Source organism: Antechinus flavipes, chromosome 3 (assembly GCF_016432865.1).
Source record: "Antechinus flavipes isolate AdamAnt ecotype Samford, QLD, Australia chromosome 3, AdamAnt_v2, whole genome shotgun sequence".
NCBI lineage: Eukaryota > Metazoa > Chordata > Mammalia > Dasyuromorphia > Dasyuridae > Antechinus > Antechinus flavipes.
The window spans coordinates 226,380,849-226,452,937 of NC_067400.1; the positions used below are offsets into that span (position 1 = coordinate 226,380,849).

At 34.2% G+C, this 72,089-nt stretch overlaps 1 protein-coding gene across 1 annotated transcript; it reads left to right on the top strand.

The window, feature by feature from the left end:
- Positions 1 to 20,524: 20,524 nt before the first annotated feature.
- CRLF2 (cytokine receptor like factor 2) lies at positions 20,525 to 46,617 on the top strand. Its single transcript, XM_051990567.1, has 7 exons — positions 20,525 to 20,595; positions 28,890 to 29,053; positions 29,985 to 30,118; positions 34,720 to 34,882; positions 38,670 to 38,781; positions 43,009 to 43,093; positions 45,139 to 46,617. Exons 1-7 carry the CDS (start codon positions 20,525 to 20,527, stop codon positions 45,406 to 45,408), a joined length of 999 nt encoding a protein of 332 aa, XP_051846527.1. The 3' UTR covers positions 45,409 to 46,617.
- The last annotated feature ends 25,472 nt before the right edge of the window (positions 46,618 to 72,089 follow it).

Sequence of the window (72,089 nt, forward strand, 5' to 3'; positions counted from 1 at the left end):
TTTTCCATCAGTCTAGTAAATTCATGATTAGTCACTGCATTAATCAGCATTCTAAAATCTTTCCAAAAAGCCTTTCTTTATATTATGTAAGTTATTCTCTTCTTTCTTCTCAAGTCATTTTACTTCACTTCATATCAGGATCCCCAAATTTCTGTGATTCTGTCATATTCATTATTTCTTATAGTATGGTAATATTCCATTGCTTTCATGTACAGAATTTGTTTAACCAAGTCCCCAGTTATTGAAAATTCCCTATATTTTCAGTCACTTATTTATTATTTTTACATAGCAAAAAAGTAGAAATAAAGTGGGTATATTTAACTTATGAACCCTTCATTTATACTTTAAATAGAAAGAAAAATTATTTAGGGGTTGGAGTTTCATTTTTCCAGGCCTGAAGCAACTGACAGGAAAGATGTCAGTAAGAGTGAATCCAAATGCTGGAGTATCATGTGATTTGTGAGAATTTCTGCCTAAAAAAGAAGTCAGTTTTAATTTTGAATTCTGGAGAAGAAAATACTCAGTAGCAAGTAGACAAATGATAAGAAAGCAGTTTTAACTTCTCTCGTGGGTTCTAATGGAAAACAAGTATGATTCATTTTAGAGGAGTTCAAATGTTCAAAGGAAAAAGTGCATTAAAAGAAAAAAAAAACCTTACATATATCAAAGCAAAAAGATGACAAAGAAAGTGAAAGAATAGAGAGAGTAGAGGAGTCAGAACAGTGTGAGTGTGTATGTGTGTGTGTGTGTGTGTGTGTGTAAACAATTCACAGCAAATTTATTTTCACTTACAAATACTACTACTTATTACCTTGGTGATCTGAGGTAAGGGGCTTGATCTTTTTGAGCCTCGGTACCCTAATTCATAAAATAAGAATATTGGACTATATGGCCTCTGAAGTCCCTTTCAGCTTTAGGTCTATAATCCTATAATCCTTTGGGATTCTTCACATTCTCTTTAAAACCTTTGCTTTAAAGAAGACTAACAAATAGGAAATGGTGAAAGCTAGGTGGTACAATTGCATCAGGAAGACTGTGCTTCCTGAGTTCAAATCTGACCTCATACTCTTACTAGCTGTGTGATCCTAGGCAAGTCACTTAACTTTGTTTGTCTCAATTTTCTCATCTATAAAATGAGATTGAGAAGAAATGGTAAACTATTACAGTATCCTTACCAAGAAAACCCCAATGGGGTCACAAAGAGTTGGACATAACTGAAAAAAAATTAGGAAAAATACAGTGTTACTAAAATTTATACCATTAGTAGGAAAATAACAAAAGATCAAAATAACATTCGTCTGTGGCAAACTTTTTTAAACCAAAGCTGAAATGCCTTTTTGTATCAATCACAGGAGTAGGTCTTTTTGATGCTTGAAAACATGGAATGTTTCCAATTGTCTCAAAGAGAAAGGGACTTTTGTTAAAATTTGGGAGGTATGTTGAGTGTGAGGGAAAAGTATCTGTTGAAAGTCATGAAAAGGATGTATTTTAAAGTAAAGAAGATTCTGAACTTATTTTCAGGGAGACCTGGATTCAACTCTCACCATTAGATACATAGTAGCTCAATGATCTTAGACAAGCTACTTAACTTTGAACATCACTTCTTTTGTTACTAGATAAACTGCTTAACTTTGAGTGTCAGTTTCTTTTAACCTCAGTTTCTCCATCTGTCAAATGAGGATCTTGGACTCAATAACTATTAAACTCCCTTCCAGTTTTAATTCCAGTGATCTATGAAAGTCATGTCTATGGAGTCTAGAATGATTGTGAGAAAAATGTCCAATAGCCTTAAAGTTTTTTAGGGAGATGGCATCATGAACAAGGAGCTCTGGTTTCTCTTTCTTCATTAAAGAATCCATTAAGGAATGTGGGGAACACTTTGGGAAACTATGACAACTGAACCTTTCCTCATGGTTTGAGAACTCTCTCCCTATCTTCTTTTCCTGCTTGTATTCTCCATGATGTCCATAACTAAACACTGATGTGGAGGTGGAGATTGCCTCCACAGAGTAAAAGTATATACATAGAAATAGGAGAATCCTAAAATAATTTAGGTAAATAAATCCATATTTGTGGATTGAAGGCTCAGAGGACTAGAACTTTAAGGGAAATTAAAAGTGATCTAATCCAACCCTTTCCTTTTAAACACGTAGAAACAAGGTTTAAGCAATTTGTCCACAGTCACAGAGGTGGTATATAGTAAAGTTAGGATTTGAATACATGTCCTCTTGGTCACAAATTCAGTGTTCTTTCCACAGTTTTATGACTAGGAAAGGGCATAATCTAATTTAGAGGCAGAGAGATTGGATCAAAGGCTGAAAAGTCCTAAGCTATATTCCAAAGGGTTGGAGATCCAATGATAGCAGAGAGGGGGAAGGAAAAAGTTGATGTTCAAAGGACCATACGATCAGTCAACAAGCATTTATTAAGTATCAACTACTGTGTTAAGTGCTAGAGACAGAAAGAAAAGCAGAAAATAGTCCCTATGCTCAAGGAACTCACGGTTCAATGTATCCTAGATTTAGAACTAGAAGAGACCATAGAACAGAAGTAAAGAAACAAATCTTTATTAAACATTTGTTTGTATTGTATCCCTAATACTTAGCACAGTACCTGACAAAATAAATTATTTAATAAATATGTATTTATTGCTTGATAAGGTATCAGACTTGGCAGATATCTAAATGATTAGCAGGAATCTAAATGGTTATATAGCAAGATCAGCTCAGAGAATTACTTCTTCTGAAAGTTAGTTTAGTGTCAAATACTTTATAGTCTGCAGTTTTTTGTGGCTTGCCTTTGTGATCTGATCTGGGACTTTTGGGGCAGCTAGGTGGAGAAGAGAATAGAATGCTGGATCTAGAGTCAGGAAGAACTATCTTCCTGAGTTCAAATCTGAGATCAGATTTAGTAGCTAGAAAAGGAAATGACAAACTATTCCTGTTTCCTTGTCAAGAAAACCTCAAATGGGGTCACAAAGAGTCATAAATGACTGAAACAAGTAAAAACAACTACATAGACTCTCCATCCCCAAACCTGACCCAGCAATACAATTATTATTATCCAAGTCTGGATAATGGTAGCTCGAGAAGGAAATAGCACACTACTCCTGTTTCTTTGCCAAGAAAACTCCAAATGGGGTCACAAAAAGTTATAAACAACTGAAACTAGTAAAAACAACAACATAGACCCAACAATACAATTATTATTACCCAGACTTGGGATGTTATTGGTGTAAAGATCTTATAGTGGGGGGAAAAATCTCCCCCCTTAATGCAGATTAATGAGTACTAAGGCAGCTAGGTGGTACAGTAGATAAAGTGTAGAATTTAAGAGTCAGGAGAGAATTCTACCTCAGATGCTTGATAGTAGTGTGACTAGAGGCCACTGTCTCTGTCTGCCTCAGTTTCCTCATTTGTAAAATGCAGATAATATTTCTGAAGGTTATTATAAAGACAAAATGAGATGATATTTGTATAATGTTTGGCAAACCTTAAAATATTGTATTGTGTTGGCTATTATTTTTTATAGTTCTAAAGGTACTTAGGGATACTGAGAAGACTATGGCTATGTGTGGTGTTCTTTTTCTTCTTTAAAATATATATGTGAGTTCTCTCTGGGGGAGAGGTGCAGGTTTCTCGGGGGAGGTTTTCTTGGAGGCAGCCTTAGTGTCAGTTCAGATCAATAATTATCCCAAATGCAGCCAGCTGGTAAAAATACAAACGTTTATTTTCTCCTTCCAAAGTAGCCTGGTTAGTTGAGGCCTCTCTCTCTGCTTGGTTCCAAGAGCTCCCTCCGAATGTCTCCAAATCCAAAAGTTTGTCCTTCAGCCTCTGCCTCTGCTTTCTTCAGCCTCCAGAGCCAGCACCAAGTTGAGTCTGTCTTGTCTCTGAGAGAGCCTTCTCAATCTTCACTGAACTCTCCATTCCTAGCTTCTTCCTCTGAAAACTCTTCTTCCGCCACCAGCCAGCCAAGTGGAAAATATTCTAATGAATCACTCTTCACTGGCTTATATATGACTCTTCTGAGAGAATGGGATTATGGGTTTTCTCCCATAGTGCTCTCTGGCCCTAAGAGCTTCAAGGGAGGTGTGAATTCAGATATCTCATACTAAACCCTGAAATTTCCCAAATGTGTGAACTCCAATGAGTAAAGGTACAAACACAAGCATTGTATCAATTAGTACTACTTAGTACCTTGCTTCAGGTTCTAGCCCAAAACATCTCCTTGTAAAATCAGATCAATAATCTATCAACTCTAATGAGTTAGCAGTTTGTAAAGATTCCAACAGTTATGCAGCTACTTTATGTCAAAGACAGGACTTGACCCTATGTCATACTCCATTCAATATGCCAAAGATTGAAATTTTTTTGCAATTGAAAAAAATGAATGATAGTTTGACTTTATTTAATTAATGGTTAAAAAAAACACAGTATACTTTTAATATTGTAATAATTACAAAATAATTTGATCTTATAATAAAAATAAGTGTAATGGTAATATTTTGATAATATAATACTCCAATATTCAAATACTATAAATATAAAAAGGCACAACAAAAATACAAGAAATCAATATTTATTTCTCATTAGAAATTCATTATTAGATACAATAACAACCAAACAGAAAGCAATAAACCCAAATTTATAATTTCATTGTTGTTTGCTGATGATTTGTTTCTAGTCATATCAACTCTTTGTTACCTGATTTGGGAGTTTTCTTGGCAAAGATACTTGGGTGGTTTACCATTTCCTTCTCCAGCTTGTTTTACAGTTGAGGAAACTGAGGCAAGCAGGGTTAAGTGACTTGCTCAGGATCACATAGTTGATAAATGTCTGAGTACAGATTTGATCTCAGGTCTTCCTGATTCTGTGCCTGGACCTTATAAAAAAAATCAAACAATTTTTTCTTAATTAAAAGAAGGAAATAAAGTCAGATTTATAAAAAGGATTATGTGTATATGTACATGTGTATGTGGGTGTGTGTATGTGTGTATTTAGTTTCTGTGTCTGGTCTCTTCAATGATAGATTCATTGACTATAGATTCCTGCTCCATCTAACAGATGGCACAGAAGATAGAGCGCTGGGCACAGTGTCAGAAAAAGCCTGATCTCACCAAATCACTCAGATATTAACTATGTGTGATCCTGAGCAGTCATTCTGTCAACCTCAATTTTTCTCAGCTTTAAAAATAGGGATAATAATACATGACAAGATCATCTGGCTACAAAGGAAACATCTACCTCACAAGGTTATTTTGAGGATTAAATGAGATAATATTTGTAAAACACTTAGTGAGTGCCTGGTATGTATAGGGGCTTATTTCTTTCCCTGCCCTATTCTTCTTTCCCCTCCACACCATTAATTTCCTTTTAAAGTGGCAATACATTGGTTAGACTTTTAGTCTAAATGACACAGATTCATTTTCCAGATCATAGCTTCCATGAATATGTTTGAACCTCTCATGGGTCAAATATTAGGGTAGTGAATATTTCAGTCTTTTTTGTTGATTCTGACCATTTCCAAATATCACTTTTCCAAAAACATATTGTGATTGCTAAGTTCTTAGGTATAGCTGCTAGGTCTAGCTGAAGAGACTCCTATAGATCAGGAACCTCATTGGCCTCTGACATTTTTTAACTAATTTGTTTAAAATACATTTGTGTGATAGAGTGATGACTCTAATGGATGAAATGGCAGCCAATGTTGAAGGAACATTTCATTTGCCAAAAAATCATCCTATACACCCCATAGTCCCCAAAGCTTGTCCCCAGAGCCAGCTTTTCTGCTTGCATTCAAAACAAAGCAAATTAATCTGGCTTTATGGATAAAAGGCTCTAAGAACAAAAAAGGTAGATACCTGACATGCTACCCTGGTAGAAGGTTTCTTCATTAGGAATTTCCACCACCAATTAAATCATTGATATAGATAATAATAATATTATTTTGTTTGGGGATTGTCTAGATTTGTGACATATGTGATATTTAATGACTATATGCCTTTCTTCCCCAGTCTATTGCTATTGTCTAAAATTCTCTCTCTCTCTCTCTCTCTCTCTCTCTCTCTCTCTCTTTTTGGTTTGTTTTTAGGTTTTTTTGGTGAGGAAATTGATGTTAGATGACTTCCCCAGAGTTACATGACTAAGTGTCAAGTGCCTGAGACCAAATGTGAACTCAAATTTTCCTGACTCCAGGATTAGTGCTCTATCTACTGTGCCACCTATCTGCCTCTACTCTGTCTTCAAAACATAAACAATCTTGTAGTAATTTAAAAATCCAATTACACAATTAGTGACATCCATTAGTCATCTTTTTCTGGATAGGAAGGGAGACCAATGAATATTGGGAACTTGGGAGGAACAAAATATGGAAGAGGGTCAAAGTTTGGGAGGCTAGTAGGAAAAGGCTACATCATAGAAAAGTTTTGTCTAGGTTAGTCCTGAGCTTCTCAAAGAGCCATTCTAAAACTGAATTTTAGGTTAAATTCCCTATAGCCCTGTTTCCAAGATATACCTTCAGTTTTTTCCTTCTCAGCCATGGTACTTGAAACAACTGTAGGTAATTGGATGTCACAGAGGCTAGAGTGCCAGGCCTGGACTCAGGAAGTCTTGAATCCAAATCTAGCTTCAGACATGTATTAGCTGTGTGACCCTGAGCAAGTCATTTAATCTGTTTGCCTCAATTTTCTCATCAGTAAATTGGGGATAATAATAGTACCTACTTTTCATGGTTGTTTTAAGGATCAAATGAGATAATTGTAAAGTAAATTCAATTCATTCAATGTAACAACCACTTATTAAGTACCTACTATAAATGGATAGATGCTAATGGATGCTAGAACAAAAAACCCGAAATTCTCTCTGTGCTTAAGGGAATTTCATTTTACTGGAAAGAATAAAATATTATATGTATTATAAACAACACACATACATACACACATACACACATATATATAAAGCCAAAAATATATACACACATTATATCCATATCCATATGCACATACATATGTAATCATGTACAAATATGTTTATATACATCTGCATATATCTATCTCTGTCTTTATCTTTGTCTCATACCTCTATGAATATATCTCTATATATGCATAGTTTCTCTACCAATTTCTATATCTCCTATTTCAATCTATCTACATATATATCTATATATGTACTTTTGTATTTCTCTATTTCTTTCTATCTCTATCTTTAAGGATATGTAGCTATCTCTATTTCTCTCTTTCTATGTGTGTAGCTCTTTCTCTGTGTGTGTGTGTCTCTGTCTCTGTCTTTTCCTCTTCCCCCTCCCCTTCTCTTGCCCTCTCTCTCCTTTCTCTATATGTTTTACCTCTTTAACTGGGTCTGATGAATGTGGAGAATAAATCAATAGTCACCAAAATGTGTACATAACTGCTGGATTGAGGAAAAGTTATTCAGAGTTAATTGAGATCCTTTTCCATACTGAGTAGTTATTACTTGATGAACAACTGGACAATCTCAGAAGTAATTTTGTGTTGTGTCTGAAGGAATGATAAATAACCATATAACTTTGTAGATATATCCCTCCTTCCCAGCCTCTCTGGTAATAAGCAATAAAATGATCCAAATATACTTATATCTCTTGTTACTAACTCTCTTCACGTCAAAGGAAGATTTAGGCTCTACATTAGATCTTTCCTTGTTACGTGCCCTCTTCCTTATAACCATGAAGACTGGATCGCAATACAGCTAAAATTTTGTTTAATGAAAATAATTCTAAAGAACTGGTTTCATTCTATTGTTGAACAATTTGTAAATATTTCCATAATAACAGCAAATGTTTTAACAGGATTTGGCTTCTACATTGGCCTGAGGTCACAGCACATTGTTATTGTTTAGAACTAAATTAACTGAAGCCTTTGAAAAAAAATTATTGTGAATTTTGCAGTTACTGAGTTCAGGCAGACCAGTCCAAAAGTAAGGGCCTACTGATAAATACAGGATGTTTGGAGTTTGAACAGTCAACAGAATTTCAAGTTTGGAAGGGACTTCAGAGATTATAATCCAAACTATATCTTTTACAACATTTCCATCAAAGAAGTGATTCAGTCTTCACCTGAAGATCCTATAGTGAAAGGGCTAGTGGATCCAATGCATATAGCAATAAGTATGAAGTCAAGAAGATAAGTTCAAATTCTTCCTCGGATGTTTGCTAGCTCTATGATTGTGGAGAAGTCTCATAACCTTTCTAAAGCTTAGTTTTCTCATTTGTATAATTGGGATAATAATAATAATACTTCATGAGGTTGTTTGGAAGATCAAATTAGATAATAAGTTTAAGGCACTTTGAAAATTTTGAAGCACTATTCAAATACTAGTTAGCTATTTTTATTAGTAGTACTAAGTAGGACAGCTCATTCTATTTTTGTATAGTATCAATTGCTAAAAAATTTTTTTCCACTTAACATCTGGAGACTAAATTTACTTTAAATATAGGTATTGAAACCTGTAATTGTGATGGCTTTATCTAAAGATTATTTAGATGTGATGAGCATATAATGGGGGCCTTCCCCACCACCACCTTATCACTCCTCCAACTCCACGTCCTTCACATACCCAAGGATGTTCAATTGCCATTTTTTTATTCTAAGGCTTCAAACCTCAGAGCCCCAAGGCAACAAGTTATGCTTCATGGGGTTAAGAGAGGGAGAAAAGAGCCTAATTACATAGAAATCACATTTTACTGGTGTAAATAATTGAAGGACCTTCTAAAAAGTCATTTATACCTTCAGGGCAGGGAGGAAGTGAAATAGCTTAGTAACCATGCCATCTTAATTTAATAATCTTAATGTGAGCTGTTTTTGCCTTAATAAATGTTTTCAAATCTTGGCTTCAATATTCTTTTTCTTCCTGTCTTTTCCCGGAAATTTCTGATGTTGTGCAACGTACAAGACAAAAATCATAGCACATTTTGGTTTGACATTTTGAATAAAAATGACGCATAAAAAGAAAGTAGTACAGACTAACTATGTGTTGTCTATTTGTGGGGAGAAAAGAATGATAATGTCATTCAGAATTATGATGCTCTTTATTTTGGCTCATTTTGAGCTCAAAGTTAATTCATTGTTAATTCATGTGTTAGAAATGTAGAAATGTGGAAAAGATTTATAATCACTTACATGGAAATTTTTGCGAATTTATTATCAACTACATTCAAGTTCAATAAACATTTTTGTAATATCTACTCTTTACCCAGGCACTGTGCTAAGCACTGAAGATACAGTTACTACAAAGAAATACAGTCCTCATTCTCAAGCAGCTTATAGTCTAAAGTAGGAGACAATATACATTGATGTCCTCAGGAATAAAAGTTCTTTTTTTTTTTTTTAATTTAGTTGGTCAAAATACCCGAATAATCGACTTGTCAATAAACATTTAAGTGCAAAAAATGACTTTCCCACTATAAGACTCAGTTTCCTCAATTGCAAAATGAGGGATTTAGACTAGATGACCCCTGTGATCCTTTCTAGCTCTAAATCCCATGATTCTTATGTTTAGTGCTTTATATTGACAAAATACTTTTATATTCCCTATGATATTGTTTCATTTCAATTGTGTCCAACTCTTGGTGACCCTATTTGGAGTTTTCTTGGCAAAGATACTAGAATGGTTTGACATTTTTTTCTGCAGCTCATTTTACAGATAAGGAAACTGAGGCAAACAGGAATAAGTCACAGAGAACTATCTGAGGTCAGATTTGAATTCCCAAAGAGGTGTCTTCCTGGCTATAAACACAGAGCTTTTCCCACGGTGCCATCTAGCTTCCCAAATCCTTTATATCCTCATAAAAAAAAATATCTGAGACATGGAAAAATGATTTGCCCAAAAGTTATCTAGTTAGTGACTAACACAAGTCTAGAACCCTACTTTTCTGACCTGGGTGCAATGTGTTCCCTGTTAGAGCACCAGCTAGCAAAATTATCATATGAATAGTTGCTATTTTTTTAAAAGAGATGTTATTTATATTGTATAATGATCAACTTTGAATGATTTAGTTATTCTGAGCAATACAGTAATCCAAGACAATTCCAAAGCACTTACGATAAAAATGCTATCCACTAATAGAGAAAAAAAAAACTGATGAAGTCTGAATGCAGATTAAAACATATTTTAAAAAAGAAAACTTCATCTGTTTATTTTTGCAACATGGCTAATATGAAAATATGTTTTGTATGACTGCACATATATAATACAGATCTAATTATTTGATGTTTCAGAGAAGGAAAAAGGGAGAAAGGGAAGGAGAGGATTTGGAACTCAAAATTATAAAAAAAATTAAAATATTTTTACACATAATTTGAAAGAAAACATTTTTTAAAATTTCACAAAAAGATACTGCTTTTCAGTGTCTCTACTAGGTCTATATCCCAAAGAGATCATAAATGAGGGAAAAGTACCACATGTCCAAAAATGTTTGTGGCAACCCTTTTTGTAGTGGAAAGGAACTGGAAACTGAGTGGATACCCATCAGTTGGGAAATGGCTGAATAAGTTATGGTATATGAATGTAATGGAATATTATTATTCTATAAAAAATAATCAGCAGGCTGATGTCAAAAAAATCTGAAACTATAAACTGATGCTGACTGAAGTGAACAGAACAAGGAAAACCATACATAGTAACAAGATGACTATGTAAGGATCAACTGTGATGGACTTGACTCTTCTCAACAATATGGTGATTCAAGGCAATTCCAAAAGACTTTTGATGGAAAATGCCATCCTCATCCAGAGAGAACTCTGAATATGGATTGAAGCATAGTATTTTCATTTTTTGTTTGTTTTTTCTTTCTCATGATTTTTTTCCCCTTTGGTCTGATTTTTCTTCCACAACATGATAAATATGGATATATGTTTAGAAGAATTGAATGTTTAATCTATATCAAATTGTTTGTTATCTTGGGGTGGGGGAGAAGAGAAGAAAAAGAGAAAAAAATGGAACATAAAGTTTTGCAAAGGTGAATGGTGAAAAATATTTTTGCAAGTATTTGGAAAGATAAAATGCTATTTAAAAAAGATGCTGCTTATCTTTCAGCATCTGAAGAGGTTGCTGTAAATAAAGTAAATAAGGATGGTGTGAAAGACACAATACAATTTCCTTTGCTTTTCTATTTCCCAAAGCCAATGCTGACTACAGCATTCTAGTTATTTTAGTCAATCTAGTGAAGAATGGGTTGAGGCAGTGTTGATTTGGATAGTCAGTTTTATTTCTTCAATGCTTTCTTATATAGTTCTTTGTTGCTATTCATATCAAAGCTTTACTGATAATGTTCTGTATTTCTTGTTTTCTAAATCAACAGAAAAAGAGAACTCATTCTATTGTAGTTACCTAGCTACTATGACATATTTACAAAATTGTTCATTCCCTGCTAGGAGGCTCCACATTTTCTGACCATGTCTGTGATGACTGCGTATTTAAAATCAGCCGGAGTCAGGAATTCAGGTTAAGGGAAAAATCTTCAATCTTTAATCTCAGGAGAGAGAATTCTCAGTACAGGTGAAGAAGGATTGCGATAGCAATATGGGCAGCTGCCACAGAAAGCCAGCTAGCAGAGGGGGATTGGAGGTAAAGGGCCATGGCGATAGCAATACGAGCAGCTATGTTAAGACACCAGCCAGCAGTCTCTCTTTCCACTTCCCTTTCCACTCCCTTGCCTCCACCCACCAAAATCATCATTTCTTATACAAGACATCAGGACTTGCACAAAGAATGGGTGGGGGCCATTCTTTCTCCAAGCATATATATTAATAGAGTATGGTCCAATTACTATTTAGCCTCATATGCTTGGGACCTCAGTGCATCAACTCAAGCCTCAGCCCATTACATCTCCCACTTTCTTTTGTTTTAGAACACAGGTGGTCATGCCATCCCTGACTCCTCAGGGAGGCCAGAGCCCCCAAGGGGAGGTGATCACGACCCCCTGACTTCTCAGGAAGGGAGGTGAAAGAACTAAAAAGGAGATAATCACGCCCTCCCTGACATCTCAGGAAGGGAGATGAAAAGCACCAAAGGGAAGTGGGGGTTGCTAGCAGGTTTCTGGGCTGAAGGGTCTTATTATGCACAAACTCATCAGCATGGGAGGTATTACACAAGCACATAGCAATAACGCAGAGGCTATTAGTGATGACTCTCCCCACAGTACAGTCTTGATGTGGTATAACAAACATGAATTGTACACACAAGTAACAGTATAACAAACAATATAAATCAACATAGTGTTGTAAAAGATTGCCAGAAGTCCTAGAAGGAGAGTATGTAAACAGCAGTCACACATATGCCTTCTTCAGCAGCCAAGAGATAGTCCAAAACCAATCTATTGTCCATTGTTTCACATATCAGGGAATCTAATGATCCCCCCAAGTTTTTGAAGTCCTGCAAAAGTCTTTTTATGTGTTAGGGGAATCCAATGATCCCAGCAGATTTTGAAGTCTTATCATTTCTCAGAAAATCCAATGATTCCTGAGGCTTTCAAGTTTTATGTCTCAAAGAATCCAATGATTCCTGAGGGTTTTCAAGTCCTACAACAATCTTATGTCTCAGAGAATCCAATGATTCCTGAGGGTTTTCAAGTCCTACAACAATCTTATGTTTCAGAGAATCCAATGATTCCCGAGGGTTTTCAAGTCTTACAACAATCTTATCATGTCTCAGAGAATCCAATGATTCTTGAGGATTTTGAAGTCCAACAGTCTTCTATGTCCATGAGTCAAATGCCATAACTGCCATGCTCTTTCAAAGGTGAGCACAATCAGCAATATCAGGTGGTTCTACCCGATATTTCTTGGGTCTTCTCCTTTGTTTCAAGGGTCTGCTCCATCTCTCTGCGATGGACAAGGTGAACACGGCTTGTTGGCACCCATCTGATTCCTTCTCCACCTGTAGAGATACAAGCAAACCCTCTCCCCCAAGCAGTTAGCCTATCTGGTCCCTTCCATTCATCACTTTCTGGATCTCTCCACATCACCTGGCGATTATCTAAAGATAGTGGAGCTGCTCGCACTGGACACTGCCCTTCCAGTGGGTTATAAAACCTGTCTGCCAAAGCCAGTGCATCTTTGTCAAAAATCAAGAAGTTAATAGTATAAAGGGTTAGATTTAGTAGTTCTCTATGGTTACCTGTGGCTCTCCCTTTCTTTTGATTTTGGAGCAACATCTTAATGTCTCTGTTTCTCCTCTTTACTATTGCCTGTCCTTGAGATTTAAAGGGTATGCCAGTGGTGTGTAAAATCTTATACTGTGCACAAAAGTGTGCAAAATGTTTGGAGGTATATGTAGCACCATTGTCTGTTTTTATTGCTTGTGGCACACCCATAATTGCAAATGCTTGGATGAGGAATTCAGTGACCACTTGGGCTGTCTCTTTTGCTGATGGTATTGCAAAAGTGAATCCTGTAAAGGTATCTACTACAACTTGGATAAAAGATAGACAATCAAAAGACTTAAAATGGGTCATATCCTTTTGCCAGATTCCATTGGGTTTCAAACCATGAAGGTTCTTTCCTGGAGGCAATGTAGGAGCATGGAAAGGAAGGCAAGCTGTACAGCTTTTTACTATGCTCTAGTTTCCTCTTTTGTTATCCCAAATTGTAAATGTAAAGCTAAAGCATCCTGATGGTATTTAGAATGGGATTCCTGAAATAAAGGAGTACTGGCTAACATAGTTAAAAGGCTATCTGCCTTTGAATTTCCATCAAAAATAGGACCTATAAGTCCACTATGTGAGTGGACATGCAAGATATAAATCTTTCCTGGATGCTTTCTCACGTGCTCCTGAAGTTCCTTAAAGAGCTGATATATATTAGAAGCTGCAAATTTTATTTGGGCTGTGGCAAACCCTGTGAAATTATTATCATTATCCTCATTCTTACATATAAGTAAATTGAAGCTTCAACTTTCTGAAGAATAAGGAAAATGAGTTTAAGGTATGCCTTACATATAAGATAGCAAGAAACAGTATTCCAATACATTTCTTCCTCACTTCAAGTAAGTCCTGGAATACCAAATGACTAGCTTCAAAATTGTAACAATCAGATATTTTTGGTTTCTAATTCTAGAAAATTAACAGAGATATCTTTATAACAATGCCCACTTCAAGAGTTTATCCTGATAGGATAGAAATGTCCTGAGGTGATAATCTTTTAGATTTTCTAGATCTTTTTTTTTTTTTTTTTTTTGCTAACAATCATTTATCATTTCTGAACTAATTAGTATTATGTCATCAGAGTGGCACAGTGATAGATTCAGAAGGCATAGGTTCAAATCCTGATTGTTTCTTACTATATAATTGACTATAGACAAATCAATACAACTTTCTAGATTTCATATGTACTATGAGAAGGTTACTACTGAGGTTCCCTTCAGCTCTCTTATTAAAAAAAATAAAATAATTTATCAAACAGGATTTTAAATGGCAAAGTGAGTTCCACATACTTTTTGTATTTATAATTAAAAATTAATTTTTATAAAATATGAATATAAGCATGTTAAGTTCTATAGCTATACTTTATGTTCTCATTTTAAAATCCATTTTATAGGCATATTGTTCTCATATTTATCATTTTAAATAATATCATATTATTGTATTACACTAATTATCTCATAGCGTGGTTAGCTCTTCATGAATTGTTGGGCAATTAGATTGTTCCTAGTTCTTAATATAAGTATAAAACTATAGGGGAATTTTTTTTAGTAGATCTTATTTGCATTTCCTTTTCTTTCTGACAGTGTTATTAAAAAACTTGACTTATATAATGAAGTGAAAAGCCTTATCAGGATAGATGCAAATCTCTCTCCACTCTCAAGTATCAAATACTTTATAAGACTAAATAGCTATTTATTTCCTGTAGTCATTTCCTTTGTATGTCTTTAGTTTCTTTACAAGGTGGTGAACTCCTGATGTAAGCATTAGTAATAAGCCCTTTACTACTTGGGTTATCTTTGACACTATTGCTCATATTCTTCTCTGTGTCTCTAAGGATGGGAAGAATCCTTTGGGCTTGTGTAGTAGTCATTCTGCTCGGAGATCTGGTAACTACTAGAGAACTAGAGACAAGTAAGTTAAATCTTTTGAACATAAATGTCCATATACATTTTCTCTCATTTTTTTGCAAGTGTAATACTCCCTTACCTAATTTTTTCCTTGAAACAGACTTGTCTAGGGCTATGTGTCCTTATAAATTAATTCCAGTAATGTGGAAATTGTATTAAAATTATTTCTTGTTTGAATTCAGGGGATCAGAACTTAATGAAATTTTGTCATCATTGCTATTTTTGTTTTGACAGCACAGAAGAATCCAAGTTAAGAATGTGGAGACATTAATTAATCTTCCTTTTTACCTTCAAAGATATTTAGTTGGTTTAAAAAAATTAGTCATTTCACAATGAAATTTTTTTAAAAAGGTGGGAAAAAAAGCAATGAGACACTATGATGTAAATAAAGTGATGGCCACTGAGAAACTAAGATTTCACTGAATGTAAGAGAGGTTGTGCACACAGGAACACCTGGGAATGATTAGAATCCTTATCTTACTGTCTTTCCAACCTGGTTTCTGTGGAGACTTCAGAAAATTGTTGCCAGACTATGTCATATTATGAACTCTGTTCAAAGGACAAGTAGGAGATGCCAGATGGGAAAATTTCTAATATAACTGAAAAACACAGCGGATTTCAAATCATACAATTAATATTTCATACTCCAGCTCAACATGTTGGCAGTGGATTTCCATGTTATGTAAATGAAAGCAGGTATCATTCTTTTTTGTCCCTTAACACTCTGAATTCTCCCAGTGTTTCAACTCTTACTTTCTAATTCTGTGCCAATCTTCTATCCACAGGAATTTGTAAAAGCCTTTAAAGATATTACTTTACTCATGGTTTAGTGGTTGCAAGTTGGATTGCCACATAGAGTGCTCTGGAACACTAATAAGGTATCATATGGGGCTTCTACACAGGAAATGATAAAAATTCAACTTTGCAATTGAGTTCCAGTCTATACCCCCATGATTTACAGCTCCAGTTGTAATCTGAGCTAATCTGTCTACACATGCTCCAATTAATTCAATTCTCTACCAATATTAGAAGGTAGGGGAATGATGAATTAAGTTGTAACTTGAATTGCTAGTATACATGGAAGTAAATTCAAGACTCTTCTTTGAAAATCTAGACTTTCCTTTCTATCATCAGCCAACTTGAAACCTGATTAGGAAATAGATGCCTAACGTAATTAAATACATATGAATGAAGGAGGGAAATTTATGAAATAATAACATATGCTTCAGTTTCTTGACATTCTGTAGTATGTATTTCTTTCTGATTTTGTTGTTTAGTTCTTTCAGTAATGTCTGATTTTTGTGACCCCATTTGAGCTTTTCTTGGCAAAGATACTGGAGGTTTTTTTTTTTTTTGCCATTTTTTTTTCCAGCTCATTTTACTGAGAAAGCTGAGACAAATAGAATTAAATAACTTGCCTGGGCTCACACAACTATATGCGTGAGACTGAATTTGAACTCAGGACTTCTTAACTCCAGACCTGATGCTCTCTCAATTGTGCCACTTAACTGTCCCACTCTTTTTTCTTACCTCTTCAGAAAATAAGTTGAGATATTTTTCTTTCATATTGTAGAGTTTGCTTTTTTCTAACTGTGGTATAAAAATTCACTAATTCTGAAGTCTTAGGAAACTTGAGTTCAAATCCTATCTTTGATGTTGAGCACTTGAGGAACCTTGAACAAACACTTGACTTTCACTGGCTTCAGTTTTCTCAATTGTACAATGAAGAGACTGGATAGATAGTTTCCACTATCCCTTCTAGTTCCAAATCTTTCTCATCCAGGAGTTCTCTGTATCACATTGAAAAAAAGTGTAGTCCCTATCTACTTTTCTAATACTTAATTCATTTTGTTAGCAATTCATCCACTAATGAAAATCACAAAATGTAGGATCATCTCCATTTTGTAAATGGGGAAATGGATTTAGAACAAATGAGGAATGTGTCCAAGGGCATGCAATGGTGGTGGTAGAGTCAGGCTTTAATTTCTATTTCATTGTTCTTCCCACCCACAAAAGATAGCAATGCTCTCAGTCTATAGAGCTGCCTCTTTGTGGTGGAGGTAATTGATTCCAGGATGAAGTCATTGATACTTTAGAACCTGGATGGAATCTTGAATTTGAAACACCCTCTTTTTACTGATTCAGAGCATAACACTGCAGTTCAGCAAGAAAACAAACTAACAAAAGCTGAATAAAATCAGAACACTTTTGTCATTTGTTACCTATGTGATCAAGAAAAATTCTTTTAACTCCTTTGGACCTTAATTACCTCATCTCTAAAATGGAGAAGTTGGACTAGATGGCTTCTAAGATCTCTTTCCTGATATCAGTCTATAAAATTATTGTTCAAAGAGAGAATTAGATATTCTACCAGAATTAGATATCATCCAGTCTAGTTGATTATTTCTTCTGAAACTCTTTAGAGCTCAGAAGGAACATTTTACTTTTGTAATGAGACATCAGTCTTTTCAGTTTTAGTTATGAAAATAAACTGATATACTGATGATATATGAAAATGTATGGACTATTCTTTTTGAGAGAGTTATGTTGTACATTTGTTCTCTTCTAACAATATAGTTTTGTTTGTTTGTTTGTTTTGCTTTTAGCATTTACTCAAAATTTACTTTCTTTGAGGGATGTTAATTCACATTATTATATTCATTTGTAAGTAATTTTGAAACCTATGTTTGAACTTGGAAAATCAAAATTTTATTTACTTTTATTTCATTTTGATACATAACATGTGTAAGATATCTGGACTGATAGTGACATTTGTGGTTGCTTATGAATTTTCATCATAACTAGGGACTTGAAATATTAAGTGTTTTTTTTTTTCTGGCTGACAAAAGTTGTTCCAGAGAATTTTGCTTACTTGCAGCACTATTTGAAATAAACATAATGTTCCATTATACAATACCTTGTGAATTTCTATCCTTGAGGAAAATGAACTTAAAGTTTTTTAAATGCTGATTTTCTCTTCCCATCTTAAGAAAACATCAAATAATATGTTTTTTAATTCTTTGCTTATCACATACTCAGATGGAGATAAGGCTTGATACATCCTGTTCTGTCATTGACATATTAATGCCTTGCCATGTGTTATATGGAGTAAACCTGGGATTTCCCTAGTAGAGAGGACCCTTTGAAGAAGGAAACTGCCTCTACTGTCTTAGCAAGTTGTCTAGAGTCACACAATAACCAGTGTATGACAGAGATAGACTAGTCAACTTGCATCTGAGGACAGTTCCCTGTCTATACATCAAACTGCCTTTCTACTTTTCCAGGACCCATTAAATTCAAATAAAGAGGATAAGACTTAAATTTATGTTAGAGGTCCCAGAAGAATTGAGATCTAGGGCCCACTTTATACCAGAAGAAATTATTTCTTTTTGTTTAAAAATAAATTATTTTGCTTACTGTAGAGAGAAAAGGGAAGAAGAAAGAAGGGAAGAAGGGAATGATGGAATTTAGAACTCATAATTTTAAAAACGTTAACAATTGTTAACCTCTAATTGGAGAAAACAAACATATATTTTTAACAAAATCAATTATTATTATAAGAATTTATTATTTCCCCAATAAAGGAATTAAAAAAGTTAAAAGGAAAAACTTCATAATAAGTAGATATAATCCAACAGAATAAATTTCCATATTGACTATATCTCAAAATATATCTCATTCTATATTTTATGTGTATTATCTTGCTGGTAGGCGATAGGTGGAATATTTTATCTCTAGTCCTCTAGACTTATGTTTTATCACTGCATTGGTCAGAATTCTAAAATCTTTCTCTACAATATTATCCTGGTATAAATTGTTCAATTGTTTTTATTCATTTTTTTGTTTGGTTATTTTTTATCATAGCTGACTCTTTGTGATGCATTTTTTTTGGGGGGGCAAAGATACTTGAGTGGTGTGCTATTTTCTTTCATTTTCCAAATGAAGAAACTGAGGAAAGCAGGATTAAGTGACTTGTCCACATTCACATAGCTGGTAAATATCATGAGACCAGAGTGAGTCTTCCTGACTCCAAACCTGACACTCTATCTACTATGCCACCTTAAATTTACTATGCATCAGTTCAAACAGATCTTCCCAGTTTCCTCAGAACTGTCCATTTCATAATTTCTTGTGATATTAAATAATATTATTCTGTATTAATAATACCATAATTTATTTAGCCATTCCCCAATAGAAAAATAATCTCTTAGTTACTATTTATTTTATTGCTATGAAATGAGCTATTATGAATACTATTTTGTCCATACCAGGTCTTTTACCCCTTTTTTTGTTCTCTTTGGGGGCATAGGTCTAGTAGTGGTACAAATATGTCAAAGGGTATGTACAGTTTTGTAATTTGTTAGAACCATAGTTCTAAATTGTTTTCCAAAATGGTTGGACTAATTTACAACTCCATTAGCTGTGCACCCACCCAGTGTGCTGGTTCTCCTATATGTCATTTTCCAGGGAAATAGGAATCTTCATACAAGAAAGGAAAAAGGAACTCAACATGATGCTCTCATGAAAACAAGAGTAATTAGGATTGCATAATCAACATCAAATGCTGCTGTTTTTGTTCAGTTGTTTGAGTCATGTCTGACTCTTTGTGACCCTCTTTGAGGTTTTCTTGGTAGACATATTAGAGCTATTTATTGTTTCTTTCTTCAAGTCATTTTAAATAAGGAAGCTGAGGAAAACAGGGATAAGTGACTTGCTTAGAGTCCCACAGTTAGTAACTGTCTAAAGCAGGGCTGAACTCATGAAGATAAGTCTTCCTGACTTCAGGCCTGGCAGTCTATCCATTGTATCACCTAGCTGCTCTGAGGGAAAATGTTGTTCAACATCCAGCAGAAGAGGGTTAAATTTATTTGATTGAATAGACAAATGACTATTGATATGACTTACATAATATAACACTTCCTGTTTATATCTACTCTCCTTGCTTTATAAGGATCATAGATTTTAGAGTGGTAGGGGCCTTTAAAGACTACCTTTTCCACCTTTTCTAAACCTAACCTCTCAACTTATTTTATAGATAATGTAACTGAATCTAGAAAATAAAAGTGATTTGTGAAGATCATATAGGTGTAAGTGGCAGAGTTAGAATACAAATCTAAGTCTTCTGAATGTCCCTTATATGTTTCTATTAATTATTCCCTACTACATTAAGCACACATCCACATTAACCTCTCCCCACCCCACCAACACACACACACACAAACTACATTCTATTAAATTAAACTTTGCAGGCAGAAAAATAGAGAAAAAGATATAAAGTTCAGGTCCCCACAATCAGGTTCAGGAATATTTTTGATCTCTGCTGTTAATAATCTCACATGATTTACAAATATAACATATTTTATTAATTAACACTAATTACTTATTAATATAATTAACATTTTATTAAATATTTAAAAATAACATCTTAAGAAAGAAGCTCTGCAATGTCATTGGGATCTGAAAGTGAAGATATTGATGTCTCTGATACCATCATGTCTCAGGAGGAGGCAGTGAGGTGATGCAATAAATATAGCACTGAACTTGGAGTCAAATCTGGACTCAGAAATTTAGTAGCTGTGTGATCCTGGGTAAGGCATTTAACTTCTGTCTCAGTTTCTTCATCTGTAAAATAAAAATAACTACTTCTGGTGGTTGTTGAGAAAATAAAATGAGATGACATTTATAAAGAGCTTCACAAATCTCAATGTGATATACACATACTAGCTATTATTATTTGGACCAGTTAAGCCAAAAGATGTTTACTCTCACACAGTCTGTAAATTGCTCATATTTCTATGAATTAGCAAAGGAGTAGTCCATCAATGCTTTCCTGTTACATCTGTCACTAATGATATAATAGAGAAGTCTATTTCTTTGCAACAATAGTAACCTACAGGAATCCCAAACTACCTTTCAAGAAGGTAGGATGGCATCATTGAATCATTTGCTGAATCAGGCATCCTACTGTATTGAGGCAGGAGATGCATGGCAAAGTAGGAAGAATGCTAACTCTACAACCTGCCTTTAATGTGCTATCCAAGTGACTGTGGGCAAGCCACTTAATTGCCCTAACCCTCAGATTCTTGATCTATAAAATGAGGGTTTGGAAAAACCCTTTGAAGTATTTCCCCATTTCTAAAGCTACAATTCTATGACTTTTGTGTCTCATCTAACAATTTCATCTGTTAAGAATCAACAGGTATCATGCCAGAGAGAAATTTAGAATGCTGCCTAAAAGCTATCTACAAAGAGCTTCTTGTCCAGCATATAGTTGCTAAATGTCTTTTTTATTTATCTGAAAGATGTTTCTCTCATCTTTCCTTTCCAGACTCATCATCCTTTCCAGAAATTTAGATCTGTTCATTCTCCCCAAAACATTCCATAAACATTCTTTCCACAGTCTATTTACATAAGAGGAGATATCCCTGTGAGATTTCCATAAAAATCAAATGTCTGAAGAATTAGAAATAATCTTTTACGCTTATTGAGATTTTATAGTGTGTCTCTGCTTAGCATCAACAGTTTTAAATCATAGTCTCCTTGTCTTTCTGTATGCAAGCAAGCTATCCCCATTCTTTCCCCTGCTCCAGTCACTTTTTTTCTTTATGAATTTTCTTTAAAAAAATAGAGTTTTATGGATACCTTTTGGTTTTTACTTTACATTCATTTTGGACTGGACTTTACATTCATTTGGATTTATATCTTTTTCTACCAGGCTAGTCTTCTCTTGTAAAAAATGGCAGTTTAGAAGAACAAATTTACATAGCATCTCTTTCTTACAGAGTATCTAACATCCTGTATCTATAGTTCTCCACATCTTCAATTTAATGAGAGAAGCATTTCATCTCGTCTTAGGACAGGATTGATTATTCTTGTAAGACATTCAGTTTAAATTTATTCAGATAAGAGATTTTCATGATGCTATTTTTGGTGATTACAGTACTCCCTAGTTAGGAATTATAGTTGGTAACTGCTGAAAATTTTCAAAAGATGCCAAATAGTTGTAAATTTGACTTAAAGATTTTTTGATAATCATTTTTTCTAGAGAATTAGATTATATATAGTTCCATGATTTGGCATATAGCCCATAGACTTCTATATTGAATCATTCTATAGTGAGACATTTGTAGAGTGTACAAATTTAAACATCTCCAAAATGCTATAGGGGTCATTCTAATTTTTTAAAAAAAGTTTTGTATAATGTTCATTGTTCTGATAAAAAGATCTCTCAAGTATGTAAAAGCAAACAATTAAAAGAATACCCAGTATTTTACATTTCACTAATTTAACCAGAGTCAAGAGATGTTGTAGATATTAATGTCTTATCCTGTAACCATACCCTCTTAGAATTTCTAGTCGTCATGATGCCTGGAAACAGAGAGTTCTTACCAGAGAATGAGAATCAAATGGAGGCAAATGAACCCTGGAATGCCTTAGACAGTAAATAAAGTTTTATGCTCTGCCAAAGTTCATAAGTTCCTAGCTTTCTTTACCTAGATGATTCTGAGTTTCTTTTTGTTTATTTGTTCCAAAAGCAGAACAACTCCAAAATACATTCTAATATGTCTCAAGAGTAGAGATTTCCTACTCAAGTGTTACTGTAATTATTTCATAGTATATTACAGACACAGAATTGTCATTATTTCATGGTATACCACAGACACAGAATTTTCTTACGCCTTTTCAGGCCAAAATTAAAATTCACTCATTTTCCTTTCTTTATATTAAAATGTGCCATTTCTTTATATTAAAATGTATTTGTTGTTGGATCATTTTTCAGTTACATCTTTTTTTCCATGACTCCATTTGGGATTTCCTTGGTAGATATGCCATGGCAATTCCTTTTTCCAGTTCATTTTACAGATAAGAAACTGAGACAAAATGTGACTTTCCCAGGGTCATATAGCTAGTAAGTATCTGAGGTCAGATTTGAACTCAGGAAGATGGGACTTCTCAACTACAGGCTCAACACTATCTACTGTGATGCTTAGCTGCCCATTTTTTGTATATGATATCTATATATTTTTTCTTTGAAGGGGGAAAGGTATTGTAAAATTTCACAGAAAATATTCACTGAATATTACAAACTTCCCAAAGTTCAAAATGTGTACTCTAAGAAATTCACCAAATAGGCAACCCTAGGCATCTGTGTCTAAGTCTCGATCCTGAAACTACTGATTTCAGAAAACATCCTCTATGACTCTCTCCCTACCAACTTTATTAATTCCAGAATAAAGTTTCCTTTAAATCAAATCAACAACAATTTATTGAGAATCTGCTTGAGGTAGGCCACTGTGCTAATTTTGGGGGGAGATATTAAGGCTAAGACACAGTCTCTACCTTAAGTCTAAACTATAAGGAAAAATATGATTAATGCTGAAAAGAGTGCTGCAGATATTACTACTCTATGAATTCAGAAGAGAGGGAAGGACATTTTAAGTATAGCTATGAAAAGTTTCATGAAGAGATAAGTAGTCATGGAAAATAGATTAGTTTTGGAATCATGGTTATATACCCATAGTATACAGATTTAGAGGTTGAAGAGAACTTGAAAGAACATTTACCTCCTTATTTACAGATATGAAAACTGAGGCCCACAGTCACTGGTCAATTCAATTGTGGACCATGGGATTATTATTGATACCTTTATTCTGATGGCAACTTTTGTCAGAATTTTCTGCCAGCAACAAAACTACCAATTTTCTTTCAAAGAATTGGAATGTTTTTAAAATAATGCCAAGGGGATAAGAAACAAAGCTCTAACCTGAATATAATACTGTTCTAAAAGCTACATTACAATAACTTATCACACTGGAAATTAGTTCTTACTGTTCAGAGCAGAGTGAACAACAATGTCCTTATGCCAGAGTTAAGGGGAATAGGGACATTGAAACTACTGGGATAGAAAAAGGAAGGGATGGAGCTCTTCAACACAAACAGGAGACCAAGGAAACTTCTGGGAAGCCAGAAGTCCCCTCTTAGCTGTATTTCTCACATCTGTCTTTTTTCCATTCATCCTGCTTCATTCTTAATTCAGGCCCTCATCCCCTGTCAGTTTCAGGGCAGCTAGCTGGAGCAATGGATAGAGCACAAGCCCTGAAATCAGGAGGACCTGAGTTCAAATCTGATCTCAGACACTTAACACTTCCTAGCTGTGTGACCCTGGACAAATCATTTAATTCCAATTGCCCCAGGGGAAAAAAAGACAGTCTTCCTGCTTCAACTTTCACTCTTTTCTAATTCATTAATCAACCAATCAAGGAAATGAATTTTTTTTAAAAAAGCATTTATTAAGGATCTATTACTTGCTAGACACAGTGCTAAGCAACCCAGGGTCACACAGCTAGTAACTGTGTGAGGCCAGATTTGAACTGAGGAAGATGTCTTGGCATTCTATCCATTGTACCACCTAGGTGCTCTAGCTCCCATCATTTTATATGTAAGGAAATAGGGATCTTTCCAGAAGTGATAAATGACTTACTCAAGATCACATAAGTTAATAATCATCAGGATTTGAAACCAGGATCTCTAATGACAGAATCAGACTGCTTTTTATTACCCCATCCAACATGGAAGATTTCCAGTACCAGTCCATGGGGGGAATTTGTAAGGAAGTTTGTAAGGGAGAGCTGTCTCATTCACATGAAGATGAGGAAACTGAGGTCTGCAGAAGTGAAATGAATTGCCCAAATTCATACCCAAGTTATCTGATTCTAAATCCAGTGTTCTTTTCATCATACCATGGAATCATTTGAGGTTCTATTTTGTAAATGCTCCTGCTACCACAACTAGATTGAGAGAACAGAGCAGGATAGAAGGAAAAAAGGGAAGATTAAAAAAAAAAAGGGACCATAAGGGGAAGTGAATTTTTAAAAAAGGCTAAAGTCATGAAAGTGAGAGCATGAGAAACAGTAGTAACAGAACAGGAGTGAGGGAGTGAAAAAATTACTGTTAGCAAAGGAAGGTCTTTTGTGATATCAGAGATGGGGCTCATTTGAGGAATTGGTATGAGCAGCAAGAGTTAGGGCAATTTTTGGTTAAAAGATAAGAATCTGCCTTATTTTATTTTATTTTTTTTGGATTTCAACCATATTTCCCCTGCCCTACTCCTCTTTATTCTGAATCTCTGAGGCACATGCAATTGGTATTTAGGGAGGACTAGCACTTCTGGTGTGAGGAGTTGTCAAGACTTTTTCAGGGATGCTCATCTCTCACTTGTGGCTTCAAGAAACTATAGTATGTGTAGTGGTCACAGCTTGGTAAATTGTTTCAGTGGATGGGTAAATCATGTTGAGGGTAAATGAGAGGCCTCAAACATGTCAGTGAGTTAGAAGAGGGTCAAACCCCTAGCATATAAAGACTTCTTTCAGGAAAATAGCTGGATGAGAACAATTTGCTCCAACAACCATGAAGGCAGCTGAACCAGGGGTTGTGGGAGATTCAGAGCTTGGCCAGATATGGAAGATTCCAAGATCATCCATTCTGTCTTGGTCCATCACCAGTCATCTTGCCTTATGTCTTACCCCTAAATTTCTATCACTTTGGAAGCAAAAATGAGGTTGATAACTTTGTGCAACTCTGTCTCACTTAAATTCAACACATGTGTAAATCATCACCCATGATGTCATTGGTCTTCTTTGAAAATAAAACATGAACAATAACAACCAGTTGAAAACATTCCCAGAAAATATTCTTCAAATTAATTGAGAAAGCTGAGTCCTGTTTTTAGAGGCCGATACAATAAGCACAAAACAAAAGTAATTATAGCAAGATTGGATTCCCCAATCTTTTTTTTTTTTTTCAGTTTGGACATATTAATCTGACATTAATCATCACTTCCTTCTGTAGTCTGATACTATCCTAGCCAGGTGATACAATAGATAGAACCTAGACTTGGAGTCACAACATTTGAATTTAAATTTTTCCCAAAATATGTTTTAGTTATTTAGTATATTCTCTATTTCTCTCCTTCCTTTCCTCTCTCTGTCTCTTTCTGTCTCTTTCTCTCTCTCTCTCTTCTCTCTCTCTCTCTCTCTCTCTCTCTCTCTCTCTCTCTCTCTCTCTCTCTCTCCTCTCTCTCTCTCTCCTCTCTCTCTCTCTCTCTCTCTTCCTCTCTCTCTCTCTCCCTCTCTCTCTCTCTCTCTTTTTTCCTCTCTCTCTCTCTCTTTCCCTCTCTCTCTTTGTCTCTCTGTGTCTCTATCTCTCTGTGTTTCTGTATCACTGTCTCTGTCTCTCTGTCTCTCTTTCTCTCTCTGTGAGTGTCTCTCTATCTGTGTGTCTGTCTGTCTCTCCCTGTCTTTGTGTCTGTCTCTGTCTCACTGTTTTTTTTTCTGTGAATCTCTGTCTCTCTCTGTCTCTCTGTCTCTCTGTGTCTCTCTTCCCCTTTTCCCCTCCATTCCCCTATTCTCCCCTCCTCTTCCTTCTCCTCTCCTTTCTTTTTTTCTTCTTTCTTTTTCTCTTTTCTCCTCCCCTCTCTACCTCTTTATACATAAAACATATATATATATTTTCTCACATTAGAAGTAAGTTCCTTGAGAGCACAGACTATTTGATTTTTGTCCTTGTATCCAGCACTGAACACAGTGTCTGGTATATAGTAGGCATTTAATAAATAATTATTGATTGATTAAAGTCAAGGATTAAAAACTATCTAGCTATGACTTTTGTTTACTACTCTATTTTCTCCGTAGGTCATAATGTGAGTATAGAGATCATCAACTTCAATTTTGAAAGAATACATGTTAAATGGAATGTCAGTGAATATTTGGCTAAGAAGAATTTAACCTTCCTTTATGGGTAAGTATTTTTTTAAATTTTTATTTCTTTATGGGTAAGTATTTTTGAAGAAATTACTCAATACAATGAAAAATGAATCACATATGCTCTTCTGAAAAATCTTCATATGGGGAGCAAGGAGCATGTTGGAGGAAGATGCCATTCTATTTACATCTTTGTATTTCAGATTTCAGTTGCATCCTAAGTTTACACTACAACCACATTTCTTTAAACTTTTTGATAAGTCACAAGCTTAACCACTTAGGTTCTTATGTAATTATTCTCCAATATACTTATTCACATCATGGAGAATGGTGGGTTTAGAGATTAGATCAGCTGATTTTATGGTACCCTTTTAGGGAATTTCTGACACTTTTTTCTTCTGCTTGAAAAGATCAAGGATAGATACTATACCTGTGATTCCAATAGTAGAGGGAATTTCCTAGTATAATAGCAGATAGATAAATGGTTCAATGGAGAGAGTGTTGGGTTTGGAATCAGGAAGACCTGAATTCAAATCTGCCCTCATATATTCACTAGCTGTGTTACTTCAAGCAAGTCACTTAACTTTTATTTGCCTCAATTCACTGGGGAAGCAAATGGCAAACTATTCCAGTATCTTTGCCAAGAAAACTTTATGGACAATATTAATGTGCTATGCTCCATAGACTCATGAAGAGTAGGACATGACCAAGCAACAACAAAGTCTGCCTTTGACTCACACTACTAAAGAGTTTTCCAGAGCACTGAGAAGTTGTTACTTTCCCAGAGTCATATATCCATTATATATGTTTGAGGCAAAACTTGAATTCAGGATCTCTTGATCAAAAACTCAATTCTTTATTCACTACATCATTATGCCTTCCTGGTTGTAACATAGTCTTCATGATGAAGTCGTTTCTTCACTCCAAAAAATCATGTGGTAATAGTGGAATGTGGTTTAAGGTAGATAAAAGGCTTTATAAGTTATGAGATAGAGATGTTAAATTCCTAGCTGCAAGTGGGCTATAAAACTACCAAGTGTTTGTTGCAGTTTAAAAATGTAATTGGGAAATGTTTAACAGAATGCATACAAATATAATAAATGGAGATTATATTAATTGATAATTTTCTTAGTCAATAGGACATATATCTCAATTTATATTTGAGTTTGACACCATTTTATGCGAGTATTCAAATGAAAGATGTTCTCATTGTCATTATTTCTTTTTCTCCTCTCTTCCCTCTCTCCCTTTCTTCTTTCCTCTCTCTCTTTCTTCCTTCCTTCCTTCCTTCCTTCCTTCCTTCCTTCCTTCCTTCCTTCCTTCCTTCCTTCCTTCCTTCTTTCCTTCCTTCCTTCCTTTTTTCTTTCCTTCCCTTCTCTTTCTTCTTCCTCCTCCTCCTCCTCTTCTTTCTCCTTCACCTCTTCCTTCTTCTTCAGCAAAACCAGAAAAATAATTTATATCATAACATTAATATCTTAATAACAACAACAATGTAAAAATAGACTTTGAAATCTATAAGAATGATGATTTAAGAGAAATCTTGCTATAATTCTATCTTCTTACTAACTGATGAGATCTCTAAAAATGCTATACTGATACCTTAGTGCAGTATGAAGGTGATGCTGAATTATTAAAGGTTATTCTAATGAAGTGAGAATCCTTGCATATGCTGCCATTTTGGAAAATTCTAGCCATGGTTCAGAGGTTTAGCTAAAACTGGGAACAACTCATTACTGGAAAGCTGCACATTTGGCAATGAATGTTTTGGTCACGACTGCTGATAAAACAAGGAAAAACCTACAATTATCCTTCATATAAGGTAGTTTTAAAACTTTTTTGTAGTTATGATGGAGTGGTGGAAAAAATGGTAGACTACATTACTAAGAGTGGTACAGGTTTTATATGATCCATGAACATTAAAATTGCATTGAAAATTTCAAGGCTTCTGACTTTTAAAAATATATATGTAATATGATTAATTAATAATAATAAATCAATATATATTAATATATAAAGTGATAGTAACACTAACTTTTTTCTTCAATTGTAGGTTGGACAAAGCTTCAGCCTCACAACAATGTCCTCACTACACACTCGATCAAGGTTATACTGCTGGATGTCTTTTTAAGGCTAGCAGTAAAAGACTGAATGTTTTACTCAAAAGAGAAAAAGATAACGTTTATGAACGAAGAAATATAAGACTTAGCCATTTTTGTAAGTACCAAGTTCAGTTGATATTTTTGCTTTATCAGTTACTAAAATTTAGTGGATTCCCGTTTTCTAACATATCCAAAGCAGGAAATGAATCCCCCACTAAGAGGTGAAGATGAATTTGCAATGGTAGACATCAGTGCTCTTGCTATCTATCATGACCTTTTGCTGTTGTTATCAGTTTGAATACAAATGGATAGACAATGGAGAGCAGCAGACAGACAGAGAAAAAGAGAGGCAGAGACAAAAAAGAGACAGAGTCAGAGGAAGAGAGAGACACACACACAGACACACAGACACACACATACACACACACACACACACACACACAGACAGAGAGAGAGGGGGAGAGAGAAGGCCTGGCCTCCACCCACTGGCTGCAGGGAAAGGGAGCAAATCTTGTTTATTTAAGTGTCTTCAAATATGACTAAGCATTTATTATAATTTAACATAGTTCAGATTTGTTAATCTTCTGGAAATCTTTCTCTTATCTTTAGGGAAAGAGACTGGATTTCCTTGATATAGAAAATGTCCAGATGAGGACATTCTTTTTTTCCATTGAAGTTCAGCATGTTCTCAACAACTTAACACTATAATTAGAGTTGCCACTCTAGAGCACTGAAGGGCATTATTAAACCATTATGTGTTAGAGGCATATTTAAACTCAGGTCTTCCTGACTTCAAAACTTGTTTTCTCTTTACCATACTATGTGCCTGCCTGTAATCTTTTTTATATAAAATATTTTATGGTGTACCAGCATAGTTTAAAAGAATAATTTTAAATAAGTTTTAAAAGACTGCGAGTCTTAAAATCTAATCTAAAAGATTGATATGAGAAGGAAAAGCAGGCAAGGAAAACTCAGCAACTTAATAGAACTGAAATATTTTTCTCTGAATAACTTAAAATTCTGGTAAAATATATTTCCTCTTTCAGTAAAACCCAGCTCTCCAACCAATATGAGCTTCACATGGAGAGAAGATTCAGTTACAATAACATGTTTTGATTCACCCATTCCTGGTCTCCTCTATGAAATTCAACACAAAAGCATCTTTGATCAAAATTGGCAGGTATGTACATGAAGCATGTTTTAGCTTTATCTGATTTTCTAATCTTAGAAGGCAAGAGATCTTAGATTCATGACATGGAATCCTAGTTAGAGAATTATAAAGTAAAATAGCCTTTCTAAATATTTGTTATTGTTGTTGTTGTTGTTGTTGTTTTTTTGCTTTACCTACATCTTACTAAATTTCTTTACTCTAGGTGGTTCTCATTAACAATTGAATGATAATAATCACTTAATAAGTAATTTTTGAACACCTGCTATATACATGGGGGAGTGGGTAGATTGCTGAATCTGTAATCAATAAGACGAGTTTAAATCTCATCACAGGCACTGACTACCTTTGTGATCCCAGGCAAGTCACATAAACTCCATCAAAATCATTTTTCTCATCTTACAAGAATAAGAGAGAATAATTTATCAGGGTTACTGTGAAGATCAAATGAGTTAAAAGTAATGATCTTTTCAAACCTTGTAACAATATATAAATATCAACTATTACTATTATTGTTGTTATTAATAATAATAATGACATCATGCATTATGAGACATGTACAAAGTCTAAGACATATTCCATTTTCTCCAAAATTTATATGGAGAGAAGATTCAGAATCACAGAATCTGAGAGTTGAAAGGATTGTCAGTGACAGTCCAGTCCAACTAATAGAGGGAAAGAATCTCCACTACAACTTACTTAAGAAGTGGCCATTTAATTTTTGAATAAAGATTTCCAAGGAGAAAAAATCTGACCATCTCTTGAAGCAGGCCATTATAATTTTGGAGAGCTCTAATTATAGCAAGTTATTTCTCCCAGACATCAAGCCTAAATTAGACTGTGCAACTCATATTCACTTTTCCCTAGTCTACCCTTTCATTCCTCTCTCTCATGATAGCTCTTCAGATATTTAAAGACAGTTATCATGTTCCTCTCTGAGTTTTCTCTTCTTCAGAGTAATTATCTTCAGTTCTCTCAACTAAAACTCATGTGACATAGAATTAGGGGCTCTTCACCGTCCTGGTTGTTCTCCTCTGGACATATAGATTAAAATCAAACCATAAAAGACAACATGTAATAAAATGCTAGATTCTGTGAGACTTATAAGGACCAAATAGTAAAGAGGAAGGTTGGATCAGTGAGAGCTGAGGTAGTCAGAGAATCCTGTATGGAGGAAGGGAGACACAATCTGGGTTTTGAAGGATGGAGGGGATTTGGATTAAGGAAGGAAGGCACAAAAATGGATGATAGCACCAAGGCAAAATGAATATAGGATATTCATGGGAAAGTAAAATATTAGCATTATTTCTTTTTGCTACTTAATGTTTCTGTTTCTACAATTCCCTCAACATATATATGTATATATGTATGTGTATATATGTATATATACATATCAGTCTGCCTGTACAGTTAAAGGTAAAGGAAAAATGGAGCAATGGGATATTCCTAAAACATTTCTGATATTTTGGAATGAAATCTACCCATTTCATTGGGAAGCTTACTTAGTGGTAACAAAGTGCCCTATTTGTATTTATATAATTAGGCTTAAGTTTGTTACTTCATTACTTTTCTACTCTGCCTTATTTTGCCGCACATGATGTCTGTTCATTCCAGAAACAAACATGAAACACTGAGAATTTTTTTTAGTGCTTAAAAATCAATCAGTCAATCTAAAAGCACTTATTTTTAATCTGTTACTATATGCCTATAAGGAGAGAAGTAGCCAGGGGAAGAACCAATTTAATTTATAAACTCATATGTAAAATTTTATTAAAGAGAATGGTGAGTAATATTGCCAAATAAAAAGGCAAGAAGTAGTAGAGATGTGGAAATGACACATAAATTAAGGCAAGAGACCAAACTGAGCAAGATCATAGTCATGGCACTTAACAAACATTAAACCAACAATAATTTAATAAATTATTTAAATTACAAGAATTTATTTAGCATTACTATGTACCACTTTTAGGTATTAAAACTAAGTTCTAGGTAAAGAAGGAAAGGCAAAAATAAAGTCTTTAGCCTCAAGGAGCTCACATTTAATTGGGAATACAACATGCAAATAAATAAATGAAAAAGTTATAGGGTAGATGAAAGCTAACCTTAAAGAGATAAATCTCTTATAATTGTAGGAACTAGGAGAGGCCTCTTCAAGAAGATGACGTTTTAGCTGAGTCTTAAAAAAGCCCATTAGTGTAATGAGTGGCAAGTATCAATTGGTATAAGTGTACTGTTTTCAACACAAGAAAAAATGATGTTTTTTGCTGAATTAAAAGTGAACTATATTCTGGTAACTAGAGGGATACATTTTATTTTCAATTTATCTATTAAAGTTTCATATTTATTCCTTTTTGAGATAGTGATAATGAAGTATGACTTAGAATACTAAGATTGAAAGGGCCATCAATACACAGCCAATTTTCAATCCAGTAAATGATCTGATATATAGTAAATCAAAGTACTAATTGAAGAAGGTACCTAGAATAATAATCAGAAAATATGAACTTGATTCTAAATTCTCATACTTACTATCTATGTTGCACTGGACAAATTGTTTTTCCTCTCTGGCCCTCATGTTCCAAATTTGTAAAATGAAGCATTGATAAAAACTAGACGGGAACTTAGAAGTCATCCACTTCATCTCTGGACATCTAAATGGCGTAGTGAATTGAGTGCATAGCCTGGAGTCAGGAAGACTTATTTTCCTGAGTTCAAATCTGACCTTAGATATTTACTAATTGTGTGACACTAGGAAAATAATTTAACTCTGTTTATCTCAATTTCCTCATCTGTAAAATGAGCTGGAGAAGGAAAATAATAAACCATTCTAACATTTTTGTCAAGAAAACCCCAAATAAGGATACGAAGAATTGGACATGACTGAAACAACTGAAAAACAATTGATCTCTTTCATTTTACAGATTAGGAAATAAAATGTACAGAGATGAAGTGACTTTTTCAAGAGTACAGCAATATTGTTACATAATTTAAAAAATTAGTTCTAGCTTCCTGATTTTTTTGTTCTGGTGTTCACCTCAGACAAAAGAGTAGGAGAGGTAGGGAAAATAAGTAAATAACAAGGGATGTGTAAATAGTGGAAGGGACAATCAAGTAGCACAATGGATGGAGTACCGCAGAGTGCTACTTCCTCATAGAGGAAAACCTGACTCCAAATCTGGCTTCAGACTCAACAGCTGTGTGACCCTGGAAAGTCACTTAATCTTGTTTGTCCCAGTTTCCTCATCTCTAAAATGAACTAAAAGAAAAAAAAAATGGCAACCTATTCTAATACCTTAGTCAAGAAAATCCTAAATGGAGAATGGAGAATCAATATTGAATTTAAGAAAAATGAAGAGAAATTAGCAATAAATGACAATAAATAAATTGGATCAGACCTATAATTTTATTTGTGTAAGGAATAGTTAGTAAGAAAATTTTATCTACCTACAAAAATCAATATATACTTTGCAACTTCTAATTTCAATGAGTTGCTTGGAGATATAGGGAAGTTAAATTATTTGCCCAGTATTACACAGCCAGTATGATTCAAAGACAGTACATAAAACAGTATCTTTATGATTCTAAAGGCAGTCCTCTATTCACTGGCTACTTCTTACTAAATAATTTTGGAAAAAAAATATAAATCTACATTTTTTTATTGAAGTAAAACCATGTCTGCTTCTTACTAAATAATTCTGAAAAAAATTTGAAATATAAATCTACATTTTTATTGAAGTAAAGCAGAGGGATCAAACAGCTGGTTCACAATACCAAGTGCAACTTGAACCAGATTAAAATGTAATTAGGAAATATTTAACAAATGCATAAAAATACAAGTTAAAAAGTCCTCGTCCTTATATATAGTTCAGTAGCCTCTATTTCTGTGTGATTTTGGTATCATTGGGAAGTTAAGTGATTCAGTTTATATAGCATTGGACATGGAATTATTTCATGAGCTCAAATTTGGCCTTAGATACTTTCTAGCTGTGACCTTTGATAAGCCACTTCACCTTGTTTGCCTTAGTTTCCTTATCTATAAGATGAGCTTGAGAAGGAAATGACAAACCACTCTAGTATCATTGCCAAGAAATCCCAAATGGAGTCATGAAGAGTCGGACAAGACTGAAAATAATAACAATAGCCACTGGTGTGCACAAATGCTAAAGAAGCTCATTTTATCAATCAATAGAAATTGACGATTGCTTTACAATTTATAAAACATAAGTCTTTCCTGGGAGACAGAGAACTTAAATAATTTGTCCAGGATCACATAGAGAAATCATAGCACTTCACCAAAAGTTATTTCATTTTTAAATATCACTTTACAAAAACATTTTATCCCCTTTTATTGGTAGTTGTCCATTATATTTTTTATTGGTAAGTTGTCCATTATAAAAGACATATGTGTTTGGAATTTGGTCTTCTGGAGTTCTACCTTGCTATTGCTCTAGAAAATGAATGGAAAGGGATAAGTAGATTAAAAAAAAATCAAACAAAGCAGTTGCATGAATTGAATCATGATTGAGGAGAGAGTGTATCATCACTTTGATACTTTTTCTTGGTAAAGAATATAATTAAGTAATCAACATAAATATAAATATATTTGTTTCCAGCCCAACACGAATGAACTATGTAATGTTACAATAAGCGGCTTGGATTCTGAGAAGTGTTACTTCTTCCGGGCCAGAGTGATAACAAAAATGGCTATTTATGGCAGTAAGGCATACCCTAGTACTTGGTCCCCTATAACACATTGGAGAAGGAGCAAATTGGAAGGTAATGCCAAATATAAGGCTATATAACTATTTTAAATGATTAATTTCAAGGGGGAAGTGTGTGATGTGTTATTCTCTGTGGGTATAGTGGTCTTACCAAGGTGAGGTCTGGATAACATAAAACTTATTTTAGATTACCAATAAAGTTAATATTCTAGCTTCTTTTCCCACCTTCTTCTTCATAATATAAAGTGTTCATAAAGAGATTTCTCTTAGTTTTCACTTTCCTAGGTAGCCTTCTTCATCACTTTACAAAGAATTAATTATATTAGAAGCAGGCAGGTGGTTTATTGGATAGAGTGCTAAATCCAGTTGAGACATGTATTGAGGGAGGGTGAGGCTCTGGGAAACAAGTGAGGCAGAATATAAGCACTAGACATTGGGAAGAAGACTATTAAAAGAAGTAAAGATCACAAAGAAGGTATTAAGGAGAGCATTAAAGATAAGCTTCACCCAGTTTCTCATTGAGCAACTCATGTAATATGCTGGTGCTAAGAATGATCAGCATGATGCTACTTGTCAAGAGGAATATCTGAAGAATCTCATCATTTATTTTTTAAATCTTTCTTGCATTTGGCTTCTTTAAGGGATATTTTCTCTTACACCTGAAAACATCTCTGGCTTTACAATACTAATATTCAGATCATTGAATAGCATTATCTCTGTGATTGCATCTGATATGAAATGTTGTATAATTTTAAAATACGAAAAACAACGATAGCTTGTATTTAAATAGCACCTTAAAGTTTGCTTTCAATCAAGTACATTACTATTCGAATTAACTCACTTATTTGATCTTTTACTACTCAATGTCATTTACTCCTCTTTGCTGTTAATGAGAAGAAAATGCTTATTAAATTCCATCTTCCTCTTGTATAATGTTATAAGTTAAAGTAATGTCCTAAATTGGGTTGTCCTTGATTATTGTGATTTCCCACTTTGTAGGAGAATTAAGGGTTTACTGACTAAGATATTTTCTGGTTTCCTTTGCCTCCTCATTACCACAGTTGCTTTATGTCAATTAAGTTTCTATAAAAATTATTGAAAATTAAAATCTAAGTATTTTTCTCTATCCTTTCCCTAATTTTTGATCTTGAAAGAACACTTGAAGAAGCAAGACTGAAACTCTTGTACCTGTTCACAGTATCTTTGTCTCCCTTTTATCTTTTCCTGTACTTTGATGTTGATTTTTAAGCTTTTGCTTCAATTAGTTGATAGTCTGACAGAATGAAGTTGACTGATGGACTCCAATATCAGTAATGAGTAGCTTACTGTCTCATTCTTTTCTTTGTATCCTCAGCACTTAGCAAAATGCCTAGCACATCTTAAACATTTAATAAAAGTGTGTTGATCAAATGATCATTAAGATTTTGTCATGTTCAATTTGGGGGTATATTGTTGTTTGATTTACCATATCCTATATCTCTGATTATTCTCTTATTAAAAGAAAGTGTTCATAACATTCAGGTGTGAGACTGCTCAATAGTCCATGAGCCTTTAGCTTCTCCAATTTTGCCATTCTAAACTCTATTTTACCCAGATATTTTTATCATTATTTCCTATGCCTACTTTTTTTTGAAGCCATAAATTATCACTATATATGTTGGCTTGGAGGATTTTTTGTTTTTTCACAGATTACTTTCTCATTTGCAAAACATGTTAGTATGTGTAATTATCTTCAAAATGATCTTTTTGTTTATATACTTACAAGTATCAGGGAGGCTTGTAGATGAAGATGACTAAGGGAACCATGGAATATTTTTCTAGTTAGTTTTGGGGGGTTTTATAAAAATAACTGCACCAACTCATTTATTATTCTTCCTTTCAGAGACTCTGTGACCCACAGTTTATTTATCTCCAAATTATTTTTATAAAATCACAGATTTAGAACTTGAAGGGCTTTGGAGGCATCAAGTCCAATCATCTCATTTTATAATTCAGGAACTTAGGACCCATCATTTATATATGCTCAAGTTCCATTGGTAGAATCATAGGTTTATACATTGAAGAGACTTCAGGGGCATCTAGTCTAATTCTTTCATGTTATAATTTTAGGAAAGCAGAGGCCATGAAATTCTAGTGACTTGCCCATAAGCAATAAACATCAGAAATTGTTTTTGAACTAGGTCCTCTTTCTCCAGAGTCAGTACTCTTTCTACTATACCACATTGTTTGCTCATTTATTTTATAGTGAGAATGTCGTTATTGGTATATTTTAATTCTTTTAGGAAATCATAGCATATCAACTCATAGTTCAAGAGGTAAAAATCTAATGTTTGAATATCAATAATTAAATCCATATTTCAAATGGTCTAAAAATGGCCTGATTCTTAATATCCCAAATAGCCATTTTTAAAAGTTTTCTTTAGTTTCATGTATTACTATGGCTAAAGGATTCATCCCATGGTGGCCAGCCTATTGGCAATGGGCTTCTATGTACTTGATCTGTCATTAGAATGATACTTGAAAGTCTTCCCAAATAGTAAAACCTATTTCTTGCTTTTTATGTGATATGGTTTTCCTAATCCCTCCATCATCTTCATAATTTTTGGAGGCTTCAGGAATTAATGTGGATTAAGTGTCTGGAAGTCACTTCACAATTCTTTGAAGATTGCATTTAATTGAACTTTCCTTTCACTCCCAATTATATATTCTAGACACTAAATATCATGCTCTTGTACATTCTTTCCTTGTAGTATTAGAGTGAAGTTGAATAAATATGCAGCAAGGTTCTCCCCATTGAAGATGATATTAGTAAATAAGACAGATTTTCATCTTTTTTGCTCCAGTTGACATTAATTATAACTTTATGCTTATTTGATAAACAGTCTACTCGTTAATAGGAATTTCTTTCAAAAGTACATGGGAATGTTCAGCATTTCTTTTAACCCATGCTTAAAATAGTTTGATATAACAGAAACTGGACTTTGAAGCAAAAGATCTGGATTTTAGATTTGTTTGCCAATGAATTGGTATGTGACCTTGAACAAGTTTATTTAAATTCTCTGAAACTCAGTTTTATTCTCTACAAAATGGAGGAAGCTATCTATCTTGTTTCCATCCAAGATCATTGTGAGAATCAAATGATGACTTTCTAAATTGTTTTGTGAATTGAAAAGAGCTAGATATTTGTAAAGTGGCATTATGTATACAGTGCTGAACTTAAGAGTCAGGGAGAGTAGAGTTTCAATAATATTTACTAGTTATATGACCCTAGATTGATTATTTAACTTCTTTCAGCCTGAGTATCTTTACCTGTAAAGTATTGTTGTGACAACCAAAGGAGATATGTAAAGAGCTTTGCCAGTCTTAAAGAAGTATATAAAACCTGGCTATAATAATAGTAATTTTATATTATAATTATTATGCTTATATATTATATTATTATTATATTTATGTTAATGTCCATCCAAGGCTTTTTGACTAAGAAACATCTTGCTAGGAAATATGACCCAAAGGGTCCCCACAAAAGGTAAATGTATTTCTAGTTTTGCTAAAAGCCTCTATTACAGAATGCCTCCATTGGTTCTTATTTGTCTCTTTGACTGACTATTATCTTCATGCTTGGCAGTTTTAGTTTGTGATTACCTGATCTTTTTGACATCCTTTTCTGAATGAAAGGTTATATAATTTAATATGGGAACTACATAATGACTTGCCTTTTTTGTTACATATCTGTTCAACTTATTATTATTATCAGAATCCAGTTATTATCTTTTAGAATTTGTGAAGAAAAAAATGAACTTAACTGGAAATATGCAGCAACAGTTATCTTGTTTTTTTTACAGATTCATGCACAGAGGCAGTCAAAAAACTTTCCCCCAAATATATCTACATAATTACTAGTCTGGTTATCCTCCTAATGATATTTCTTCTTTTATTTTTGAAAAAATCATCAAGGTAAGCATAAACTTGCATACTCTCAAGAGATAAATGTGTCATGGACATTTTAAAATGTGTCATTTAAACTCCTTGAAGACAGGGTCAAGATCTTTGTATTTCCCCTATTACTGAGCCCAATGCCTTGTATGCAGAAAGCTTTGAATAAATGCTTTTTGAACAAATGGTGAAGTAAGCAAATTCTTAAGTAAGCAAGAAGTCTGTGATTGTTCAATGACTACTCAATTACTTCAACAAATGAAATGAATAAATAATTGGTTAGAAAGAAAGACAAATAAATATATTGAAGGTAAATAATCTACCACATAAAAACTCAAAATTAATTCAACATATGCTATGTTAATTCTTTTAAAAATAATATTTATTTTTATTATTTATATTTATAACATCTATACTGTATCATTGTTTATTATTTAAAACAATTTTTAACCTTCATCTTAAAAAATAAAATCCCTCCCTTTTTGTTTTCCTCCCCCTTCCCTAAGATGGTAAGCAGTCTGACATAAGTTATACATGTGCAAGCCAGATATTAATTCTGAAAGAAATTTTGAGAGGCTGGCAAATAGAATGGGTATTGGTAGGATTATTGAAAGCTATTAAGTTGATTGTAAAACATTTAAAAGTAATAACTCACATTTATAGAGTATTTTATGGCAACAAAAAGTAGATAGCATATATCATCTAAGAAGTCTGTAACTGATAGGTGCTTAGTGCAAGTACTATTAATTTTCATTTTATAGATGAAGAAACTGAAGGAAAAAAACCAAAATGCTTATATGTCATGATGAGAGTTAGACAGATGATTGAAAAAAAAACTCATTGAAATTGAAGTGAAAAAATTTCCCAAAAAGCTTTGCCAAAAGTTTTCAAATGGTAATTTGGGATTTCTGTAAAGTTGATCAAACTTAAATTATAAAATTTGGCTAAAACAAAATAAAATGGTTATTAGTATGCACAATTTATGTTTTCCAAATACCATGTTGAAGACATTTTAAAATCTTGAATAAAAAACAAAACCTCAACTCTTTCCCCCATACACAAACTGATTTAAAGCTGAAGTGCCCGAAAATTTAGACTGACAATGGACAGATGGACTGTTTATATGTAGTTCCTTGAACTATGGTGGGATTGTCTATCTTCAAATGACTTTATGGTTATAAATTGGCTGGGCACATTACATTGAATTCTTGCAAAGGGGCCCATTTCAATTTTGTCTTTAGTAGAAGAGGAGCTCAAACTGAAACAATCAACATCAGTCTCTCAAAGGAAATGAAGTAATCTGATAAGCATATTAAGGGCATAAAGACAAGACAATCTGTTCGATCTAGATGACTGTTTGGTATTTTAATATAGAACAGATCTAGTTCACAAAGAAAAGCCTTAGAAAATACCCTCTAGATGGAAAAATACACTTTTACTCTTTTTCAGGGGAATCCCTTGCTCAAAGTTCAGAGAAATCAATTAGGTCAAAACAATTATTATTAAATTAATAATATTAACATTTTCTATACTTCTATGAAACATGACAGCTTTTTATAAAGTATTTCTAAATTATGCTCAGAATCCAAAATTAATCATCAGAAATAAGTTGTAAAGGGCAGAAAAACATATAAAAATATAGCTAATATGAAGTTGAAACCTGAAAGATCCAAGATAGTAATTACTTTACATTAATGAAGTCAATTTGTTGAAGTCAACTATTTCCATTGGTGTGAAAAGAATCAAGAGGATCATTTGCTGAGGCACTGTCAGAGTACAATAAAAGATAATAGAGAATAAGAATAATTATTACAGAGATTGTTAGTGAACATCTATAAATGAAAATGTTGATCTCAAAAAAACACCATAGCTTTATCAAGAATTAGTTGTGATAGTCTAAGCTTATTGCATTTTTTCAATAGTTACTAACCTGGTAGGTGGGGAAAATAGTGTGAATTTAGTTTTATTCAGAATTACAAAACATTTGATAAAATCTTTTGTGCTACTTTTGTGGAAAAGATGAAGATGTGAGTCAGATGATAGTACTATTCTATGGTTCACAACATGTAGAATATATGGATCTCCCAGTAAAGTATCCTAGGGGTCTGTTATTGGCTCTGTGGAATTTGACATTTTTATGAATGCCTTGGATAAAAGCATAAATATTATGCTTATCAAATGTGCACGTGATACAAAGCAGATGAATGGCCAACATACTGGATGGCAAAGTTAAAGTTAAAGAAGATCTTGTTAGGCTAGGATATTAAGTTGAATAAAATAAGATACAATTTGTTAAGAATAAATATAATATCTTAAATTTGAGTTATAGAACCTTAATTTTACAAGTACAAGATGGAAGTATGTGGCTGAATCCCAGCTCATAAAAAAATTATAATCAACAATATGATGTTGAAACAGAAAAAATTAGTGAAATCTGAGATCATTATATCTTAAGAGTTTCTAGGATTAGGAAAGCAAAATTTCAACTTTGCCATTGTCAGAACACATGTGGAGCACTGACTTCGAGCTGTAGTCCCTATTTTGAGAGTGACATTGATAAACTAGAGAGCATTTTAAGAAGGCTTCTTGGAAAGTAAAGGGCTTTTAGTTCATCCTGGATAAGAATCACTTGAAGAACTTAGGGAAATATTGTGAGTTCCTTGAAAACAGGGATTGTTGTTTACCTTTCTTTGTATCCTCAGCACTTAGCACAATCCTAGCACATAGTAATTGCCTAACGAGTGCTTATTGACTAAGTGACTGTTTATCCCAAAGAACAGAAGACCTATCAGGGATATGAAATTGCCATATTTAAATATGTAAATAACTGTCACTTGAAAGAGGGATAAAATTTGTTCTGTTTGGCCTTAGAGGAAAAAAGTAGGGATGATGGGAAGAAGTTGACAAAATGCAAAGTTGAGTTCAAGAAGAACTTTTTAAAAAAATAATGACTAGAGTCATCTAGTAGTGGAATAGGCTACCACAGGAGGCAGTTGTCTCACCACCATTGGAGATCTTGGAATACAATTTAATTCTATAGGAATATAGAAATAGTATGAACCAGATATTATGCCACATGCCATATGAAGACAGAATCAAAATATTTCCTGACCACAAGGGGCTTGTATTTTATTTGGGGAAAACAACATATACAAATTATTATGAAATATACATATTTGCAAACCTATACATATATGTGGATATATCAAAGAAGCATCCTGTAAAACAGTGGTCCTTAAAGTGTAGTCCAAAGAATTGTTGGGGTCTCTGAAACCCTTTCAGAGGGTCTCCAAATTCAAAATTATTTTTTTTATTTCTAATATAGTAAATAGCTATAAATATAGCCCATGTGAACAAAAACTCTTTGAACAGATCCTCAATAGTTTTTTTTTTTTTTAACAACATGAAGATACTGAGAACAAAAGTTTGAGAACCACTGCTGTAGAAGGTGGCATCTGCTCTGTGCTTTGAAGAAAATAAAAGATTCTTTTCTATAAAAGGGAAGATTTACATTACTTGGAGCAGGCGGGGTGTAATATTGTCTGTAAAAAGACTTGGAGGTGAGAGATAGTATACCGTACATTGTATAGGTCAATTTGTCTGAAACAAAATTTTTGAGGGGGGATAATGTCTTCCTAGGTTGAGAACCTAGATTAGAGCTAAATGGTGAAAGCCATTAAATGCTACCTATCCAGTACATTGTAGAAGGAACTGTTATTAGTAGTAATAGTAGTATTGGACTAAATTGGACAAGATGACCACAAGAGAAGCTAGGTGGCACAGTGAGTAGAGCAATGTACTTAGAATCAGGAAGGCTCATCTTCAAGTGTTCAAATTCAGCTTCAGGCACTTATTATTAGTTGTATGACCTTGGGCAAGACACTTAATCCCACTGACCTCAGTTTTCTCATTTATAAAATTAGCTGCAGAGGCAAATGGCAAACCATTCCAATATCTTTGTTGAGAAAATCCCAAATAGGGTTATAAAGAATTGGACATTACTGAAATGCCTGAACAACAGCAAAAAAAAAGAAAAAAAAGTGGCCAAAAATGTTCCTTTCAACTCTGAGGTTCAGTGATGCTATAAAATAACTTTATAAAGTCATTTATAAAACATTCTAGGGATTTACGAAGAGCTCTCTTCTAAGGCATAGTTAGTCTAGTTATCATCATGACCATTTTAATTGATTTACTCGTGGTCATTCTGGAGTTTAACTTACCTAAAGAGACTTTTTCTTTTAATTTCAGAATTAAGAAATTAATCATGCCTGTTGTACCTGATCCCAAATATTCTTTTCCTGGTCTATTTGATTTTCACAGGGGAAACTTTGAGGTAATTATTAGTATTTTTTGATGCATTTTGTTTGTTTTTTTAAAATCATTGCTACTAAATCAGTTTTTACTTGTAGTCAAATATAAGATCAGGTAGAATCATCTCTTTAAAAATGAAATATTATCCTCTTTCCAGAGACTCATGAGCAATGCATGATTAAAAAGCAGGAACTTTGTCTCTATTTCTTAAATATTTTGTTCTTAGGCTCTTCATTAGGTCTAAAAGCATCTTTCATTTTTCACCTTCTATGGTTATGACCAAGGAAAAGGATGTGCACTTAACTCATGTCATGGTAATGCAAAGAACATATTTTCCTTATAACCTAATATGCCCAATGGCAAGAATATTCTTTTGCTATTTAATCTAATTATGTTTTTCTGTAATTTAAACAAATTTCCTCTCCTCTTTTGAGGTGAAGAATACCTTAACCAGTTTTCTTTTAAAGTAAACATGCATATCAAAATACATTTATTTAACTATCCAAATCCAAACTCCTGAATACAAATTTGAGGGCAATCAAAGGAAATTGGACAGGGAAGCAGAGAAGAGCAGGGCCAAGGGCGGATCTATCCCTTTTGAAATCTCAAAATATCCAGAAAAAAAGTAGAAGGCAGAAGATATTGAAGAGCAAGGAAAGGGGCAATTAGGAACACTCACCTCCAGTGAGCAACTTTTCTCTGTTTAATGTTTACGATATAACCTAAAAAAATGACCCTCCCTTTAAATGTTTTAATAAAAACAATACTTCAGTTGAAGACAGGAAACTATCTTCACAGTTTTGCTGTTTATTAATAGCTAACACTAATATAACACTTTAAAGGTTAGATACAAATATCTCTTTATCTTCACAACAACCCTGGGAGATAGGTGCCGTCATTATTTTCATTTTACAGAAAAAGAAACTGAGTTAGATAATGCTTAAGTAGTTTACTCAGAGTCACAGAATGTCTGAGACTAGATTTGATCTCAAGCAATCAAGGGGTTGCAATGGATAGAGTATGAGACCTAGAGTCCGGAAAACTTGAGTTCTAATATAGAACTCAAATAGATATTGATGCAGACAGTAGTTCAGACTCACATAACTAGAGTGATCCTGGGCAAATCATTTAACCTTTTCCTAGTATTAGCTACTTCACAGGGTTGTTGAATCAAATGAGATAATCATTTTAAAGTCCTTAGAACAGTTCCTGGTATATATTGCTATACAAATATTAGTTATGATGATTAGGTCCATTGCTCTATCTACTGTGCTATCTAGCTGCCTTATTGCTTGCATGATTAGACAAGCCATACTTAGGCTTATAGGGTCTCAGTTTCCTCCATTGTTAAATGAGATAGACTCAATGACTTTCAAGATCCTTTCTACCTCTACACCTATGATCCAAATGTGTTTTGTTTTGCAATTCCAATGGAAAGTAATAGGAGAATAAGACTTAGCCTGGGAGGAGTTTAGAAATCATTTTTCCACTTATTTTCTAGATAAGAGAACTCATTCCCAGAGAAATTACATGATTTACCCAAGGTCACATGGGTTGTAAGTGACAGAGTCAGAATTTGATCTGCTGTTCTCTGTCTCCAATATGGCTCCATTTTGTCTCCCCAAATTTATATCTGATAGAAAATCACAGAAATGACTGACTACAGATTTAATGAATCTTATAACCATATTTTAGAGAGGAAAAAAAATTTCCAGTTCAATTTTAACTTGAATTTTCTCTTGTTCTTGCTTAACATTAGAACATTTATCTGAAAGATGAAATATTTGATATTGCATTTTATTTATTTATTTTTATTTTTAATAGTATTTTATTTTTCCAGATATACACAAAGATAGTTTTCAACATTCATCTTTTCAAAACTTTGTGTTCCAAATTTTTCTCCCTCTCTTTTCTCTTCCCCCTCCCCAAGACAGTAAACAATGTCATATAGGTTAAAAATGTATAGATATTGCATTTTTAGGTATCTGGATCAAAAAAATGTGTATTCAGGACAGGTAAGGGTTTTAGTAGCAACCGAGTTCTAATTTATATATTTCACTTTTATAGGAGTGGATCCAGGATTCTGAAAACGTGACTAGCCCAACTAAAGTAGAACATTTGGAGCAGGAGTGCGTTGTGGAGGAGGGGCTTATTGAAGAATTTGCTAATAAAGAGACCAAAGACAAAGAGGGGAAAGCCTTTCAGGAAGATCCACAAGTGACTGAAGATAATCTGAGCTCTACTCAAATCTCTTGTGTCCTACCTCAAGGCAGTGACACTGTTTGTTTGGGTGATCTTAAATTTGTTATGAGTGATAATATGTATGTTATATTATGAAGCTGCATGGTGCCCACAAATAGGAGATGGGGTCTGGGCCAAGATCAACCTAGTAAGTTTCTGGAATAGATGGCAATAATGATGATAATAGCTAACATCTGTACAGTACTTTAAAGTTTACAAAACACTCTGCAAATAAGGAATCCCTTACTCACAACAACCTTTAGAGAGAAGGCTATTATTATCCTTGTTTTACATTTGGGAAACTGATGCAGACAGTGATTAAATCACTTGTTCAGGTTCACACAATTTAGTGTCTGAGTATGGGTTCTAATTCAGGATATCTTCCTGGATTCTAGTCTGGCTCTCTATCCACTATACCAAGTAGTTGGCTATGAACACAGATGGAGAAAAAAGATTAATTCCAGGACCTCCCATACTGACAAGTATGTCATGAATTTAACAGCTCTTCAGTGAGAAATCTTAGACTAAATTGTATTCATTTTTGTTTTAATTACAGCCTCTCTGTACATGTATATACAGCAACTCATCATCCTTAATGTCTAAACTTTACAACTCATAAACGTAGGCACATTTCAATTTGAGTGCTTATTAAGCCACAGCTTTATTTTATTTAGAATACTTAGAATAATTAATTTGAAATGTTTATCATATTTTTTTCCCTAATTCTTCATTTGTTCTGTGTATGCTTTTCATTTAACTTGCAATGAGAGAAACACCAGTACAGATGGTCATAAAGAAACATATGTAAAAGGGTTTTCAAATATCTAGGATGAGATAGCATAGTATAGGAGAAAAAAACATTGGGAAGAGAGTTAGACAATAAAGTTCTAGTACTCTTTCTGAGACTATTTTCAACTTTTCTTAGTTACAAAATTCTGAGTCTGTACTAGAAAATCTTTAAATTTCCTTTGAGCTCTAAGTTATAGAAACGTGGTGAAGTCACCTCCAGCTCCCAAATGAGCTTGCAATTTTAAATGATGAAGAGATGCCTGAATTGATTTTGGTTATAACACTGTGGACTACACAGAAAAAAATATGACAAAACATGGCAAACTTCAAGATCTTTATTGGAATAGGATTTTTAAAACTTGACACAATTGACTGAGTCATTGTATTGAAATGCTAGACTGTTTTAGCAAAAATTTAACATTTCCTTGTGAAGAAAAACCCCTAAACAAATCCCTTTTTGTAAGAACTCGTTGCAATGTTTGTAATATGCTTTGCCTTAAAAAATATTCAGCACAATCTGTCTCTTGATGTGCCTCTCCTTGATTTTGTTTTATTGTATTTTCATTTATTAAATAAAGGGGAGTGTGTGTGTGTGTGTGTGTGTGTGTGTGTGGTGTGTGTGTGTGTGTGTGTGTGTGTGTGTGTTAGAAGTTACCATGAATGTTATCTTTCGTTTTAAGTGCTTGATTTCCGTGTTGATAGTGAAGGGGATTTTTATACTGAAAGTTCTTCTAGGGTTTGAGGACCATCAGGTTTTTTAGATGATTGAGATTGTAAATTCAGTAGGTGGAAACTAGGTTGAATTGTACATTCTCAAAGCATTTAAATGAAGATACTGTAAAATTTTCATATTTCTGTCTGCAGTTTGCTGAAGGGGGTTCGAAACAATGATAGGAGGAAAACACCATACTATTTTCTGAGGCCATCAAAAAGTCTCAGAAAGTTTCTGATAAGGATTGAAAATAGCTAGGAATGATGGGATGAGCCAAGGTATAATAAAAAGTCTACAAACTAGCTCATGTGCCCCAATATGTGGCCACCTTCTGGAATGAGTGTTGGGATCACCTGCCTTAGTACACTCCTGTTCCTGAACCAAGTCAGATGAGAAAATTTCAAGTTGGAGACCAGACAGAAGAGGACAAAGGTGGTAGGAAATGATTAAAAAAAAAGGTTCAAATTATCTTGGCATCAGTTTTCACGAGGGTTTGTGTTGCTGATGCTTAAGAGGTAAGAGCTGAATGCTATAGCCAACTTATCTCCTAGACTACCTTATAAATAAGGGTCAGTTACAGATGCTCTTTTCATATGAGACTAAACATGGACATTTTATTTCAATAAAATGATGAGCTTTAGAATATGTGCTTCTTCAAGTCAGGAACTATCCCAGCTGTTATTGTCAACTATGGGCATTCCATGATCATTGCTACTCAATAATGATGTATGGATACAAAATAGTTGTTCCTTGTTAAGGAAATTTTTTTAAAGCTGATAAGAAAATAGTCTACAGGTATCTTACAGGTTGCTATTTGACTGTACATGTGACTAGCAACAAATTATTTTGGCTTTGAGGACTATAAGAACTAAAGAATGAGAAAATAGCAGAATCTGTATATTATACCTCTCAGCCCAATTTTTCCTTTTTTTTTCTTTTTTATACTCTATCATTTTATTATATCTATCAGTTATAAGTGTATCAGAAGAAAATGTGATGATGCAATAGTCTTCACCCCTTTCACTCTATCTCCTTGGTTTTTGAACATGTAATCAGTATATAATTGTTACAATAATTTATTAATTCTAAAGCTTTTGTCCTTTTAGGCCCAAGTGAATCTCTACTCAGTGGTTTTAAGGAGTTAATACTAAATGGGAAATTAGGAGAACGGTCGCAACTCATGGTTTCCTTATAGGGAAATTACTAATATTTAGATAGAGATTTGATTTGGATTTAATTTCAATTTATCTCTAGGTAACACTTAACCTCTTCTTGGTTGAAACAAAATTCAGCTTATTAGAAATGTTTGAGCAAAGAAATGAGCAAGTTATGTTATAGTTTCTGTTAATAGATACCAAGAAGTGAAACTGGAAAGAGCAGACTTTTTCTTGGAACTTCCCTTAGTCCTTAAAGAGGTACACATTGCTTGTTGACTTAAATTTGAGTCTTCTGCTTTGAGTTGCCTGTAGGATTGATGGCTCAATTTCTTTTTTCTCTAGAACAACACTGTCTTACTTTTTATTTCTCACTTTTTGGTGGCAGTGCAGAATGTTTTTTTTTTTTTTTTTGTAAAAACTTAAACTTGCAAAAGGGGAGGGAAAAGGACCAGACTTTTAATGACCCTGTCATGTTTCTGGAGTCCCAAAGTCTTCATTCCTCACCCATGTAAGCAGTCCGCATCATAAAACTTGCTCCCTCCTATACAATCTCCCTCCTTACTCCTTACCTACAGTCCCTACTCTTATGACTCCAGGATCCCCAATTCTTAGTCCCTTGAATACAAGAAGTGGGCCTCTTTTCCTCCTCCTACTCCAACCCCCAATTGATAGCTGTTCCCTCAAAACTTTGCCCATTGAGAGAGAAAGGTGATAAATGATCAATGAGAAGACCACTAGGATGCATGTCCTTTTTTTCATGTCTGATTTTTCTTAGGTCAAAGAAAAATGGCCACTACTTTGAGGACCAAGCCATAGCTCTCCAATTTGATTTAAAGTGGGAAAACATGAATATTATTATTTCCTCTTGTTACATTATAGAAGAAAAAGAATTTGTAATCTAGTCCAGAAATTTGGGGATGAATTGGCCAAGAACTCCAAACTAGCAGGTATCACCCCTGGGGCAACTGCAACTATTAAGCAGACCCAGACTGAGACTTTCTGGAAGGAAGCCCAGACTGAGATAAGAAAGACCGTATGTTAACCTGCCTAACTAAGGGTATGAAAAAGAAAACTATGAGAGGATTAAGGATATTACTCAGGATTCCAAGGAGAACTATGCTGTCTTTCAGGGTATGATAATTGAGACAGTCAAGAAATATACCATGAGGGGCCTTGATTCTGGGCATGCATTTTATTAGCCAATGCCCTAGATATTTGGAGGAAGCTAAAGAAGTTAACCACAGGCCTATAGACCATTCAGGCCCAGTTCTTAGAAATGACTTTTGGTGTATTCAACAGTAGGGACAGATTGAGAGCAAAGAAAAAATACTGTGGGGTAGGACAAGAACAGAGAAGAGGGTTAAATGTTAACACCCTGTCCAGTGCCTAAAAGGGCCCTGCCTGGACAAATCACAAATCCTGCTTCTGGTGCTATAAAAAAGGCCCTTGGTCTTGAAAGTTTTCTTAGAAGGCCTCCCTGGGACCAAGAGGGACACTTGAAGAAAGACTGCCCTCAGGGATGTCAAGCTGCATCTTTCCAATTCTTAACACTCTAGTTTCCTTGGGACTGGGAGTGACAGGGCCCAGACTTGGCCAGGTTTCCCCTTCTCCATCACCATGGCCAAACCCTGAGTAACTATGGGGCTGTTAGGTAAGACTTAATTTTCTTATTGATATAGAAGCCACCTATTCTGTCCAGTCCCAGAACTCCAGCTCCACTCATTCCTCAATACCATCTCATTGTGGAAATTGGAAAAAAAAGCCCAGAAAATTCCCCGAGATATTTCCTCTGTCCCAAGGACCTATTGTGTTATCAAACTTTTCTTCTGGTCTCCTCCTGCCTGGTTCCTTTGCTGGGATATGATCTAATGGTAAAAAATGAGAACCCACTTCTCATTCCTAACTCCTAACTCTAGTCACCAGGCACATCAATATTCTACCTGAATATGGGAAGAAGTGAACTACTCAGTCTGGAATCAGGGAAGCCATGGGCAGGCCACTGGTCCCCATCTGCCTCTAAAATTCTAATGTGTCTCCCTACCAACATCAATATCTGATTAATCCCTAGGCTTGGGAAAGATAACAACTCTTAAATGAGAAGTTCCTTAAATATAAGCTTCTTCTGATTCCATGCCAGTTTCCTTGCAACATTCCTATTCTCCCTATCAAAAAGTCAAATGGAGAATATTACATTGTATAGGATTTGAGGGCTGTTAATGGTGCTCTCATCCAAATCCATTCCATAGTACCCATCCTTATACCATCCTTACTGAAATTTAGGGGATCACCCAATGGTTTTCCATGCTGGATCATGAGGATGCTTTCTTTTGCATAGTCCTCATAAAGAATCCCAATTCATCTTTGCTTTTGAATGAAAACCCACCAAGTAACATGGATAGTCCTTCCTTAGGGATTTCAAAAAATCTATTTGGCACAAATAGCAAGGTCCTGAGGGATACTGAAGGATCTACAATTTAGAGAGAGCCTTTCTCTAGAGACCTCTTTAGCAACTATAATAACCTTCAATTTTCTGACCTCCTGAGGTTATCAGATTGATGAGGTTCTGAGTAACTGGGTAGGGTAAGCAGAGAAGTATTGTTAAGATTATAGTACTCCCTGAGACAAGAAGGATACTGATGGGGATCAGCTCAGCCTTACAGTCCTACCCTGTGGAGGTTTTAGGTAATCCCATTTTACTATTCCAATCAGAAAGCTAAATTATGATGTCAAATCTCTAATGTTAATTATTTTTCCTATAAATCTGCCCATAGCCTATGTCATTTTTGCTGAATTCCTTTTGATGCTAGCCTGCAGTGTTCTGCCTCACTTCTCCCTCAATGCATCCTAGTATTTTTCTCCTTCTTATAGATAATTCTTTCAGGGTGCCAACTACTTTTTGGGGTTAGCCTGCCTATCAATAGTGTAATCCCCTTCTCTTGATAACCCTCTTACTCTTCCAGCTCCCTGATTCTTATATTTCATCCTATAATCCCCAAGAATAAATCCTTACCAAAGAGAAGAGATACACTTTCCCCTCCACTCCTGAGTTCCAGACACACTGTCTTTCCACCTTGGGTTTTAGACATACACAGGCCAATTTCTCAACCCAGAGGCAAGCCAGTAAAAACTTTCTAATCACTTCAGCTGCTGTAATCTCAAAGACCTCCCAAGCTGGACTCATATATCTAGAACAAAACTGTGTCCTTTTGATTCCCTTTCAGACTCATCCTAATATATTTGTGAACCAGTGAAAAATCAAACATAGCTCTTTCAGAGAAACATCCTTTGGGGGCCCTAAAAGAAGATATCCTTTGGATAATCTTTTCTTTTTTTTCAGTCTTCTTGATAATTCTTATTCTTCCACAATGATCTTGTCTTCTATCCTGGCAGATTAATCATTTTCTCTGCTCCTATGATGATTTCTCTCTTGTTATTGTTGATTTTCTGAGCTTGAATGAAAGGAGCTTGAATGAAAAATCATGTTGAGATGAAGAAGATGGGGAGCCCATGGAGGGAAAACTCAGTCATTTTCCTTAGTAAGGCAACAGGGGTCACTGATATTAAGTACTTCTAGGTCTGCTGTAATGTCTGGACTAGCTCTCTGGATGATGTGGATGAGCCTTGGTCTTAGGTGGAGGAGTGATGAAGGCAGGAGAGCCACCAGGAAGATCTCTGTCTCTGTCTCCATCTTCTGTGTCTCCTCTGTGTCTATGTCTGAGTCTGAGATTAGGCTCAACCTCAAGCTCTAATCTTCAGTCCTCTCAGCCCTTAAATACCTCAGTCTGATTACATCATTACATCACACTAAGTATATGCCAACTAGAGTGATTATATCATTATATCACACTAGAGTAATTACATCATTACATCACACTAAGTATATGTGAACTAGAGAAACATTATCTCATCAATCACATTGAGTAAACACCCTGCTGTAAGTATCCTTGCTTCAAGTATACCTTTCCCAGAGTTCCCCACTACTTTCAGTCCTCTACAGTTTGCTTTCACCACAGGACCCACCTAGACACAAGCTGCCCAACTTTCCAAGTCTACCTTTTCTGATGTATATATATATATATATATATATGCTCTATCCCTATGGGGTCCTCCTAATCATGTTTTTTCTTGTTTCTCAATGGGGGAATTTCCTCCATTACACTTACCTTCCTCATCTCTATGTCAGGCAGTTCTGCTTCTGTTATAATACCTTCTCTGGGTGACCCTAATAGCAGTATATGTTCAGTAACAATACCCCATTCACTCCTAGTGGCAACTAGTCCTACTATAAAAACAACTCAAACTACTGTCCTCAGTATCAGTAACTCAGAATATATTACTCTTTTACCAGCCCTTTGCAATCGCTTCCCCCAATCATCAGATTCTCTAACCTTTTTTGGGGCTATACTTGATCTGGGAACTTGGGAACCTGCAACAAATCCCTCTACTGGGTTACTCAGTCTAGGAACCGCCTCCAACCTCAGAATACAATTTTCAACTCTTTAGGATATACTTTACACTAAGCAGAATGACTATCTCCAATGTCATGTTTTCTACCCTATGTCTAAACTCTTAAATAAATGTTTTGAAGATTGCTTTCCAGATCACTTACATCAAGACATCACTATCTTTAACATATGCACACTATACTTGTGATATAAGTGAAGGCTCTTCTGTTATGCCACAGTTCTCTTTAACTGTCCTGACTCAGTTTCCTTGCACTAGTTTCCCTTGTCTCAGTTTCTTTAACTGTTCTGTATCAATCCTCTAAGTAAACTCCCTGCTCTGGTCCATTAAGATTGAGGACCGTTTGCTCTAAGGTTATAAATTGTTAGCAAGATAAACAAGAGAGTAGACCTCCTGACTCTTTTCTGTCCTCAAGAATTTACAATATCCCTCTAAAATATTCTAAGATACCTCACTGACATCTTTATCTCTGTGTATTCAGACATCCTGTCTCTGGGTTTTTTTGGGTTTATGGCCTCCCCCATCCTGACAGAAGTTTTCCCTCGCTTCTTACCCCTTCATTTGTTTGTATTTAAGAAGTTGGGGTTCCTTCATTCATTGCTGGAGGCTGGAGGCTGGTGGCTGGCGGCTGTATGCTGGATGCTGCATTCTTTGGGATGACAGTCTCCTCCAGCCCTGGGACCAACATGGATTCCTTGGTCCCAGTATATCTTTATCTCTGTCTGACTGGATAATTTGAGATGAGAGTCCTGTCCAGTCAATTTTACTCTCCCATTAATAAAGTATTAAAAACTCTCTAATCTCTCTCCTGCCTCAGTTTCTCCAGCATTACATTTCAAGAGCCCATCACCCCTTTTAAAAGGGTTGGCTATTTTTCTGGCTATCTACACCAGAAAGAAGTACTTACTAACATCATGTAGACTATTAAGGAACTTGGTAATGGCACCTCTCAATCCATCTGGGAGCTCCAGAAGTTGCCTTGGTCATTGCATCACTTGACTATTTTCTGGCATTTGAAGAAGGGGTCTGGGCCTTGACCACTAACACTTGCTGGGTCTATGTCAACACTTCTTGTCAGGTTGAACTTAGAACAGACCACATACAAAAAATGGCAGAGTGAATGAGGAACCTCTGTGTAGACCTGTTACAAGGGGTGGCTCCTGGGACATAAGATTTATCACTACTGTCTCCTATTTTTACTCACCTTTTGATTATTTCCTTCCTCTTAATTTTTGGACCTTGCCTACTTAATGTATTTTGTGTCTTCTAGGTTATTGGCTGCCCACTTACAGATGGCCTTACAAGAAGAATACCAACCCATACTTTAGTGTCTGGAAGCAACATCTTACCCTCTGGATGTTGCTTGGATACAATTCACACCCATCTCTATCCTCTCATATCTGAGCCTATAAGTAGGGTCAGTTATATGCCTCTTATCAGCCTGAAATAGTTACGAAGATGAGAGCTTCATCCCTAGCCCCAAACAAATTTAAGTCCCAGTTCATTAAAAGGGAAATAATGGAATCTTAGCTGCTTATAGCTAAGCAGCATTAATAATCCTGTCACTCTGTTTCTGTTTCTGCCTTTATCTCAGTCTCTGTGTCTGTTGTGTCTGTCTGTCTGTCTCTTCCTCTCCTTACCGTATTAGAGCAAAAGGACTGTTTATCTTTTTCCTTGCATCCCTTATTTTTTTTTAAATTTAAATAGTATTTTATTTTTTTAAATACATGCAAGGATAGTTTTAAAAACTTTGTGTTCCAAATTTTCTCTCATTATCTTCCTTACCTCTCCTCCCCAAGACAGCATGTGATACTATATAAGTTAAACATGTACAATTATTCTAAACATGTTTTCATATTTGTCATGCTGCTCAAGAAAAATTATGTCAAAAGGGAAAAACATGAGAAAGGAAAAAAGAAGGAAACAAACAACAAAAAAAGTGAAAATACTATGCTTTGATTCACATTCAGTCTGCATAGTTGTCTCTCTGGATGTGGATGGCACTTTCTATCACAAATTTATTGAAATTGCTTTGAATCATCTCATTGAAAAGAGCCAAGTCCATCACAGTTGATCATCACATAATCTTGTTGTTACTGTGTACAATGTTCTGTTCTCCTCACTCAGTATCAATTCATGTAAGTCTTTCTGAAATCAGCCTGCTCATCATTTCTTATAGAACAATACTATTCCATCACATTCATATACCATAACTGATGGACAATTGATGGGCATCTGCTCAAATTTCTTGTTCCTTCCATGAATACCTTATTTAAAATAAATCCAGTCACAAGGACTTTCTCCAAGACCATCTTACCTAAAATTGTCCAAAGGCATGCAAAATCTTTATCTGCTTTGTCCAGTTCTCCTATTATTTTTTTTCTATCTTGCTCTTCTCTTTGCTATATAAACCCTACCCACACTCTGATGATCAGTTTCTCCCTCTCTTAAGCAGAAGAGCCCATTGAGTATATAACTTTTGTACCCCAAATGTCAAAATGCTCTTGCTTGGGTTGGAGATTGAAGCTGCATTCTTTCAGTGAAGACAAAACTGAGATACTCCCATACCCCCATATTTCTATCTGTTTCCAGTTTCAGATCTTGAGGTTCTCACTCTTTTTATCTGTCATCAGACACTTGAACTTCTACCTTCTCACTTTTTTTTATCTGCCATCAGACACTTAAAATACCTTCCAAAATGTTTTGATATTAACCAATCCAAAAGTGCTTTCTGTATGATTTTCCTGGTAAGGATAGGTCAAACAATGGTTAGAGTGTTGATCCTGGAAGCAGGAAGACCCGAGTTCAACTCTGGTCTCAGATGTTTACAAGCTGTATGATCCTGGTAAAGATGCTTAACTGTTTACCTTAATTTCCTCATCTGTTAAATGAGTTGTAGAGAAATTGGGTAACATTTTTTAAAGTTCTCAAACCCCAAAGGGGTCATAAAAATTTGGACACTACTGAAAATGATAAAAGGACAAAGCTATTCTTCCTAAAATCATTGGGAAGTGATTGCCCACTATTTGTAGATGAGCACAATAAATTCAATAGAATGACAAATTCCTTTTTTGTTGAGGGCAGGGATCTTATTTAGTTTTGTATTGCTTCAAGCATGGTGAATTGAACAAGAGAAATTCCAATAAAAAGCTTTAGGAGAAGTCTAATGACACTCATAATATTTTATTAGACTTCAATATACACAATGTTTTTTAAGAGGAAAATTGGCTAATCCACATAAAGAGAGCAACATTAAAATAAGATTCCATTATATTTTTCTTCTCCTGAAATCTTCTGTTACCTCATCATTACATGGAAGTGACCCTTGGTTTTTGAAAACTCTGCAGTTGACAAAAAAAGGCTACAAAACTGGAAAGGCCTTGAATACAAACCTTGTGAGGTTTTGTATGTTTTTCGTTTGAGCACAAGCCTAGCTAAATATAGGGATGCTCAATACTACAATTCTAGAATGTTGCTCAACATTGTCAGAATGCTCAGTACCCCTTCAGGCCATTTTCTCTTGGAAAGAAATACACGCACAAATCATAGATGTTCTATAACCCTACCTCAACTACTGTTTCTCTCTTTATAAGGTTTTACTTAATATCACTTTAGGCCAGCTTCCCTACCTGTCCTCTGTCTACTTCCTCATGCTTCTAAAATACTCCCCATTAGTATAATCTTCAGTTTATGCTGAGAAAATATCTATAGTCCTTGGCAGTTTCTTATTTGTTGATGATATCTGTGATTCCATTATCTTCTGCTAGATGTACTTTTTTTTTTGCTTGTTTTAGAATTATCCTGAAATTTCTGCTAGATCATTCCAATCATTCCTTGCTTTTTCATTAAAATTTGTCCATCTGACTAAATTTAAAGTTGGTATCCACTTGGCTTTCATTCTTTCCTCCAGAAATTAGGCTTCTCTAGCTTTTTCAGGATGGAAAGGATGTTATTCAGCTATTTCCTACCCAATGGATCTAATCTCACCAATTTTCTAAGTCTTCATTCTTAAATAACTTTAGAATTTAGATTTTCTTACTGTGGTACCTCTTGTTCAGGTGGGCTTGTGAAAAAGCTACCCCTCATTCAAATTACTCTGTGAACCAAAATCCATTTCAAACCAAAATGGGTGAGCCCCATATCAATAAGTTTAGTTTTATTAGCCAACCAGAGTATACAATAAGACCAAAGCAAAGGTATAAAAGTGAAAGTAACAGTAGAACAGTTTTTCTTGTAAATCTGGGACACATTCTCCTGCAAATTCACAAAGCATCAGTAAGAAGAATGGATAGGCATAGAAATCTTATTGTATACCACACATTTAAACAACATAGGTGATTAAAGTACAAATTTATAAGGACACAAATTTTGGAACAAATGTATGCCTGTGGAGATTTTCATACAAAGGAAATGTCTATATCCAAGGATTGTATGTACAGGGGCAACTCATGCATCCCATGTTATATCAATGTTGTTATCTTCTGGTGATGTTATTGCCTTGCTCCCATTGGGTCTGCTCCCCACTGGGTACTGAGGTTTGTTGCTCCTTGTTCAGATAGCGTTCCTACGATTTCCTGCTCCCTCTTTTCTTCTGGGTGCAATGGGATATTGTGTGTGGATTCTTATTTCTCTCTGCTGCCACCTACTGATCTTTAACTGGCATCCTTGGCTAGCTCCACCCAATAAAGAAAATCTCTGAGCAAATCCTGAGCATTCTTATCCCAACTTCCACTCTCACAGGGGAATCTCATATCCGTGCTTCAATATACTAACTACACGAAGTCCTAGTGAATACTATCCTATTGCAATGACTCCATTTACTCTTTCTGCCTAAATCAAATTTTGGAGCAAAACCAGTTCTTAACTCACAACAATCTTATATTCTTATAAAGAATATCATTATATATATAATTCACACACACATATATAACATATATATTTTTTATTTATATCCTTGTAAATAATAAGTACACACAAAATGAGCATAATCTGAGAGCAGAAAGTGCTAGCCTATGGGAAGGAACCAGGAAAGGTCTTCCGCAAAAGGTGAGATGCAAGTTGAGTCTTTAAAGCATCCAGGAAAATTTTGAGGTAGAGATGAGGGACAAAATATATGGAGCAAACAGTTCAAAGAAATCATGCCAGTATAGCTGAATTGTTGAGTTAATGGAAGGGATTATATGGAAGATGATTGGAAAAGTAGGAAGATGCCAGGCTTTGAAGGACTTTAAGTGACAAACAGCATTTTATATTTAATCCTGAGGTAAAAGGGGGCTGCTGAGCCTGAACAAAGGTGTCAGCTGTGTAAATGGAAAGATGTTGTGAAAATAAAAATGACATAATTTGACAACAAATTAGACAAATTATGAGTGATTGTGACTTATGAAAGATGACATTGAAATTATGGCCTTGGATTATTGGGAGGATAGTGGTCTCATTAACAAAGCTAGAAAGTTCAGAAAGGAAGAATATTTGGGAGGAAAGATACAGTTTTGTTTTTAACATGTCAAGTTTGAGGTGGTTATAGTATCTTCAGTAAAAAATATTCCAAAGGCAATTGATAGTCTACAAAAGCAGCTCTAGAGAGAGATTAAGGTCTGGGAATCATCTTTATAGAAGTGGTAATTGAATCAATGGGAGTTAATGAAATCTTCAAGTGAGATAATATAGAGAAAAAAGGGAAGAGGACTCAGGACAGAATTCTAGAAGAACTGACATAAATTTAGGCTCAATTAAGGATTCTGATAAAGAGAAATTAGCATATTGGAAGAAAATCAAAAGAGAACAAAATTGCCAAAAAAAAGAGGAGACTATTAAGTTAGAAAAAGTGAGGGATGCTGTCAAATGTTACAGAGAAGTCAAGAAGGATAATAACTGAGAAAAGATCATATTTGACAATTAAGAAATCATTGGTAACTTTGGAGAAAGCAATTCCAATTAAATGGTGAGTGGAAATCAGATTAAAAAAACTTAGAATCTTAGAATGAAAGGAAAGAAGTGATGGCAATTGTAATTTTTTTAGAGTTTAGCAATGAAAGGGAAGAAAGATATAGGATAATACCTCAAGGTAATAGCAACATGAAGGAAGTGTTTTTTTTTTTTTCCTTTGAAGGATAGCGGAAACATGGGAATATTTAGAGCCATCAGAGAAAGAGCCAGTAGTGAGAAATTTAAGATAAATTAGAAATTGAAGATGATAGTACAGGAAATGTGCTGGAGTAGATGGAAAGAGAAATAATACATTATCTTCACTGTATGGGAGACTCTTACCATTCTATAAATTCCAGTATAAGAGGATATGGTGAAAGAGGAAGGAAGAATTCTTGGTATGAAGAAGTAACATGATGATAGTGGTTAAGGACAGCTGAATATGTGCTTTTCCCTCACTATATATTTGTTCTGTTAGTGCTCTAATGATCACACACAGGAAGCATCTGGGAAGAGTAGGTCATGTATGTTTCCTCTGAGGATATCTGGTATATTTGGTTCAAATTGACTTGCTGCTCTTTGGGGCACAATTGCTGCCATGAAGAAATTGCCTGTAATGACTGCCTACATTTTTTTTAAAGAAGCTACATACCTCTAAGAATTGTTTAAGAATGTTTCTACAGTAAGGTTGGAGGAAGTAGGGATAGGACAAGTAGAAAACCTCTAGGGCACACCATCCATTCCTTTAGTTGGCTTCTGTCATATTAGGATAATACAGAGATAACATATGAATATGGCTTCAGAGAGTGTTTTTAAAGACCTACACTAATTTGAACAAGAAATCAGAAGGAGACATTTCAGCCACCTGCAGCGAGGAAGAAAGCAATGGAGAGCTGTCATATCTCCTGTTTATTTATTCAAAAGTTGTCCTGTTCATCAAAGGAATATTTTCCTCAGATGCTATGTTTGGCACCTAATTATATCCTATAGAAAGTCTGGTGTGGAATATGTAAGTCTATAGATTAATGAAACTGTAATTTTTCAAGTGACAAATAGCCAGGCAGTACATTTATCTATCATTAAAACATGCCTTGATATGAAAAATTAATTAATCTAAACTTGATGGAGATGACATCAAGGAGGTTAGCCTAGGAGAAGTTGATTTGAAAGCCACCTCTGTCTGGAGCTTACTTCATAAACAAGGACCAGTAGTGGGAGATTTGCTCATATTCAGTGAGCTCTGGTCTCTTTAAAAATTACTTCAAATGAACTGCCATCTTAACCTGGAATAAATTGAATAATGGAATGAAAATATCAGTCCATGCCTGACATCCTGTGGGATGTTTTTGTGGCTTCCTCAGATACTGGTACCCTTCCATCTTCTTTGTAATAATCTCTTTATTTAGGGGATTATTATCTCCTATATTTAGGGGATAATTAAAGAATAAGAAGGGAAAGAATTCCAGGCATTAGGAATAGCTGGGCCCAGTTCAGGAAGGGTTTTGAAAGTCAGGGGATTTTATACTTGAGTCTGAACATAGTAGAGAGATGGAGAAAGGGTGATACAGTGAGACTTGCACTTAGAAATATCAATTTGACAGTTGAGTCCACGAAGTGGATTGAGGAAAGACTTGAGACAGAGAGATAACAAGAAGACTATTTCACTAAGCCAGGTAAGCGAAGATGAGGACCTGTACCAGGGTGATAGCACTGTCACAGGAGAGAAGGGGATATATATGAGAGATGCTGTGAATGTAGAAAAAACTGGATTTGGCAACAAATTGCATATGTAGGGTGTGTTTGTGTGTGTGTGTGTGTGTGTGTGAAAGAGAAAAGAGAGAGATAAAGAGAGAGAAACAGAAAGACAGAGAGAGAGAGAGAAAAGAGAGAGAGAGAGAGAGAGAGAGAGAGAGAGAGAGAGAGAGAGAGTAGAGAGACAGAGACAAAGAGATAGGGAGAGACAGAGGGAGAAATAGAGACACAGAGAGAGACAGAGATGGAGATGGAAATGGAGACACAGACAGAGACAGAGAGAAGATGTTTTTGAGATTATGAGCTAGTGTGATTGGGATAATAGTGGTGGCTATGAGAATAATTGGAAAGTTAAGTGTCTATTACCTTTGCCAGTGTCACTGTAAATATTCCTGGAATATACTGAGTATTTGACAAACATACAAAGATATACACACATATTCATACACATACATAAACCCATTTACAGATAGATTATATAGAGAGGTGATATAGCTAGATATAGAGGTAGCAAAGAGGTGGCACTGCATTTCCCTCATTCTCATTTTGCTTAATAATTTGTTTATTTTTCTGTGACTTAACTTTTCTCCTAGTGTGATCTAGTTTCATTTCTGAGGAATTATTCTATTGTATTTTTTGCTCTAAAAATGTGTGTGTGTGTGTATGTATATTATATATAATTAAGTTTCAAATGTGTTTGAACAAATTGTCTTTGAAAAGATTTTTTTTAGGAAAGTTTTGAATGCTATGATAAATTAAAACCACATAAGCTTAAATTTTGAATTTGGTAAGTATGTTTTCTTAGTGTTAACTTAACCTGAGTATATAGTAATATTTTAAAATATACAGTGTGACGTGAGAATTTAAAATCTTGACATTATAAAAATACTTTTAAATTTAGAATCAAACTATAAAAGAAAAAAAGCAATTTTACTTTAAAAAGGAAGATTCTCAGTCCTGTGAACTTAGTCTCCAAGAATACTCCCAATCAACCAATCACTCTCCTTAATCTCCTGCCAAGTGTCCTACAAACTTTTAAAACACTATGGCACTACTTTTTATTAATACATTGTTTGCTCCTTGTTATCTAAGAGTCTGTTTCACTTATAATTAATATCTATAGGATAGACTGAATAGGGGATTTAATCTTAAGTTTCTAAAATATTATATTTTAAAGTTACTCGGATTTTGTAAATTTAGAAGCAATCTTTGCTATATATAAACCTTAAAATAGACAACCTAAAAATAACTTTAAAAAGTAAATTAACTTAAATTTAAACTTAACTTTAAAAATCTTAAAAATAGAGAACATAACTTAATAACTTAAAAATAGGGAACATAAAATAATTGGTTTATATAATAGTGAATAATTTTGTTATATGCTCTCTGGAAATCTGAAGCCTGTTGCTATGTCCTATTCATATGATTGTATTTTTGTAACTGTATTTTCTATTTTGCTTTTAAACTCTTTCAAATTGGGTTTCTTTGTCTCTTTCTTGCTCTCTTTCCCCCTTCTCCCAGTCCCCACAAATGACAAATACAATAGAGTTGGCTTTCACTAGACTATATTTGTTATTTTAATTAGCAACAAAATTTTCATTGTATAAATATATATGTATCTTGTGGATTGAATGTAGTGTGAATGTATATGTATATAAAGAATATATACATGTATGTATACACATGTATAGATATATTCCATATGTATATGGGGCTAGCGAAATGATGATTCAAAATGTGGATACTACAGAACTTCAGGGTATAATTCTTGTGTGGTTTTCATAACTGAAATCAAAGAGCTAAGGATGCTTTGTCTGGTCCTGCTTTTTTTTTTCTCTCATAGCACATCTCTATGCTCAGAGCAAGTTAAATTTTAAGCTTTAAACTGACTATGACCATTAAAAGCCATGAGCAAGATGCAAGCACAAAATCTTCCTGTTTTCTATGTGAATATATATAGTCAGTAGGTAAATGACTGTTTTTCAACATTGGATAGCTGGGTATTTGGCATAATCATCTGTCTATTACCAGAGATATATGTTATTAAAAATATGTTTGCATAAGGTCTTTAAACCTTTCAAAGTGTAACAACATTTAGCTATTGATTCAGCCCTTTGTGAAATCCTGCTGCTATTCTTGTGTCTGACTTATAGTAGAGTATTTTAGGGCAGTTTTTTTTTAAACACTTTAGCACCCTTGGCCATCCAAGCGACCTCTTTCCTGTTTACAATGCTATTATGCCTAAATTCTGTCTATCAGGTTTGTATTCCTCTAGGTTTTGATAAATTAATCTTCAAATGACCAGCATTACACAACTATTGACAAACTTCAGGGATCTGACTCAGTACCTCAGTGGATAACTCACTTCAGTCACCTCTTAGTCCACCCCTTCAAATCATTCCCGCAGGAAGTAGTTTCAGAAAATGAAATCATTACCCCATACCCCAAAGAAATTTGGACCCCAACACTTGGTAGGTTGTCCTGAGATCCTGAAACCCCTGAAATCCCAACATATTTTTGGGGATTCAGTGTTTCTACAGCCTCATAACCCATCAGAGTCATAAAGAGTCTCAAATTACTAAAAAATGAATGAACAACAGCAAACAATGAAGGATAGCAGTGGTATTCATATTCTGTGACAGTTGCATATCTCTGGTCTAAGAGAAGTCCTGGACCTTCCCAACATTTGGTTCAGTAGTCACATTAACAGAATATGAGCCTGGTCTAGTCCCAGTAGCGCATAATTCAAGTCACAGTATAATAGAGTGAGCAGCTTCAGAAAATAATAGGCAGAGCTTAATAGGGAACAGTGGTTTTAAGCAAAATCTAACCTGAACAGTGCCTGAAGTCTGGTTCAAAAGCCTGGTACAGGAATAGCTCCTAAACTCAGCGATACCTGGAAAAAGCCCCAGGAATAGCCTAAAGCAGGAAGAGATTTCAGAATCCTGAAACAAGAGGAAGTCCCAGGCAAAACCCAACCTACTAGTAGTCCTAGAATCTTTTGAAAGGTTTAACCACTATACTCAAGTTAACTATAACCACTATATACTAAGTTAACACTCTATTCAAGACCTCATAGTCCCTGGATTTATTATTCAATTACAGAATTTGACAAACCAAGGAAAAATTCCAATCACTATGAAGAAATACCATTGTTGTTTTGGAATCAAGAAAAGGGTAAATTCCAGAGAGGATAGTGATAACACAACAAATCCAGATAAAGCTTCAGAAATAAAAAAAAAAAATTCTCTGACTGCAGAGACTACAGAAGTATTTTAAAGAAATAAACAAGAGATATAGAATGGAAAAACTAGAGGGGGAAAAGAGAGAGGAAAGAATGGCATAGGATCAGTGGGATACCTCATAGTCAAGGCTGAATATCCTTAAAATTAAAGTGTACCATACAGAAAAGAAGGACCCAATAATACAATAGAAAATTTTAAAACAAAACAAAAATCTTAAAGAAGAAAAAAAGCTATTAAATCTATATAATATGTGTTTCTGTAATGATATCAGTGTTGACATTTGTATTGATATAGAGATATAACTGTCGATATACATATAGATATAGTAACTGATTTGGTAAGACAATCCTTCCTAATTATCAAATTCTTTGAAACTTGTGATCCAAAAAAAAGTCCTAATTTCAGGAAATTATAAGTGAAAAAAAATCCCACAAACTCATAGAACCACAGGGCAAAATAAAAATTAGCATCAATTAGCTCCAAAAGTAAGCCACAAAGTGAAAAATGAAGGGATATCATAGCTAAAGTTAAGAGCTCTTAGGTTAAAGAAAAAAATTAATAGCTAAAAATATAAAAGAATCACAATAAAACACAAGTTTTGTAAAATTCTCCTACTAAAAAGGCAGGGAAAGCTTATAGTGCAACATCTCAAAAGGCAAGAGATAAATATTTATGACAAAGGATAACATGCCCTGTAAAATCCTTTAGAAGAAAAAGGATCGGTACTGGAGAGAAGATGTCAAAGTGCTCCTGATGAAAAGACCAAAACTGAGTAGTCATTTGGAAATGGAAATGTGTACAAGAGTACAAGAAGATACACATATTTGCACAATCAAAAGGGAATATGTGGAGATTAATTATTTACAGATTAATCAAGGGATAAAAAATAAATGTTTTTTCAAAATAATAATATACTTAAGAATAACAGAAAAAAGTTCAAAAGGCAGAAGGACTGTAGATAGTTCTGCTAAATTTTAATTGTCTTAGGGAAAATAATAATAATAGGGACACAGGATTATGTTGTGGAGAAAAGGCAAAAAGAAGAGGAGGGAAGTCACTATTGAAATAATAGAAATGCATAAAATAAATATCATATAGCTGTACAAGAAGTGGTAGGAGAAAAATAGGCATCCCATGAACTTTACTGTCATATGAATCAAATAGAGAATGATTAAGTATAACTGCCAATATTACCCTATTTAGAGGTTTTGGTACAGAAATACAACAAATTTGAAAAAGAAATAGGGAAAAAAACAGGGACAAGGTAGAGAGGTGTATAAAAGAGAAGGCAAGATAGGGAAGGGGATAATCATAAGCAAAACAACATTAAATATTGGAGGGAAAATCATAAGTGGAAAATTAAGAAAAAAGAACATATAAAAATTTGTAATTGTAATGGAGTAAGGAAAAGAAAAGAGAAGAACTGTAATGGAGAGGAAATATGCTCTGAATCAGTTCTTGATCTACAATTTACCTGCTATATTTCTTAATTGGAATTCACACCTTACAATCGCATCCTTAGGGATGAAGAATCAGTTAAATTTTGGTACATACAACAATGACAAAGTAATTGATTTCTTTGCAATAAAAATATTTACTTCTGTCTTTCTATATCTGAGTGCTTAAAATACTTTGACACTGAATATTTCACAAGACATTTATTAATTTACTGGATGTCTTGCAGCTGTGACACAATGCACCATAATATAAAAGAGAAGGCAAGATAGGGAAGGGGATAATCATAAGCAAAACAACATTAAATATTGGAGGGAAAACCATATTTCAATTATGTTTTATTGTATTGGAATTAATGTTCTTTTTTTCATTTTTAAAAATTGTTCAAGTCACAATTTTTTCAATTAAGCTTTCCCTTCCACTATGCTTCATAAGCAATTTCCAAAAAGGCCATCTAGCTATACCTTATGTTTTTTATGTTAGCCAAAACTATGGCTAAGAGAGTATCTTATTGGTGAAACATTATAAATTATGAATCCACAAGAATGAAGTTACAATATGCCATTAATTTTCTCATGAAGAAGTGATGAACTTAAAAGATACATAGAGACATACATTTTCAAACATGGCTAATGTGATTTTTTTTGGTAGTATTATATAGCTGTATATCAAGGAATTTGCTTTTTGTTTTTTCAGTAGGCCCTAAGAACTTGTACTGATTCTAGAATGTTTTTGACCCATCCTCTCCTTAAACCATACTCCTCTCTTTTTTTTTGATAATAGCTTTTCATTTTCAAAATACATGCAAAGATAGTTTTCAACATTCACTCTCGCAAAACCTTGTGTTCCAAATTTTTCTTCCTTTCTTCCCCTCTAGCCCCCTCTCCTAAACAGCAAGTAATTCAATAAAAGTTAAATGTGTGCAGTTCTTCTAAATATATTTCCACATTTATCATGCTACAAGAGAAAAAATCAGAACAAAAGAGAAAAAATGAGAAAAAAAAAGCAAGCAAACAACAAAAAAACTGAAAATACTGTATTGTGATTCACTGTCAGTCCTCATAGTCCAGTTTCTCATTTCCCACTCTTTTCTTTTTACCTTTTGTAAGTATACTGTTTTTGCTTTATTGTTATTCTGACTATGCCTTCCCCTCACAGATTCAGAGGAAATTCTTTGCCTCAATTACTACCTAGCCTTAATCACTGAATGGGTATGGCTTCAGTCAGACTGAGAACTGTTGAAGATATTAGTTTAATAAGATAAAGGTCTCTCATTTCATCCAGGGCCATCTCCAGTTGACTTGATCTATATCTTGCCACTGCATTCAGATAACTCTGGAGGGGAAAGTGAGGCAGGTGACCTTGCACAGCCCTCCTTCAATTAAATCCAATTCACTCGCATGTCCTCCTTATGGCATGTCCTCTTTGAGAATGAAGGACAAACAACAACAACAATAATTCTGAATATATGTTACTAGTAATTTTCGCTCAGTATTTAAGATGGATTGGAATTTTCCTTGTAAAAAAAGAAAAGCCAGTATTATTACAGTAATTGCAAGAATTCCTGCTTGTTCCCTTAAAGACCCTTTTCATTACAAATCAATTGATGCTTGGCTTATAACAACTTATGAAATAAACCCTCTTATCAATTTATATTTTATAATATAATAGTGTGTTTTCTTTCCATAGCAATATATATTTATGTGAAAAAGAAATCACCTCTTTTATGATTAGTTTGATTTATTTTTAATTTGATAATAGGATTAGGCTTCCTTCTTTAGGGACAGTTAGCCCTAAACTAAGCAAGATAAACAAAAATAGTCTGTTAAATGTAGGTTACCTATAAATTTAGTGAATCAATACATGGAGAAGACTTTATCATTTAGTAGCTGATAATTTGTAACAAAATAATAATAAGATTATAAAGCTAAGTGCCCCTTTCTAGCAGAAAGAAAGGCAGCTGGAGGCTAAATTCCCCTTTCGGGAAGTTGGAGAAAAGATAGAGGTCAAATTAATTTTTTTCCTGTCTTAGTGGGTAAGGCCCCCTTCCTCCTTTTTTTCTTTAGCTAGAATATATATTGAGTAATGAACTCTGCTAAATATGGGGAGACTGCTAACTACTGATCAAAAGATCCTATATTCCCGTATACTTTCTCATTATCACCTGTAGGAAAGGATTTTCCTACACAGGGTTAACAAAGTCTGGTAAAAGCTAACTAATACGGTGATTTGCCCTATTCATTACTTTCTCAGTTGATGGTTGCACACACTGAGAGGAACATAAGAGCTGAATTTTATAAGTGAGTTGCTTGGTTCTGCCTTACATTGAGAATTAATACTGGTCTCCCAGGATCTGAAATATTTGTCCATTGTGGATTCAAGAATTAGAGCTATAAGAGATTCAAGAAATTATTCTATATTATCATCATATTCCAAATCATGAATTCTATATTATTTTTTAGATGGGGAAATTAAGTTCAAGGAATTCTTCTTGATAGAGAAAAGAGAAGCAACACAAGAGCAGAGTAATTTCGTCTTCTATGCTTTATTCATTATTAGATTTTAATTTATTTTAAAATAAATCTTTCTTTCATGCTTTTCTTCCCCTCAACATATCTTAAACCCCACCATACTTATCATTTTATTGTCCTTAACATTCATTGCCAGCCTTAACACATTTTGGGGAATAGTAGGTTGATTTTTAAAAAATATTCTCACAGGATCATGACACTTGTTTATATTCATCCCCAGTTACCTGTCCTTGCTTTCTTCTTCTGAGCATGTCTTTTCAAAATCTAAGTTGATCCATGAGTTCCCTGTGAGTCCATATTAGTCTTTTTAGATGGCTCCTCCTTTTCTAACTCCTTGGGATACTCTGTATTTATGTCATTAGAATTTGAGACTTTAAAACGTACTTTGCACTGACTTATTCTGTAGAATTTTAAGTCATAAGATTCTACTTGGGCTATCTCTGGATTCTGAAATTCTATAGCCTTTAACATAGAGTGTGCATCTTAACTATACCTAGATTTCTCTTTCATATTCATAACCATATGCATGTAAGAAATGGAATAAAAGTCTCATAAAGGAAATATATGTTGGAAAAAGTATGAATGGTTTGTGGTCTTCATTGGTGGAAAAAGAAAAGTGATCCATGGAAGTAGCAAAGTATCTTTCATGAATTTTAAGTATATAATCACATCTATTTGCTCCCAAAGTCAGCATCATTTAAAAAAATCAATAGTATTTTATTTTTTCAAATATATATAAAGATCATTTTCAACATTCATTTTTATAAGCCTTTGTGTTCTGATTTTTTTCTTCCTTTCTTCCTTACCTCTCTCCTCCCCAAACATGTAATCTGGTTAAATATATGCAATTATTTTAAACATATTTCCATATTTGTCATTTTGCCCAAAAAAAAAAAAAAGACCAAAGGGCAAAAAATATATAATAAAGAAAAAGCAAACAAATAAAAAAGGTGAAAAATACTATGCTCAATCCACATTCAGTGTCCATAATTCTTTCTCTGGATGCGGATGGCATTTTCCATCCTAAGTCTATTAGAATTGGTCATTTCTACATCAACAACCATCTCCTCTTTTTTGATAAAAATAATTCCAATAAATAGTTCCTTTACATCCACATTATATATTACTTTCCTTCTAGAACTCAGTGACTCTGAAAAACTATTCTGTTCTCTCTCCCCCCCGCCCTTTTTTTAAATGCCTTTATACTGGCTGTTCCCATAGGCTGGAATGTATTATTTCCCTCTCTTCAGAACAACACCTTCTGCAGAATGCCTTTCCTAATCTCTATAACTGTTTGAACAATTGCTAGTACTTCCCTCCTAAACTACCTTGTATTGTAATATATACTGTGTAATATATATTCCAACAAAGTCTTAATGCTGTTTTAAGTTTTAATAGACTTTTGAGGTGACATGTCAAATATGTTAAAGTATAAGTTAAATACAATATATATATATACATGTCCAAACAGTCATTTTGCTGCATAAAAAGAGTTGGACTTTGAAATAGTGTACAGTCCTCTGTTTATCTGGGTATTTTCATAAATTTCCATGTTATAATCCCAGCAGGATATGAGCTTATTGAGAGCAGAGATTGTTGTTTTATATTTTGTCCTCAGGGTCTGGCATAGTGCCTGGCACTATGAAAATATATCCTGCCTCTTTGCCTCTTTAGACTACATATTATGAGTTAATATCAGGTCAATGCTTTATTCTCAAGTCTTTGTTCTCACCTGAACAAGAAACTTTATCATTCTTTCTTATCAACCCTTATAGCATTCTTTGTACTAAATTCTTTTTTCTATCTCACCTAAGATTTTTTTTTTCCATAAGAAAAGTGGATAGAAGTTTATAAAGGAACTCTAATCTCCTAAAATAGAAAAGGGTGATAAGTAGTCTTAGAACTGAAATATCCTAATACATAACAATTTAAAAAATATATGTTATATTAAAGGGATTTTTTTTGAAGATTGCTACGAATTTTGAATGAAAGTGGCTTGAGTCAGATACTTGCAAAAGCAGGATGGCTTTCTACCCTACTAAATTTTCCTTCTCCGAATAGAGAGTCTCATAATTAGAAAATTTTAGTTGATAGAATATTGTCTGAAAGATCAGTGACTAAAATGTCAAGTACAGATTTTTTTTCTTACATAACCCAGATTAGGTATTCAATAAATGCTTATTGATTAATTGATTGGTTATCCTCTATCTTTCTTTTATTTATTATTATTATTATTATTATTATTATTATTATAGCTTTTTATTTACAAGATATATGCATAGGTAATTTTTCAACTTTGACAGTTGCAAATCCTTTTTTTCCCTCCTTCCCCCCACCCTTTCCCTCAGATGGCAGGGTGACCAATACATGTCAAATATGTTAAAGTATAAGTTAAATACAATATATGTATACATGTCCAAACAGTCATTTTGCTGCATAAAAAGAGTTGGACTTTGAAATAGTGTACAGTTAGTCTGTGAAGGAAATCAAAAATGCAGGCAAACAAAAATAGAGAGATTGATAATTCATTGTAGTGATTCATAGTCATCTCCCAGAGTTCTTTCCCTGGGTGTATCTGGTTCAGTTCATTACTGTTCTATTGGAACTGATTTGGTTCATCTCATTGTTGAAGAGGGCCATGTCCATCAGAATTGATCATCATATAGTATTGTTGTTGAAGTATATAATGATCTTCTGGTCCTGCTCATTTCACTCAGCATCAGTTCATGTAAATCTCTCCAGGCCTTTCTGAAATCATCCTGCTTATCCTCTATCTTTCAAAGAAGGAAGTTATCAATGCAAAATTCTTTTATCTTGTTAACTTGAATATCTTCTTTGATACTTTAGATAGTTAATGTTCACCTTTTAATGTCATTTTAATGTACCTTGATTGATTCTTTGTACCTGACAGCAATTATTTATCAACTATTTATCTAGGTGGGATGGGGAAAATGTTGACTGCAGAAAATGTTGACTGCAGAAATCTGTTATCTTTTGCTAACTATATGTACAATATTGGAGAGATTATTTAACCATCCTCAACGTTGGTTTCCTCATTTCTAAAATGAAAGTGATAGATCATAAAGCTTTTGCAATTCTATTCAGTCCTAGATATGTAATATTAAATTCTTATGAACTTCCTTTTCCCTTCTGAAACACATAGCAAGTAAAATAGCAATCTTCTGGGTATTGATGTACTTATAACTTTTCAGTATAGCGAAATACCTTCTCCCAGAGGTTGAAAACAGGATTAAAGAGTCACCTTTGTTCTGTTTTGCTTCGTGTCTAAATAGGCCTTAGAAGCTGGCTCAGAAAGGGTAAAGACATATATACATTCATTTCATATTATTTTTTTTGCCCAATATCTTTGTTATTTTGGAGACAATAGACTAGGCGGTGAAACATCCAAATAGTAATATAGTATTGGGTGGGTTTCTTTTTCTTTTTGAAAGAAGTACACACACACATACACACACACACACACACACACACACACTTTTAGCATTTATTGATTTTTTTTTTTGAATTACAGATTCTCTCTCTCCTTCCTGCACATTCCTCACCCACTGAGACAGCAAGAAATCTGATATCAATTATAAATGTGAAATCATGAAAAAAAAAAAGCTTTGTTAGCTATGTTACAAAAAAAAGTATAAAAAATAAAGTTTAAAAATTATGCTTCAATTTGCATTCAGTTTCTCTCTGTAGATGGATGGTATTTTTCATCATGAGTACTTTGGAATTGTCTTGGATTATTGTATTGTTCAGTCAAGTCTTGATTATTGTTACAATATTGCTGTTACTGTGTATAATTTTCTCTTGGTTTTGCTTCATTCATTTTATATCAGTTCATAGAAGTCTTCCCATTTTTTTCTTGAACCATCTTGAATATCATTTGATTGTTATCATAATAATAACAATTCTATACCAGAACTTGTTTAACCATTCCCCAACTGATGGGCATCCCTTCAAGTTCCATTTCTTTGCTACTACCAAAAAAAAAAAGACATATCTAAATAAACAAAAATCCCTAACATCTATGTGTATTTTTGGCCTATATTATTTCTGGATCAAAGGGTATACATCGTTTTATAGAGCTTTGGCTATTTCCATATCATTCTCCAGGATGATTGAATACTGACTCTACCAACAATGCAATAGTATTCTAATTATTCTGCATCTGCTCCAACAAATGTCATTTTCTTTCTCTATCACATTAACCAATATAATAGGCATGAAGTAACAACCTTAGAATTGTTTTAATATGCATTTCATGATAAACTAGAACATTTAAAAATGTATTTTTTCTAAAAATTGCCTCTTCATATCTTTTAAACATATATCATATGGATAATACCTCATATTTTTTATAAACTCAGTTAAATATATTTGAAAAATGAACCTTTATTAGAGAAACTTGATGTTAAAAAATCTCATTTCTCTATTTTTCTACTCATCTTAACTTCTTTGATTTTGCTTGTGCAAAACTTTAAAAAATTAATATAATTAAAATTATTCATTTTACCTCTTATGATCTTCTACCTTTCTTGTTTGGCTATAAATTCTCCCCTTATCCATAGATTTGACAAATCTTCTGATTTACTTATGACATCCCCCTTTATGTTTAAGTCATGTATCTTAGATTAATTTCCCTTTGGGGACATTCTTATCCCCCCACATCCCAGTCCATCATCCCTATGACAATACAGTGAAATCTTAGGTCTACTATTTTTTTTTCTGTTTT

What these genes read in the sequence shown, in the direction of transcription:
- CRLF2 (XM_051990567.1), top strand. Translation starts at nt 20,525, where the DNA reads ATGTCATTGGGATCTGAAAGTGAAGATATTGATGTCTCTGATACCATC. An exon ending in TCTTTGATCAAAATTGGCAG is followed by an intron (nt 30,119 to 34,719) that starts GTATGTACATGA and finishes ATTTGTTTCCAG; the next exon opens with CCCAACACGAATGAACTATG. An exon ending in TTCACAGGGGAAACTTTGAG is followed by an intron (nt 43,094 to 45,138) that starts GTAATTATTAGT and finishes TCACTTTTATAG; the next exon opens with GAGTGGATCCAGGATTCTGA.